The sequence below is a fragment of the Barbus barbus genome, assembly GCF_936440315.1.
Source record: "Barbus barbus genome assembly, chromosome: 27".
NCBI lineage: Eukaryota > Metazoa > Chordata > Actinopteri > Cypriniformes > Cyprinidae > Barbus > Barbus barbus.
In genome coordinates, this window is record NC_136755.1 from 7,030,290 (window position 1) to 7,102,378 (window position 72,089).

At 38.0% G+C, this 72,089-nt stretch overlaps 4 protein-coding genes across 5 annotated transcripts in view; 1 reads left to right on the plus strand and 3 right to left on the minus strand.

Annotated features, from left to right (window-relative positions):
- Positions 1 to 259: 259 nt before the first annotated feature.
- On the minus strand, positions 260 to 5,979 carry LOC306847409 (XK-related protein 8-like). The gene is made up of 3 exons (XM_079381340.1): positions 5,402 to 5,979; positions 3,102 to 3,289; positions 260 to 1,640 (listed from the first exon to the last, which is right to left on the minus strand). Exons 1-3 carry the CDS (start codon positions 5,737 to 5,739, stop codon positions 895 to 897), a joined length of 1,272 nt encoding a protein of 423 aa, XP_079237466.1. The 5' UTR covers positions 5,740 to 5,979; the 3' UTR covers positions 260 to 894.
- A 3,548-nt stretch (positions 5,980 to 9,527) lies between these two features.
- LOC306847006 (uncharacterized protein) lies at positions 9,528 to 14,199 on the plus strand (the record flags this gene model as incomplete). The annotated part of the gene is made up of 5 exons (XM_079380740.1): positions 9,528 to 9,759; positions 10,450 to 10,638; positions 10,758 to 12,432; positions 12,523 to 12,715; positions 12,866 to 14,199. The coding sequence occupies 5 exons, from the start codon at positions 9,528 to 9,530 to the stop codon at positions 13,034 to 13,036; spliced, it is 2,460 nt and encodes an 819-aa protein (XP_079236866.1). The 3' UTR covers positions 13,037 to 14,199.
- Positions 14,200 to 14,203: 4 nt separating this feature from the next.
- LOC306846784 (protein tyrosine phosphatase type IVA 3-like) lies at positions 14,204 to 44,262 on the minus strand. Of its 2 annotated transcripts, none has more exons than XM_079380392.1 (6): positions 44,182 to 44,262; positions 27,128 to 27,585; positions 26,613 to 26,705; positions 19,059 to 19,189; positions 16,077 to 16,151; positions 14,204 to 15,717 (listed from the first exon to the last, which is right to left on the minus strand). In XM_079380392.1, exons 2-6 carry the CDS (start codon positions 27,230 to 27,232, stop codon positions 15,600 to 15,602), a joined length of 522 nt encoding a protein of 173 aa, XP_079236518.1. In that variant the 5' UTR covers positions 27,233 to 27,585; positions 44,182 to 44,262; the 3' UTR covers positions 14,204 to 15,599. The 2 variants fall into 2 exon arrangements, with proteins under 2 accessions (XP_079236518.1, XP_079236519.1); XM_079380393.1 differs by lacking the exon at positions 44,182 to 44,262 and adding an exon at positions 28,110 to 28,358.
- A 6,724-nt stretch (positions 44,263 to 50,986) lies between these two features.
- LOC306847410 (regulating synaptic membrane exocytosis protein 3-like) overlaps positions 50,987 to 72,089 on the minus strand; it is a 77,776-nt gene continuing 56,673 nt past the window's right edge. Inside the window, exons 3-7 of the mRNA XM_079381341.1 lie at positions 57,772 to 57,913; positions 56,902 to 57,014; positions 55,382 to 55,483; positions 55,143 to 55,282; positions 50,987 to 54,365 (exon numbers count right to left, since the gene is read on the minus strand). Of these exons, the coding sequence (XP_079237467.1) occupies positions 54,153 to 54,365; positions 55,143 to 55,282; positions 55,382 to 55,483; positions 56,902 to 57,014; positions 57,772 to 57,913 (710 nt within the window). The 3' untranslated portion in view covers positions 50,987 to 54,152. The remainder of the gene's footprint in view (positions 54,366 to 55,142; positions 55,283 to 55,381; positions 55,484 to 56,901; positions 57,015 to 57,771; positions 57,914 to 72,089) is intronic.

Genomic DNA, 72,089 nt, shown 5'->3' on the forward strand with positions numbered 1-72,089 from the left:
GCTTAAGTACCAACATACTTTTGTTAAAAAAAAACACTTAAGGAATGACAATATAATTGGAAAATCCAATAATTTAGAATTTAAAATAAATCCTAATGGGATAAATCCTGAACCAAGAGATAGTTCACCCCAAACATTTAATCTAGTGTCATCTTTTACTAACCTTCACGTTGTTGAAATTCAACCTGTATGAATTTATTTAATCTGTGGAACACAGACAATATTTTAAAGAAACAATAAATAAACAAAAAACAATAGGTAAGACATTTCTAGACTTTTTTGTTCTGCAAGGGAAAGAAAGTCATACAGGTTTGGAACATTCATTTGGAATTTTCATTTTTAGATGAACTATGCATTTAAGAATTAAAGATTATAGGATGGGTTGAAGTTTTACCTTGATTATTAGATGATTTTTGTTTGATCCCATTATTAATGATTTCAAATTCTGACTAAATTACATTAGCTTTCTAAAAACAATTTTCTGACAGATATATATTTATATAGAATATTTTTTTTTTTTTAGTTTTGACACCATGGCTAATTCACACACACACACACACATACATACATGACTTTACATATTTATATTTCTCATATCACAAAGAACACGCTTTGTCCTTTTTGGAGTTTGCCAGCCCACCCAACGTCTCCTTTTGTGTTCCATGGAAGAAACAGAAAATTCTTACAGATGTGGAAAGTCAAGATGAGCAAAAGATGATACTTTTTATTTTTATTTTGGGCGAGCTGTTTTTTTAATACAAACAAAACTGAGGACTTCAGATTAACAGTAACATTATCCAAAAAACATAATTTGCAACAACGCTATGTACAAGAATTTACAAATATAATAACAACGTATCTGTAACAATCAAACAAGCTAAACACCACTGATTTTTACAGTACTGATGCATTAGTTGTTTCACATTCATTTGTTTTAACTGCAGACGAGGTGTTTGTTGTGTAGAAGTTAGCAGCAAGTCGCCCCATCCTCTTGTTAATGGTTTGAACAGAAGCACCGTCAGCCTGAACATCCACAGGCGCCTCCACTCCATCCGTTACATCATATGTAGCTTTTCCCAAATCTGCAGGCCGCCACAGTTTGGGGTGAAAACAGCAATAGTAGAGAACTTTTATAAACAGGCCCAATACATAACAAAGCGGGATGGAGATTATCAGACTGAAGGCGTACGACTGGGTCATCTCTGCATCTCGGTACAACCACCATGTGGTCAACAGGATGCTGGTGTCTATGATTATAAACGTGTGGTAGATCAGACTCCTGCCTCTGGTGTCTCCTTCAGCCACGTTAAACCAGCTGAAGTACCAGATGAGCCCTATGGTGGCCCGGTAGAGCCGTTCCCCTGCTGGGCTGTCCATGAAATCAGTGCCCTGCCTCCAGGCCCATATCACAAATACGGCCCACAGAGGCAGGAAGTGTGCTGCGATGAAGCAGGGCAACACGGATGCAAAGAGAGCAACCGCAGCCACACGTGGACCAATCAGAAAAAGGTTCCAGAAAAAATAGACCACAGATGACAACCAACCTTGCTTGTCCTTGTCGGGAAGAAATGAACGAAGTGACCGATGGTAATCCACCACCATCCAGGCTATAGAGGTAGTGGAGGCGCCCACACTCACATCTGCAGAACAGAAACATCAGTGCCATATTTCAGTTTCTTTACTTTCTACTTCTCTAATCCTGAATCATAGATTGCAGGCAATGCGAAAACATGAAACGCACAATAACATTAACAGAAATTAACCTGATCACCCAGCTCTTTATACAAGTTAGATATATCCAGAGAAAATGTGAGAGAACTTGCATACATACATATTCTCACAGAGGGTGATATTTCGTAACCGCTTGATTGCTTGTATCATTGCAACGATATTAACTATATTATTATCATAACCATATTATTAGATGTACACTACATTATCCCCCAGCTCTAATCAGTAAAATGTGACTATAAGGCAAGAAGATATAAATTTTTTTTGAACATGACGATTTTCTGTAAAGATGATTTGAAATGATGTGTATTGTGAAAAGCACTCTACAAATAAATTTGACTTAAAATTAAATTAAATAAAACAAATAACATGTTCTAACAGAAAATTGTTAAATAAGTTTAACTGCTAAAATTACAAAAAAAAAAAAAAATTATATATATATATATATATATATATATATATATATATAACTACAATAAAATATTTGAAAACAAAGGTTAATTCAAAATATGAATAAATACTTTCATAGTATATAAATACTAATTATAGAAACATAAATAAGCTCATTAACTTTTAAAAGACAGTATAACCATGAAGGAAAAATAAATAGGAAAAAAATATAATAATTAAATAAAAAACAGCTTGAACAAGCGAGTTTACTTTAAAAATACATTAAAAATTTTTTTTTTTTACAATGTTTTTGGAGTCGCACCAAATGCTACATCCTTGAAATAACTAACGTTTTTAGATCCGATATACAGTCTTGAGGGTCTATGAGACCAGGGTTTTTTCCTGCGTGTTGGTTGACTGTTAGTCTCACCACATGACTTTGATTTGGTGGACAAAATAGTATTTGTATTGGTACTAATGTTTTTCAAATACTAACATGCAGTGAGGCAGTTTTATTCAAATAATACTAAAAGAATCTGCTAAACTTCTTAAGGTTTTCATTTCAAGAATCCCTTTTTTAATGAGGCTTTTTTCTTCACTGTGATACTAGGACAACTGTCACTCTGACATTTTGCTCCCCCACCCTACACACATCAGCTAGATTGGTACACTCTCAAACCTGCCTTAAAGTGGGTCAGATAATCACACATTACTACAGTTCCTGTGAGTCAATGTTCTCACATCAGACTGGAAAAAAACTGACTTTCAACTAAGAGGAAATGCTTTTACCACTAACTGTCAAGAGGAAATTGGACATAATTTGGAGGACGTTTTTTTTTAGGTTTGATGTAAATTATGGTATTAGCAAACAATGGATGAATCTCATGTGGAAGGTCATCTTTTGAGCTGATTGAATGTCATATGTTTTATAATGAAGTGGTAATACGCATCATTAGAGTAGAAGTGGAGTGGTTACCCACATTGGACCAGTCTTGCGTGGTTGCTGCGCAGCATGATGTACATCATGAGGGTAAGCTGTGGTGCGCTCTCACAGAACGTCTCAATGAGCCGCAGCATGCTAAGGTCATGGGTCAGATAAACTGCATACTCAGACCCACACCCCTTTCGCCACCACACACGAAAGCCCTGCCAGATAGCTGATATGTGCCTATGGAAAAAAAAAATAATCACGATATTATCCAAATATGAATATACACAATAGCAATTTTACCCAAACAAATATATACAATAGGGTACCATGGTACTGCAGTGTTTTGTTTTCTTTTATTTGTACATTGTACAATAGTAACACAATGGTTTTTAAATAATACCATAGTATTTTTTCTGAAATAGTCAGCCGTCTATGACAGCTCGACCTTAAAGCCACGCTGGAGGAAAGAAAGAACAGCTAAAACCAGCCTGTGCCATTTAACTGGTTTAAGCTGTACATATCTGGTTTAAGATAATCAAGCTGGTGTTTAGCTGGTTTGTCAACTCTTTTACAAGCCTGACCAGCTAAAGAAGCGATCAAAACCCTTCCAAAACCAGACAGCTAAACCAGCTACAGTGAGGCTGGAAGATCTGTTAAACTAGCAAACAAGCTTAGGCAATAGAGATGGCACAGCAGTCTTGTCGGGAGACATGAGCTATAACAAAGAGTGTTATGCTCTCTGGCCGGCAGTGACAGCTGCTAAACAACAGTACAAAGTGTGAGTGAGTCATTTCCAACTGAATGACTGAGTAGCGATTACAGAAGTAAACCATCCACTGCGGTGAGAGCATACTCTTATTTAGCCAACGAGCTGAACATCTTTTACACGCGCTTCGAGACAAACTGTTCTGGTGTTACCGACAGTCTGTCAACACTGAGGAAGGGAACAGCTACGTCAGTGATGAGCGCATGATGACCATATCAGAGGACGAGGTTCGTAATGCATGCAAACCTCAGGAAATCTGCCAACCCAGACAGCATTCCTGGTCATGTATTGAGATCATGTGCTGATCAGCTGGCTGGCTTCTTTACATCCATCTTTAGTCCTTTGCTCAGTCAGTGGTGCCCACATGCTTTAAAAAAATCTATCATTGTTCCTGTGCCAAAAAAAACAACAAGCTCTTTTGCTTAAATGACTATTTAGGCATTCGCATTGTTAATTATGAAGGTCTTTGAGAGACTTATCAAAAACATCCAAGCCAACTCTATCACCCAGAGTACAGGAGCCTCATAAGCACAGTGTGGCCTCAGAGCTCCACTTCTATCATCAAGTTTGGGGATGATACAGTGGTGATGGGCCTCATCTCCAACAACAATGAGCCTGCCTACCTTGATGAAGAGGAGAAATTCAGAGAATCTGAGGGTGCAAAAAAAATTTAATATTGAGAAAATTGCCTTTAAAGTTGTCCAAATAAAGTTCTTAGCATTGCATATTACTAATCAAAAATTAAGTTGTGACATATTTCCAAAATCTCTTCATGGAACATGATCTTTACTCAATATCCTAATGATTTTTGTAATAAAAGAATGTTGCAAGCCCGACTCTCTAACCTTTGGCTATTGCTACAAATATACCCGTGCTACTTATGACTGGTTTTGTGCTCCAGGGTCACAATATGTTAAAATAAACAATATATATCAGTGTGACATAATCAGAGCAACATGTATAAGGAAATCAGGGGAAATGTCAACATAACTTATGTGGTCATCGCATTACCGTGTGTTTCTAGTCCATTTTAGTACCATATTATGTGAAAGCAAATTAATATATAAGCTCATTCAGGTTCCACAATACTATCATCCAATACATCACTGAACTTTGATACTGCCAAGGTTTATTTTTTTATATTTTTAAGTAGGCTCTAGATCTAAGAATTTGCATTTAAGGATGCAAATCTAAAGATTTTTTGTGTGTGTTTTGACCAAAAAAAAAATTTATTCAAAGGAAAGAAAATCAGCTCACTACTTGGGCTACATAATAAAAGTCACTATGCACCAGCTGGTGCACGCCGTTATCGGGCAGTAGATAAATGATAGTATGACTATTACATAATAGGAATGTCCCAGATTCAGCGACAAAAAAAATAATACAGTTTTATAGATTTATCTGAGTTTTTAAATAAATATAAACAAACATAAAAAAATGTACTCTTGCACTTAACTTGATTTATTTTTAAGTTAATTTCTATTTTATTTAAACACTTAATTGAAATGTTTTCATCTTCTTTTTGGTTAATACGTGGGTAAATCAAGTTTTGTAACACTCTCGTGAAGTAGCTGCAGTCTCACCTGATGAAGAAGCCCAGCTGACACACATGCAGAAAAAGCAACAATTTTACTCTTTTCGCTCCACTGAATAAAACCACGTTCCCGGAGGACGCTTGAGATTCAAAGTCCTTCAGCTCGCGATCATACTGCAGCCAAAACCAGCTGAAGAGCTGAACGACGACAGATGGCAGGAGCATGAAGCCCAGCAAAACCCCGAACCACATGAACTCTCCACGCATGTACAGCTCCTTCGCCACCCACAGATCCGAGCCAATGTCGAACAGAAACGTGCACGCGCCGATGAGCGTGAAGAACAAGTCCAGCCAGGAATACTTGGGAAACGTCGCGCAGTTCATCATTGGATGAGCTTCAATGCATGCATGTAGCCGCGTACCGTTAGCACACTTACGGGTGCAATTAAACTACAGAACATTCCAGGAACCATTTAATCTTCACTTAACTGTTTATTTATGTAAACGAGAACTCCACGAGAAAACGCGTCTCTTCTGAGCAGAAACGCGGTGACATTTTCTAGCGCGTGAAAGTCACAAACTTTCAGAGACTTAAGTCACGCCCGCATGACGTCACACACGGCCGGTAACGTGGAAATAGTTGCATTACCATAGTGAACAGAAAGTTATGATTGAAGATAAGAGTATTTACGACCCAAAATGTAATAATAAAATTTTAAGAAATGTGTTTCAGTCAAGAAAACGAATTACCCCGAGGGGGAATTTTTTTTGGAATTCTTTGATAGATAATATTAATTGGAAAAAAGCATGGCTTTTACCTTAAAAATTTTGTATCCCCAACAAGGTGAAAGAATTACACTTAAGAATTTTACATAATATTTACCCCACCAACAAACTCACATCTAAATTTGGTAATGATAACTTGAATTGTAATTTCTGTAAAAGTAGTATTGAGTCAATTGATCATCTGTTTTTTAATTGCTCCCTTGTTAAAGAATTTTGGTTGGATTTGTCAAATCTCCTTGTTTCAAAACTAAAATTAGATATTGAATTTGTATTGTATGATGTAATTTGTTATTTTTCTCATTGTAATCATAAAACAGAATATATTGTAAACATATTTATTTTATTAGCAAAATATTTAATCCATAAGTGTAAGTTTTCTCTTAAAGTACCCAAATTATATAATTTTTTGTGTGACTTTAACTACTTAATTAAGACGATGAAAAAAATTAACAACAAAAAAAGTGTCAAATTTTTGAAATTATATGACATTTTGTTGAGCGAAGTGTATTTGGATTAATATGTCTTTTTTCTTTGTAGGACTACTTAAAATGTTTCTATTGTCTTCCTTATGTTTTTGTCATCCACTGTCATTTCATTGTTATGGATGTTCAAGTGTATTATTATTTGTTATTTGATTGTTCAATTGCAATAAAAAAAAAAACTAAATTTAAAAAAAAAAAAAAAAAAATTGTTGCATTACCATATTAAAATAAATTTAAATACAAATAGATTCAGTTTTTTTTCTTTGCAGATTGTTAATTTCATGAATACACTTTTACTCAGAAATTGCTAAATATTTTTGTAGAAAATGCAAAATACATACATATATATATATATATATATATATATAAATATAAAAATGATTCTGTAGACTACACTACAATTATTAGAGCCTGGATGTAGTTACTTTTTTAGCACTTATGTGAAAGTGCTTTGGAGTGGTTTTAAAAGTTTTAATAATAATGCATATTTGTTTCTGACCATTAGAGAGCAGTGTTGTACTGTAGTAGACCTTCATAATTGACCCATCAATGCTCCTCACAGCACAGATCATGAAAGCAGGCATTTATTATAACAAAGTGTAGAGAAGATGTAGATTCAGTGTGCAGTGAATTCAAATAGAATCACGGTGAGATACGAAGGGTGACAGCTGTTAAGTGATTACTTTTTTCTCTTTTACTCACTTGTTTCTCTCTGTTGTTTATGATGATCACTCTCTCTGTACACTATCTGCTCTCAGCTCTTCTTCAGTGAGGAAATGAAGTAAAAGCTGAAGTTAGAGTGTAAACACAATACTTTACTGAATCACTTCCATATGACAGATATAAATATAAGGGCATTTCTGGAACTAGGGGCACTTTTAGCCTTGTGAAGTTGAATAAAAAAAACTTCACGTAAAGCAGTCTCATAAATTTAAATAATTTGTCAAGTTTTAAGGTCTGTAAGAGGACAAACTTAGATTACAAGGGAAATTGTTCATATTTTACAAGAACACACAGAGCCAGCAGAGCCACGAGCAGAGAGATACTAAGGACAGCCAGAAGAACTGCCTTAGAGGACGGGTCTTTCTCTTTCCTAGATGAGAAAGTGTGTTCAGATGCATCTGTAAACACCCAGGGCAGGTCTATTATTCATGTATGAATGTTAATTATGATACTATGTCTGCAAGTCTCTGTCTGAACACCTCAACATTTTGGTCACTTGAAATCAATTTAAGAGTCATATTCTAGCATTGAGAGGCATCTGCAATGTCTTTAGCTATATGCTTCCTCTGAAGCATATAGCTATATTGTAGATCAGAGTATTGTTCACATTAATTTAAGAAGATTATTTACTTGAGTATATATCTGAAAAAAATAAAAATAATATATATATATATATATATATATATATATTTATTTATTTATTTATTTTTTACTGTTTGATATCTAATTTTCCCCTCATCCAGACATAGTTTACAGCTGTGGGATTCCCATAAAATGCCCTAATAACAAACGTTTTGATTCTGTTTACTCTTTAAAATTTTATTTGGATAATTTTAGCTAGACTTGTATGCATATTTGCATATGAAATATAGGCTATGCATTTAATTATATAATATGTATTTTACCTCTTCAGTTAGCCCACTTAAGCTTTTTAAATTATTTTGGTACATTTCATTCTTCTGTCTTTGAATTAAATTTTCATCGCTTGCATTTGTTTAAATTTGTCTATGATATTCACTGTCACCGATACAGCCATGTAATGAACTAGCATAAAGTTGGCTTGACGTTGGACGTTCGATTGGCAAATTTAGGGACCGTCTCTAAAGTTACATGCGATATTGGTATACACTATTCTAACGTCAATAGCATTTGAGGAGAATGACTTACAGCCATAAAAATAAATGTAAAGTGTTAATTTAGGTGTCAATTACAATGCACACCTTATACATTTTTAATATTTATTAAAATAAACTGTAAATCATTGGTTACAAAATTCTATTTTTTCAGTACCGAATGGGCTCAAACGCAAATGCCCCACATTTCTGCCACAATACCATGGTGCAGTTAATGTTACTACAGTAAATCCATAGTAAACGATGGCGTATAACGTGTGCATTGTGCAATTGACACCTAAATGAAAACTTTACATTTGTTTTATGGTTGTAAGTCATTCTCCTCAAATGCTATTGAAGTTAGAAAAGTGTATACCAACATCGCATGTAACTTTAGAGACGGTCCCTAAATTTTAATAAAGCCAACTTTATCTTCTCACTACGTAGTCCTCTCACTTCTTAAAGTAAATTATTTTAACACAATTTTAATTTGTGCACATTCTCATACAATAAATGAAAAATGAACCTGCCTTGGTTTAAAATGTAGAATAAAGGATATTGTCATTTAATTTGTATACAGATAGTGCCTATTCTGTCATTTTTCCGCGACTGCTGGTCAAAGGAAGCGCAGCACGAACAGGAAGAATTGATTTATAAAAATAAATCAAATATTTCAGTTGCATACTTTTCATATAAAAGTTGTATACATAGCAACCTAACGTCTGCTCTGTTCACAGGGTTCGAGTGAAAAAAGGAGGGAGATGTTTCGCGCCCCCGGTTTCCATGGTAACTCAGACCCGTCACTATGGAACGTTCGATTATGACGTCACACTGGGCCACTATAAAACATGATTTGGAATTGGAACATTATTTAATTGTCGCTTGCTATGCGAGTAATATCAGTCAGCACTGAGTGAACATCTATCTGAACGAGTACGACAATTCATAAAAAAAACATAAATTCAGTTTGTTAATAACAAACAGCTCACGAGAGATCTGTGAACACTCTCAGAACTGTGTAAACGAGAATTGTTGAAAGTCTTATATGAAGAGTTCTCATATAGGATTAGAGATGGCTTTTAACAAAAACACACCATCTTCTTCATCATCATCATCATCATCCTCAGTTGTGGATGAAATGAGGAACACATCTCTGGACTCATCCGATGAGGAAGTTTCCTCCAGTCCCACTGACAGTCTTGTGAAACATCTACTGCTGCTGAACAAAATCTCAGACCTTCAGTACAGAGCCCAAGAGCGCCAGGAGGAGTTTCAGTCTCTGCTGGAGCGATTTAACTCTATACGTTAGTAATGTTTTTAGTTATACATTTATGCATGTAGTTCAGTACTCAGAGCGCTGGCCAGGGAGTCGAATAGAGTGGTCAAGTTAATGGCCTTTAATTGGCCTGATACTTAAAGCCCTCACAAAAAAATAAAATAAAAGAATGAATCAGACACTCATATTGTATGATTGCTGTGCTTTTTTTGTTGGGCAGCAAAATTTGGACAAAATGTTGTGATTACATATCATGGCTATAAAAATAATACTAATAATTATGCATTATTATAATTGTTATATAGTCTAATATGAAATTAGTGTTATTATATTAGAAAAAAATGCTAGTAAAATAAAAAAATAATTGAAGAAATATTAATTTTAGTGTTTAAAACTATAAAATCAGTAATAATATTCATGGCTTATTTCTTCATTTTCAAACATTAAACAATCAACCTTAATGCTTAATTTTTGACAGAAAGCTGTACAGACAGAGAGCCCTTAAAACTTCTCTTTTGTTGATAAGAGTTTCAGGGAAGATGGATGGTGCCTAATGCATTTACAGATGTACTCTAAAGCACTGTATAGCAACAAGCCAATTCACGATTTCAGTGTTATTTTGATTAATTGTGCTGCCCTAACCCAAATATTGATGTGCTTTTTAATATAATCTAATTGTACTTAACAGTTAATGATACTTACGCTTTACTTCTTACAGAGGAATCGCTACAATGGGAAATTGAAAAAGTGGAGAAATCCATGGTCAGCATGGAGTGGCTGGAGGACTTGCAGAAGACTGTTGATGAGTTCCAGGCCAATATGGCATACAACGTGAGCCGCCTTCGAGAGAACTTCAGAAAAATACAGGAGGTTGCATCTAAAAAAGTTCTGACCGTAAAGACAAAAGGTAAATTAACGTACACACCATCATTCATTAAAAAGCATATTTGAATCGCTTTGGTTGCAATGTGATCTAAAATGCTGTGTCAAGGTATAGCTTACAGTGTAAAATGTGTTTGTTTTCAGGTAAACCAGGAAAAGATCTGGATGCCAAAGTAGTTAAAAGCATCCAGTCTCTGCCGTCTTGTCCCACGGCAGCAGAATTGAAGGCGAATTCAACCGCTGCATTAACGTATTCATCAAACCTGATCAACGTGTTGAATAGCATCACCAAATCAACCTCCTGCAGTCCATCCACGAGCAAGGCAATAAAACTATCAGCAGCGACCATTGAAAACCTCAACAAGGCTTTTCAAGATCACTGTTTGGAAATGAAGACTCTCAAGACACCTCAGAAAGAGAGCAAGGTGGCTCAAGATGTGAACAGAGACGTCTTTGTTTCTCCTGTGCACCAAAATGGATCTGCAGTTCAGCAGCAGAAGGTGCAAAAATTGCCTGCCTTTCCTGTGAAACCTAAGGCAGATGATTTTGCTTTCCCTCAGGTCAAAGAGCCTGTACGGGAGACAAATGTTGAAGTGTTGCCACTAGAAAGACCAGTGGCAACATCATACACAGCTCCAAAAGACCTCCAGAGTCCATCTGCTGATGGCCCGTTTCCTCCTGCCCCTGCCAGAACTTTTGCTCTGCCCAAGACCACACGATCTGTCGAGGAAACAAAAGTTACCATAGAGCAAAAGGCAAACGTTACATCATTTGAAGAGACCCAAGATGATGCTGAGACATCATTTGAAGACACGATGGTTCAGAAAGACCTCCAGAGTCCATCTCCTCAGAACTTCCATCGTCCTTCCCCCATCAGATCTTCTGCTCGTCCTCAGATTTTACAGTCTGTGGAGGAACCAAAAGTTTATACTGAGACAATGGAGAGAACAGAGACATCATTTGAAGAGACGATGGCTCAGAAAGACCTCCAAAGTCCATTTCCTCGTAGCTTCCATCGTCCTTCCCCCATCAAATCTTCTGCTCTTCCTCAGATTTTGCAGTCTGTGGAGGAAACAAAAGTTGATACTGAGACACTGGAGAGAACAGAGACATCATTTGAAGAGACGATGGCTCAGAAAGACCTCCAAAGTCCACTTCCTCATAGCTTCCATCGTCCTTCCCCCATCAGATCTTCAGCTCTTCCTCAGATTTTGCAGTCTGTGGAGGAAACAAAAGTTGATACTGAGACAATGGAGAGAATAGAGACATCATTTGAAGAGACAATGGTTCAGAAAGACCTCCAAAGTCCATTTCCTCGTAGCTTCCATCGTCCTTCCCCCATCAGATCTTCAGCTCTTCCTCAGATTTCACAGTCTGTAGAGGAGACAAACGTTTATGCTATGCTAGTGGAAGAACACCAGAGTCCGTCTTCTGTCCACACCCGTCCTTCCTCGTCTGTGAAATTGCCCAAAATTCAGACTCAAGTAAAGCCATCACTTCAGAAGTCTGGCAAGCCAGAGACTCGCAAATATAATTCTGCAGTCTTGGGCAGCATTGTGGAGCAGTACATGAAGAACAGTGTGGAGGACGGTGATAAACTTCTCCATGCAAGCATGAAAGACACATCATTCGTAATTGACATCAAAGCTCAAGAAAACAACCTCCAGCAGCTGGATCGAGCTTTTCAAAATAACAACATTTCCTCTGAAATGTACAACCTGTGCAGAGGAACCGTCAATCAGACACTTAAGAGTGTTGAGCTGCGTCTTGGATGTCTTTTACGGAGATACATCAAACATGTCCAAATGAAGCAATTAAGGTAAGAAAAACATGTTTGATTATAGGCTAATTATATGTTTTGTGGTAAATCATCTTACAATTTTCTAATTTTTGCTCATATATTATACAGGAAGACGCTCGATGGATATTTCATGGCGACCAGAAATTTAAGGGATGGACTGGAGTTCAAAAAAGTTCATTCTCAGCTCTGCAAATTTGACCGTTTCCAGCAGAGTGAGAACAAAATCTGGGACGCCAAGCAAGCCTCCACTGATGAAACACGCAGACTGTGCATCGCACGGACGGCCCATTTATACCAACAGGTCAGTACGAATTAGACAAAATGGCCTTCAAGCATTCAGTCTAACACTAGTTTGTCATGTTATAATAATGTAAACAACATTAATAATATGACAGATGTAAATAATAATATAAAACATGTAAATTATTTTCTGCTGTTGTCCTTCCTACAGGTGAATGCAGTGCTTGGCCTACATCTGACAGGCATATCATGTGTGCAAAGGCATGTATCACTGCCTCTGCTCACAGTGACACCTGTGCGGTTCAGCTCCGATTTGTGTCCATCTCCTCCTCGGCAACCGCAAACTGCACCCAGCAGAGCCAGTCCAGTGAATTATCCTTAAATCCACCTGAAAGCTCTGCACCGCACAAAGGCGACCAGGAACATACCAGGCAGTTCCCTGAAGATCAGTCACATAATTCAATGCTGATGGGCAGTGTCAACAAGTAATGTGTAGAATAATGGCTTGGAAATGAACCCAAGAACAGATTATTGAAATGACACAAAAGTAAAACAAAAGCGAGGACTCTGGAGGCTTCGGATCAGGAACGGACTCTGGCAACTGAAACAGAAACACTGGCCTGCATATAAACATAGGAAGATGGGTTCATTTACATTTGTTCCACTGCACTACTGTTATAATTATCGCTGAACCTCAGTTCATTCATCGGAAGCGCATCACTGAGTAGATTTGGTTATTTGTGTTGTATGGTCTGTAATACGGAGACCCTATAGGGACATGGTGATGGAAAATAATTCTACTACAATGCTTATGTCAGTGGATTATAAACATTCAACTTTTGAGAAACACATTTAGACAAAGATGTAATATATACATCTTTATCAATATATACATACAGATATCCCGGTTTCAGTTGTTTAGACTCGTTTAGACTTGATATTATGGTGTGTAAATTTACAAAAATTATTTTAGGTCTCATTATCGCGAGAAAAAGAGCGTCTCAAATCACTGAAATCATGCATGAATATTCATGCTTTGTTCAGAGTACAGACAGCTTTAGCTTAAAAAAAATATATATAATCATTATTTTATTTTGGGAAAAATAGTAGGGGGGCGTTTTCCCCCACTATGTAAGTAAAATTTTGCTTGGCTATAATGTCCAGGCTACATGTTCATATTTTCTGCTTTGATGCAACTAGTATATTCTTGATCTCTATTCTTCTCAACCTTTAAGTCAGTCAGTAAAGTACTTGACAGCTGTATTTCATTCCAAGTAGGCACACTTTTTCATATGAAGTCACTATAAAGGCACTGATGTGCTAGACGGTCAATGAATTGTAAACTAGGACCTTATCTAATATTTTTGATTGTTTTTCATTATACAGATCAGCTCATATTTATGTGTTTAGAGGACTTTCCATCCTGAACATTATCAGCAGGGTAGTTCCAGAGCATATGGATCATCAAGAGTCTCGTTCGTATTTGAAATGTATACACAATTATTGCTAGAAGTATTAAAATAAAGAGAAAATATGTATAATGATTTTTAGATGTTTTGAATTTTATTTCATTCCAAATGAATTGAAAACATGTAACTGAGTGTTTTAAGTACAGAATGGTTGTGTTTGGCATGTAATGAATGTTAAGCAGTATTCACCCTTTAAAAAAAGTTCCAAAAGCAGGTTTTAGCAATGCCGTTTTTGGGTCCCCAAAGAAACATGTTAATGCAAATATAGTAGTGCAAATTTGGCCTGTGATGACCTTTCATCTGCCCATGTTAAATAAAAAACAATATTCCATTGAAGCATATCTTTATTTGTAATTATTTTGTTTTCACATTTTTTTGTTGTTGCATTTTTGCATTTAAGGAAAAAATAAAAAATGCATTTAAAAATTAAACTTTTAATTAAACAGTTTATACTTTCACCTTCAGCCCACAGAGGAAAGTTAGATTTTTGGCCATTCGTAATTTGGGCATCTCTGGTCGAGAACATTTGGAGTCTTTGTCCTGCAGAGGGCAGTATGGCAATATTTTGATTTGAACAATGAACTTGTTACACATTATGAGGTCACCACATTACAAAAACAGTCCTGATTCATGATTGCAACAGCCTTTATTTGTATTATGCAGCTGGAGGTGTGTTCTTAAAAAAACATAGAAAACAACTTTAAACCACAGTCTCGTCTCATTATTCATTCGTATAGGGCTGTTTTATTCACCATCTTATCTCTGTTGACCTGAATGGACAAGTATCCCAGATCACCTCCAAGGAACCTTGCAGTCCTTACACATTAAAATCAGCAAATACAAGGTTTGAATTTAAGCACATAAACACACATAATAAGCATTTCCATTGTTAAATTCATCAGACTTCATGTAGAAACCGTTTAGTGTCTGGCACTCACCCGAATAGAAATCTCTTTCACGTGAGCCCTTCATTAGTCCAAATTAACCGTCGTTTGCTCACAAAACATAAAAGCATTATGGAAAAGGTCACCAGTAAAAAGATTTGTGCTGAAAACTAAACGTGTTAAAGGAACCGCAGTCATCTAAATATCACACTCCTGGCCAAGCAGAGCAGGAAAGCGGTAGAAAGAAAAGAGAGTGAGAAAGAGCACAAATTTTATCCACGATTCACATTATCACACCGTCTGGCTCTTTCAGACAATCACGATCATTTGAGGCAAGATTAGGGTGTCAGTCCTGGTGCAGGGTCAAAGGTCGCCTTCACCGTATCTAGCCGTTTAGAGCTCTGAGCCGCAAGTCTCAGAAAAGCCATGGCAGTATCCGCACCACAGTCTGAGTGAGGAGGACTTTAGGCACCAGTGGGGTTTTCATCCAGACCGAATCAGTTCGTATTTTAATAGAAAATCAGCAAAGTGCCTCAGTTGTGGCCCAGTCCGTCAGCTTCAGCTCGGTTCAGAACAGCAGGTTAGGGTGCAGTCACATGATGCAGCACTTGTTCTTGAAAATGTGCGGGTGTTTGTAGCGCAGTCTCTGTTTGGGCCGATATTTCTCTAGATACGTCAGCTGCTTGCTGTTTATTGCACCCCTGCGCTTCCTGTGAACACAGAAAATAAGCATTAGCGTGTTGATTTACATTTCTCATGTTCCAACCGAATGAAACCAGGCACATAAAAATGGCTGGCAATCTCACGTTTCATTCCAGCCCATGCTGGGCTGAAAATAGCATTGAAAATAAAACTAAACAAAGGGATGGAGCTTAAAGGGTTAATTGTGAATCTTTTGAGTGTCGAAAGCTTTCAGCTTGGCTTTGCTATCAAAAGGCACTCTGGCAAGCGCAAGCGACTGAGAACTAGCGTTTAAGATCCACTCGTATGAATGTAGCAGTTGATGTCAAGACTCAAGAGCTCAAGGTCTGTGGTTCTTTTAAAGAAGTCAAGAGAGACATGTACGCACTGTCTGATGAACTGGATGGCATCTTCATACTTCATCCCACTTTCAATCAGTGCCACGGCCACAAGTACTGGAGCTCTGCAGAAGAAACAACAACAGAAAAACACATTTTGAGAGAGGAGTGACACTGACCTAAACAGACTGCTGTATGTTTGTGAGAGATCTTACAGAAACGCTGTTAGACAAGTACACTAGCAATGTCAAAATAGCTGGTTTTTTTACTTTTTGCATTCGTGCTCTATAAAACATTTCAAGGACTGAACACTTAATTTGCATCTTTGTTTTATTGTATTTATTTGTCTATTGCATGTAAGTTTACTAAATTAAAAAATACTTGCCATTGTTTTAATTCTGTTTGTTAATATTTGTGGTGTTAGATATACAAATAATAATTAAAACAAAAGTCATGCAGCTTTCAAGTGTTTTTCTATTAAAGGCAGGGTAGGTGATTTGGTTCAAAAACATTTTTTGCTCTGCTGGCTGAAAGTCACATCCCGATAGCAATCACTAAGTTAAGTGCTCTAAATACAGAGTTCTGGCACGAAACTCTAGATGGCGCAGTCCGATAGGTCTAACTCAGTCTGACTAATGACATCATCACATGGCACAGCTGATTGGTTCTCTCTTGTATCGGTAGCCAATGAGGTCTCTGCTCAACATTCAAATATATGACTTGTGTATGTTGTAGCAGTTTCGCAGCGTGCTTCAGAAACCCTCCACCTTCCCCAGCTCCACCTGTATAGATCTGCTACGAGGTGATTCATGTATGCTATAGGGCAGGGATACTCAAATCTGGCTCGCAAGATCCACTTTCCTGCAGAGTTTAGCTCTAACCCTAATCAAACACACCTGAGCATGCTAATCAATGTCTTCAGCATCATTAGAAAATCACAGGTAGGTGAGTTTTATCAGGGTTGAAGCTAAACTCTGCAGGAAAGTGGATCTCGCGAGCCAGATTTGAGGATCACTGCTATAGGGGGTTATTTCATGCATGTTATATTTGCAGCAGCAGTATTTCTTACACGCTCACAGCAGCATGTTGTGGATATATTGGCAGTAGCAAGTCTCGGTACTTGAATGAGACATGAGGTAATCTGACAGTGTTGTCGCTGGTTAGACTCTGGTCTGCCTGTGCACGGTCTTGTGTTTTGGAGGAGGTGTGGCTTTGGAGAGTGATTTGCATGGAGGGTGGGATCTTCTGCTTTCAAAGCTAGCTTGCTATTGCTAGCCTCTCTGAAATCGCCTACCCTAGATTTAAGCAAATGCTACGCTTGAAGTTTGAATTTACTTTAAATAATAAAATATTAAATATAGTATAAATAAATAATTAAATCATTTAAATTAAATTTAAATAAATCTATTTTAATATGAATATTTTATCAATAGTAGTCAATATTTAATTACAAAAAGTGTTTAACAGCATATTAGCTTTCATTGTGGTATCAAACCTGGCAACTCTAACACACACATAACTTTATTGGCTCATTAGAAAAGCTCAATTGTTCCATGACCTCAGATAGATCTTAGAAACTGTACAGTAAAAAACAGATTAATGGAGCAATGCCACATCTTACAAAGAGTGGAAAGAGGCATTATGATGAGTTAATTCATCGTACAATAATTAATGTTTCACAATACTAAAGGTCAAGATTCAGTCAAAGTGAGACAAAACAATTTCAGAGAAAGTGAGTGGTGTAAAATAAACAATTGTTAGTGCTGTTTCTAGGCGTTCTGGGTGGTTGTTATTCCCCAAGTCATATTAAGAGCCCACCCTTGAATCTCTACTTTATTCTCGTCTCTGCATGTGACACCCCCCTTTAACGTCCACAAGATCTTTCCTTCCACTTTATTGCCCGCCAAGTGGAAAATCTTAAATCTGATATCTTACAAAAGTAGCAGCACCTCTCCTTAACAAGCCACAACTGAGGGATCATTCAGGTCGATTTAGACAGCAAAGCAAATTTTAATACTTAACCCTCAAAGCTTCCCTTTCAAACATACACCATACAGTAAAGACAGTCAAATCCTACAGCATAACTCCAGCTCTAAAGAGCGTAGCCATTTGAATTAGATGAAAATAAACGAGTCAGGCCAAAAAAACACTGGCACTCTTTCAAAAGTCGAGACCAATTCCCTTTGGAAGTGGATGAAGTGCGTCAGAGACTGAGTTTTACTGCCCAAAAGATGAGTGCAGCGAGGCCAGACTCCCTCCTCCTCCTTTTAACGTCACTCGCTGGTTTACAGCCGACGTTTGGGGTGTTTTGTTTCGCCGTACGTGCGCCAACAGAGAGCATAAATACATCATCCGTAGAAGCTCCTTATGAGACATGCTGTTCCATATTTTTAACTGCAATAGTACATTATGTTGTGTAATATTGCTTTTGAGAATGACTGATTTTGTTATGGTAAAAACAGCTTCCCATTCGTGGTTTAGTCATGGGACAACCACTAGGTAACTGGGAGCATCATGTATAGCTAAAAAAAATCCCAGTCATGTGGGATAGACAGTCTGGCATAAAGGTCATGGAAAGAGCACGCGTTTGAGGAGGACAGTAATAACACATGCTCGTAAAAAGCAACTTCCTGTTTTGTCTTCGGCCCTCACCCCGATGCCTCTTAAAACAGAGTGGGACTGCAGCAGAGTGAGTGCACTTTGGGGATTGTTGATTTTGACGGAGCACCGTTTAAAGCCTCTGAAGAGGTACCGCTCGCTCAGCCCATAGGGGACTATCAACTTCATCCATGGTTAATAGAGAGGACGGGTCTCCTGGGAGGCCAGAGGTGCATAATGTTCTATAGAGCACATTCTTTTCCAGATTAAGGTCTCGAACAGGGCACCAGAGGTGGGCTTACTTATGGGCCACCAGACAAGAAATGAACCCATTTACCCCTGAGTTCCCAGGGCTGAGCAAAAACCAGCTAGTTAGAGATGTGTTTACATCTTGAGGGCAATGCGATTGTGTTTCTGTAAGCTCATATACTGACCTTCCTAAACCGGCCACGCAGTGCACAGCCACACAGCAGCCGGGTTCTTCTACGAATCGTCTCTTCAGGAGACTCAGCCAGTCCTCCACGACCTTAGATGGAGGAGGAGCTCCGTCATCAAATGGCCAGTCCTGGGGAGAGAAGAACAAGTTACACCTTCACATTAGCACACACCGAAATATGACTTCTGTCATCTTTTACTCACCTTTGTGTTGTTCCAAATCTGAATGACTTTCTGTTGCTGAACACTAAAAGAAGATATTTTGAAGAACGTTGCCATTGACTTTCATAGAAGGGAAAAAATACGATGGAAGTCAATGGCTACTGGCAATTGACTGGTTATGAGCATTCTTCAAAATATCTTCTTTTGTGTGTGACAGAAGAAATTATTTTATACAGGTTTGGAACAACATGAGGGTGAATAAACGATGACAATTTTCATTTTTGGGTGAACTATCCATTTCCTATTCACACTGAAAGACAAGCTTTGACTTTGAAACTTTGGATTTGTTCACACTGGCAACATAATGACATTTTGATTGTGTAGTGTTATTTTAATTTCATGGTTCCACTTCAAGTGAGTGACAAAATATTGCATCATGAAGCAGATCAAGAGAGCTCTATTGTCTGCAGTCCAATTGGTAGTTGATTTGCTGCTCATCTGCATAGATAAACTGCTCAGATTTGTTTTAGCCAGTGGCTGTTTTTGCTCATGCTGCCTCAGTTTGGTGACTTTGACAATATATGACCTACAGCTACTTTGGTCCTACAAATCGCCGTCAATGTGAATGTCCCTTTAACAAACAGGCTTTAAGGCTTTAAAAAAAAAAAGTTAAAGAGTCTTGAACAAATGAAAACCACACTTAAATCTATGAATGTTACTGCATTATACAACTAAATATCAAACCAGGTGGCATTTATTTGAAAGAAATATAGTACAAACACTTTTTAAGCTAAGTATTGCAACACTTTGTGATTGTCCAACATTAGTGGATCGAGTTAAATGTGATGAACCACACCCATGTTTACTCTAATAGGACACCTGTGTGAATTGCAAAAAAAAAAAAAACAAGTTCTGAGAAGAGCTGGTGCAGAATTTGTTTACAGATGCCACCTGGTTTGCATTTAATGCAAAGACTTCTTAAATGTGATTTAAGTGTCTAAATACTGGTTGGGGCCACTGTATCAGTCTTCACAGTCTAAGAGAGATCTGCTAGCTTTTTCTATATGATTCTATACTTGGTTCTTTGTAAAAGTGGGCTTATCCAGATGGTGAAGGTGCTGAGGAAGCATAGAGCACTGGGTTAGTGAGGTCCACTCAGAAATAACCTTTCGGGGATGTGTCCCCCCAACAATAACGTAACTGGCTGCTTGTGTACCATAGTAAGACTCACTGTTGGAAGTAATCTAGTTTCGATTGTTTCTTGACACCGTAGTAACTTTTTGGCACATCTGTTGTTCAAACCTCATTTATTCAACAATATAGAACTGTTGTTAATGACATCATTGGAATACAGAACATGGAATAAGAACTTCTGCTAATGAATGAGTTGGAGATCAGTTTCATGTCAGATTATTGCTGTAATTAATAAACATGGCATTTGAGGGCTTTTTTTTGTTCTCCATGTGTTTTGCTGTATTTCCAGATGGTTGATTCAATCATTGGTTCCCTCTTATGTCATAGTCCGGGCTTCCCCCAAGGAACATTCGCACATGCGTACTCCGTGGCCTTTCCTTATGGACAAACTAATGTATATATTAACTATGTACTTCTAACCACAGGTCAAGAGTAGTTCCAACCACACAACTTTGAGAAGCTCTTTCCAAATGTTCACTGGATGTACGGTTTTGGAAATCACCATATTGTTATAACATGATGTAACTTGCAACATGAGTTGGTTAAGAATGCTTTTGGTTAACATTTTGAGAACAAACAATGGGAAACAAGACACTACAGAATCTGAGATCAATGCTAAATGGTGTATGGAAAAGAAGAGTCTCCAATCAACAGAAATTGTTAGTTTTTTGAACTACAATATGATACTATGATACATTTTGGGATATTCAGATGCTGCTATAAAACCAATATTTATTGTGTGACATTTATTGTCTACGATAATATCATACTTATTGTTTTATCGATATGCGAGCTGACAAAGTATGTCACTCGCATTGCAAAAAAACAAACAAAAACACATACAAAAGCATTCACTGCGTGATGAAGCCCATCAGAATACAGTTAAAATGCCCCTATAATTCAAGTTAGGAAAGCAAAAAATATCCCCAAATGGGTTTTCGTTTTTTATATTTATAAAATATAACAGTTTAGTAATATCACACAAGCAAGGGTGACGTTTTCCTGAATATTACTACATGACTGCGGTCCCAAACATGATATTAATTTTAAACAACAGTTCAAAAAACAAGAAGTTAATATTGAATGAGTTACATTTTAGACACAATACGTCTGATTTTTTCTGTTTTGGCAATGAAATGAGTCCCAAACAAAGCCGGAGCAGAACATTTGCATGTCTCAGAGCAACACAGCGGTGTTTCGTTCATGAATTAATCTGTTTTTGAATGAAAGACAACCACTTGCTTTGTTTCTAAATAAATCAGCCATTTTGAATGAATTGTTTGAGTGAATGATTCAATTAATCATTCTTTAAGAGACTTGCCACCAGCTACTGCCGGTTTTAGCGTCATATATATTAATCCATGACAGGCCTAAATCAGCCAAGGTACCATCATAAAAACACACTAAGCAAAATGGCATTATCGAAAAAAAATCCTAAAAAGTATCGAGATGTAATTTTTTGTCAATATCGCACCTCTCTAGTAGTAATGTACATCTTGTTACATCTATCAAGCCCTGTTCCTGTTCCCAGGTGGTTGGTAAAAGCGGTACATGCTTCTGTGTCAGTGAGACAAAGCGTGAGGCCTGGGAGGCATGTGGAACACGGCATAAATTTAGCATACGTGTGTGGCTTTCCTGTGCTCCCGTGACCTCAAGGTGAGAGGTGATTCACAATCATGCTTCACAGGACATCCGGAAAATTCCACTCATCCTTTCCCGTTTGCCCGCCTATACCGCTGCTGAGGAACTTTGATGTGGTTCAGCTGCTGAGGCACGTGCTTGCGTAGACCAGCACCACACAAACACACACTTCATGTGATCCAGAAAGGCTTGGCAGGACAGACCTTAATTATAAAGAGCTTTCTCACATTACAGATGCCTCAAAATATCACTTATCACACGGGACCGATGAGTGATATACAGTCACACTACAGCCCTAGGGACGGGATGTTCAACACTAGCAGGTGTGAGTCCTTTCAAGTAAACAAGCCGGACCGGCGAGGCCTCTAGGAGGCTGGCTTTACATAAAAGACTTTAAAGCACGAATGATGCTCCACAAACGCTTCCTCCACTTCCCTTCAGTCCACCCTATTGATTTCCCGGGCAAACACGCCTCTGAAAGCTTTTGGGAGCGGATGGAGGGTTGCTGATGCAATGCAGGTTGGGTAAACAGCCATGGCCTACTTTGGGAATCCAGAATTAGGTAGCAGGGTCACTTGCTCAAACCCGCAGATCTCGGTACAGGCGGCCTGAGTTGGTAAGGTGCACGTGTGCCCATCCCAGAAGCACAGAGTTAACTCCCTTGTGAGATGGGCAATATCTTATTGTTTGCGATATACCAGTAAAAATTCTCCCCATGATAAGAATTAGTCTTCCCGCGATAATGATAAAGCCTAGTTGTTGACTTATTTCTGTGTGCGACCGTGCGGAGCGACATCGCAGAAGACTGATGTGAAGTTGAGGTGGAATATATCGCTAAACAAGGAGACTCCTTCTACAGCCTGGAACTGGTTTGGTCAGGGCTGTACAGTGCAACAAAAACGTTGGTCTGAGCCTTGAAAAAAAATGTACTACAGTAGCACCGTTTTGCATGTATATGAGCCTGTTTTCAAACCTGTTGTCCAACAAAGACATCATTTATTGGCATGCTTTTTTTCCAAATTAACTTCATAACAAGAATGAGGCAAAAATCATACTATTTTATAGTATTATATGCAGTGATAAAGGCTATGTCGATTAGCATTGCATTATAAATATACTTTATCCTTATAAAAATACCCAAGATTGCTTGAAGAACACATATAAATCATATATTGTCGCAATCGTATGTTTATTGTCTTCAAGTTTCCTTAGTTAAAATTTCTCTATCTGCGTTTTCTTTAGCTACAGCGATAACTGGATACCTTTGTCCATATTAGGGATTTCCTGGAGCATCATCAGTGCAATTACTTCTGCGATGTATATGTGGAGTTTCTGCGCAAGGGCGCCCTTACATTATGTGTGTACTTAGTAATGCTCACAACACCAGGGTAAAAATAGGAAAGATAGCCTAATACTTTTCTCTAAAGAAACAGGATTTTTTTTCTCATTTTTTGTCTCTAAAGCCGGGCTCACACTGTGCGATTTTTAATAGTCTTTTGCGATTGTTGCTTGTCACACTGTACGAACATGATCCCCATGTCAGACTGTAGGATCTCAGTTGTCTTAATGTTAGACTGTACGACAGTCAAGACGCGACAAAAACGGACGTACTCAAGAAGACTTGTCCGGAGTTTTACGTCATCAATACGTGACCCGCGTTCTCTCGCTATAATGGTAGCTAGCAAACAACAGCAACATATAGCGTTAGTTTTATTAATTACATGCCTTGATGTTAAAAAAAAAAACCGAAAAAGACGACGTGTGTGGAGCAAGTCATGGCTGGGCAAAAGAGGACTTTACGGACTTCCAGTTCTACAGAGCGAACTTGAGGTAATTTTGTTATTCGAGTTTAAACATCCTGCCCCTTAATAAATAAACTTTAAGTAAACTTTACTTTGTACATATATTGTTTTTACAAATAACGAAGTTGAAGTTTGAAGTTGTCGTGCAAATTGCGTCATCAAGTTCAGTGCTCCTATTGGTTCTTGGTTTGACGGTCGTCGTCGTAGATGTCACACTGCAGGAAAGTGTCTGAAATCTTCTGACACTGCCAGAATTTAATCGGAGGAAAAAATTGATCGCAACGGCCATTAATCGGCTGTCGGTGAACATGTCAAACCAGCGATCTAGACAACCGATTTTAGCCTAGGATTATAGGAATCTTTTAGGATTTTAAAAATTTGTCTCAGACAACCAAATCGTGGCCAAAATCGCACAGTGTGAGCCGGGCTTTAGTGGATGCATAAGATTCCCTGAATTATCGTCATTGATATCATTATTGCAATAAATACCCATGTGAAGCCCATATTGCCCATCCCTACTCCCTTGTTGCAGGTGCTCGCACAAATACACAAGTAACTCTTTTCCACCAAGGCAGTTCCAGTGCAGGTTCGGAGCCAGAGCCTAGTTTCAAACCGGTTCTTTGTTTTTCGACACCCAAAGCACCAGCTCCGAACCGCTTGCATCAGGGGCTGGGGGCGGGGTTACCGTGACCAACAAGACGAACAGAAACTTTGGACCGCCATATTTGAAATAGCAGCTAAACGCGAACACGTTTGATTCGCCGTGTTTGGATGCCAATGTAGGTTCGCAAAGCCATGAACATCAATAGCAACGCAACGTTGTTGATAGTTTGTTTAGGCTTGTTCGGGATGGATCGGAGCTACGCGGACCGTTCGGTGCGAGGCATCGGGGTGCTGCGGGAGCAACTGGCTCTTTATGCTTTTGGATCGCTCTCACGGTGCTTTAGTGTGTTGTGTGCCGATCGATCGATCTGCGTGGCGCTGATGCACCTCGTACAAGCCTGAACCGAAACATGAAACGTATTGTGACGCAAGACCTGGTTCTGTATTGGCTCTCTAGCCTGTGGAAAAGCAACCGGTTCTTAAAGGGCTCGCCAGTCGAACCAACTAAGAACCGGCTATAGCACTGGCTCTGAACTAGCACCTGGTTCCAGCTGGTGGAAAGGGGGTAAAGGCGAACAACACTGCTGATTGTTCCCACTGGGGTTTTTTTCTTCAACAAAGTTTCTTAGCAAGTCGTGCGCCACATGAGTGACATTGCATGAGCTCACCATGAAGCTGCGGCCGATTTAGATGGCCAATGCAAGCAACTGACATCCAATGCGTCATACACATAGCAGTCTTTTGCAAGCGTCTTCTAACAGATTTAGTGAATTATCGGGTTTGGCAAATAGCTGCGGGATTGCAGAGGTGCGTCTAACAGCCAGCGTGTCCTTCATATCCACAAAAGACAGTGAAGATGGGACTTAAGCAACAGTTCGCCTTGGGTTTCTCTTTTCTTTTCAGGCTTGCTGTGAGAAAGTCAAGAGGAAAAGTATAAAAGAAAGGTTGAGTGGTGGGGGAAGGTGGGCAGGGACCAATCGGAGGCCACACAGAGAGACCAGGCTCTGCAGCTACCATAGCAACAGTGAAATGTTGACGTTGGTAATAAGAAACACGTGTGGCTGCTTGGAAGAGAACGTTCTCTATAATGACTATAGTGTGTGTGTGTGTGTGTGAGTGAGAGAGAGAGAGAGAGCGAGAGAGAGACAGAGAGTGTATACGGGGGTCAAGGAGGTCTGCCGGGAGCGGTTTCACTTTTCACTTTTAACGCAGAACACTTTCAATAACTTCACCAGGAGCGCTTACCTCGCCATCGTTTTCACCATCTGGCCCTTTAAATATCAGATTAACAGGATTTATTTATACAGCATGTTGAAATAGTTTATTCTGATTGGGTGGTGGCATTATGGGGTCAAATATTTTTGTATAAGGACCAATAAAATTAGTTTTCTCAGGTAATTTAGTAATTGTGTTCTTTTCTCAGCTTGACTGATATGTAACACTGCATGTCGTCATAGGAGAATTTGTCAGATTTTCATGCTCTCTTAATCATGTAAATTGTGCGTTTATATTCCATCTCCATTATCACGAAACATCACTGCGTTCACCAGTTGTTGACGTTTGTAAATTCTGCAGATAAAGACGCTGCTGTCGGCCGCTTCAGAGCTCATGCAAATGCAACCAGATAACGGCCTGAGGGGGAAATTGGTAGTCTAGGAACGACCATCCTGGCTAGTTCCTAGACCTGAGTTCTTAGAACTACGTGATGCGAAAGCGACTTCCATAGTATGGAAAAAAATACTATGTAAGTCAATGGCTACCGTCAACTATTTGGTTACCAACATTCTTCAAAACCATTTGTGTTCAACAGAAGAAATAAACTCGTACGGGTTTGGAATGGCTTGAGGGTGAGTTAATGATGACCAAATTTATTTATTTTTTTAACAAACTATACCTTTAATTTCTTATGCAGTGTTTTTTCTCAAGTAAATGTATCTTGTTTTAAGGACTTTTATATATTATAGCTGGACAACTAAAGAAAAATAGTTAGGAACATTTTTGTAGTGAGATGATGTTACAGTTAGATGGCCAATATTGTAAAATAAACCCGTTCAGGTTGACAAGACCCCTCCACTTCATGTCAGGGTCCTGATCACGTCCTCTTTTGGAGTTTTTTCTGACAATTCATCAAGAAGATGTTTACTCACTCACCATGACTGTGATCCCATCCTTCTCCAGTGGAGTTTTGTCGTAGGTTATTTCACAAACTCTGACCACCGTCGTGGCACCATACTTCTTAAGATCCTAAAGCATGATGAGAACAGAAAGGAATCAAATGAATTCAGAAAAAAAACAAGGTAGACAATCACCATTTGTTCTGACATACTTTTTCCACATTAAAATACAAACACAATCATTTTAATTGGGGGAAAAGTAAGGTAAGCTGCCCATGAGCACACTCCATCCCTCATCCCTGCCATGTGACGGAGCACTGGGATGGGTTTCCATGGAAACGGAGGCTTTGTGGATGTGCCGTTATCATTAGAGCCTCTATGGTTCACGCACACTTTCCCAGCAAGATAAGAATGAGTAGGCCATGAGACAGTGCAGTTGTCTTAAGATAGACCATGTGAGCCGTGCTGCTAAAAGAGTGTGCGTTCAAGTGAGAAGGTGGGAGAAAACAGATGGTGTAAAGTGTCGGGGGTAGACGATATACAAATTCTCACCTCTATGAAGCTGCTCAGAGTGGAGTTTGTTGGGTTGTGTGTGATTAAGAACCTCATGTTCTTGTAGCACACCTCCACAGGAGCCGGCCGGTTCATCCGAGCCATTGTGCTTCCTCCAAACTGTTAACAAACAAATTCACTTTGTGGATGTACTTTGCGGTTTTGTTCAGTCTCTAATCTTTCTTCGTGAATAAGACTCCTTGATGTTCAAAGTCCCTAATATCTTGTATCCTCTCTCTAATGGCTTACTGTAGCCAGAGAGGTAAGATCACCCCATTAGATTTGTGAGGAGTTTCGGGTGGTAGGACCAGAAGAAAGAGTGTCTCCGTGCATCCAGATGATCCAGAGGTCGATCCCACCCCCCCACCCTGAGTTTAGACGAGTAGATGTTGAGCGTGGCAGTAGTCTCCAGTCCTCTGCAAGAACGCCATGGACAAAGCCACTACCCAAGGAAAGAGCTGTTGGAAAGAGAATGGGAAAAAAGAGATAAATGAGTTTTCTTCCCTAAAATTAACTGACATGCTGAAGCAGGGCAGTCCGCTGAAGACAAACATGACGCATACATGACAGCACGGCTCACGTTAACTGTGAGTGTGTGACCGCAGATTACATACAGTGTCCCCGAACCCACCCACACAATCCCACTCACACACACGCACTCAAAACATTGCGCAACAAGAGGCTGATAGGGACATGAGGCTTCACAGAAAGCAGAAAATTAGAATATGTTTTTGCATTTTCTACTGCATTTCAGTTTTATAGCGCTTTTATGAACTTCATAAAACCTTTTAATTTAGTTTTATAAGTTTAAAACACCACTTTTTTGTACATGCAATGCTTGTTTAAATTTTTTTTTTTTGATATTTAAAATGTTAGCAAAATTGTGTTACAAGGAATCATTCAAATAACTTTAAGCAGTAAACGACAATTGCAAAAATCACACATGATTCCAGCATTTCTGATCAAAAAGTCTGTTACTTACCCGCACTGTGTCGCTAACTTTATATTTTTAGCGTTATGGATTACAATCCATTCTGGCTCTGGCACAGGCGAACGCTGAGAGATTCAAATGTATGAATGCTGCTCTCATACGCTCTAGAGTTTTACTGAGCGCTCCCCGCTGATCTGCGACTGTAGGGACATACACGAGTGTCTTCAGCAGTTGCGTCTGCAGCAGTTAAAGGTGCAGAGACTCACTGAGTGTTGACAGAAGCCGAGTCTCATCCATACTGCTAGCGTCACGATGCCACTAACTGTAAAGAATGCTTCTATAAAAGCACTGCAAGAGCCGTTGAGTGGCTTACTGATTATAGTTTGGAATAAAATATAAACTGCATACTACTCAGAGTATAATTTATACCACACACTGCTTTTAAGTCAAATTACAGTATGTGACACTTGTCACTAGACATGCGTCGGCTTGTGTAATATGGTTTGTTGAGGTAATGAATATGCATGGTATTATTAACGCACATTTGTTTCTTTTCTATCAACCTGTTAATATTTATAACTCTGTGTGTATGCTTCGTAAAAGACTTTGATGTAAACAACCCCAATAAGGACTATAAATATGGTGGAAGGAGGAATGCTGCTAATACTTTATCCTCCTTTAAAAGCATAAAGTTGTATGTCCTGAAGTAAAATTTATTGGGCTCCAAAAAACTTTAGAGGGGCTATAAGTTGAAGACCGTTTTGATCTGTTCACACAGGGCTGGGCGACAAAAAAAAAAAAAAAGCTCCTATTTTTAGGCTGAATGGCAATATATGGTACATTTCTCAATATTTTCTACAATTGTCTATTTGTTTAAAAAGCCAAATTTTATTTTCAAAATTTCATATTCTGCCCAATGTCGTCCAAAAACATGAATATCGGAGGCTAAGAAAATATAGAGAATGTAACCACATGGGCTATATAATATTGTAAATAAAAAGCATATTCTAACATAACATTATAATCTAAAAACACAGGCCGAATGTTAACTGGTGAGAACACAGATTCATTAGTAATTATATGATTTACCCCATTTCAATGGTCCCTTCAGTTACTGCTATCATAAAAATATACACCTGCAGGTTTAAAATTCAACACACAATGCCCAACAAATATTTAGCTAAATGTATATTTTAATTATGTTATGTTGGTTTGTTGTGCATGTGCACAGTGGCACTCATTCACTAAAGTCTGTGAAGATAAGTGGAGATTTGCTTGAAAGGAAAATGAAATATTTGCATGACTTTCTAACATTTACAGATGGAGAATATACCAGTGAAATTGACGTTTTATGCACTGAGGAAAACAATGCTCAAACGCATTAAACATCACAAGTATCTGGCCACATTAAACTATATCTTATGAGCCATTTTGAAGCCCTTAATATAAAGCATGTCTCTTATTTAGGACAATTTGGATTATGCTCAAGCGCTCTCAACGTCACACTACTGTATATCGATACATCGGTATTGCCTGCTTATATATAGTCTATAAAAATATATGCATATATTGTAAAAACTCAATATACCACCCCGTCCGATGTTCACAATAGCATGAAAACTTGGTCAGATTTTTCCATGTTTTCCAAAGTGGAAAAACAGCACTGCACAAGTTTGTTTCTGACACCCGCTTGTCATGGAGGAAAAAAAGAAGTCAAACCGTATTTACATGTATCCAAACAGCCATTCAACACCACATACCTAAATACATAATGTTCATTTTCAAACATTTGTTTACACTTACAGTCCTACATTTTAACAAGTACTTACTATTTATTTGAATCTCAAAATCTTATTGTAAAAAGTACTGTACATGTAATGTAAATAATTAATTATTGTAAAAGATGGTCATCTGAGTTCTGTGCTCCTGCAGCGCCGAGTAAATGCTTCAAAATCAGGCACATAAAGACTTCATTTGGGAAGTTGTATTAGGCCTTTAACTGCAATCCTAATCTGCCATTTATGGCTGGTAATTAATTAAAACTTTAATACTGAAGCTTAACCTGATTTCCGTTTCTTCTCTTCAAAACAAACTTTTCCTAAATGTAATCCATGCTTCCAAAATTCCTCATACACAAACAAATCATTTCATTCACTTTGTGGAGCAATAGAAAGAATAAAACAACAACAACCAAACAATGACCTAAACTAGTTAATTATAAGCCTACTTTAAACAACTTCACTGAGGAACACAATCAAGGCTGTGAGGGTCGATATACACTGGATTTTTCATTATGTTTTCTGCAATGTCAGAAAAAAAAGTGCAAAAGTTGTACTTTCGGGGGCACAACAGCTTGTCACTGGGACAGTACCATCAATGAGACACCGATGTACCTTCTTTACCCATAAAGTGTGCATATTAGTCCCTCAGAGTAGTAATTGAGGTACATCAGTGTGGAGCAATGAGCTGTTGAACAAATAGCAGCATGTAAAACAAACAGTGAGAAGAAATCTTCTGACAGGTCCACCGGGGGTCCGGCCCTAAGGTGCTGTACTCATTTACTTCATGCCGAGTAAGGTTAATTGGGCGATTCTGTGCTATGTCAACACCACACAAGGGTCACACACATTCAGCGATACACCCAGAGAGACTCGTGAAGATCTGCAAACAACTGCTGTTGAGGTAACAACAGCACCACCAGCGTGAGATTCACTGCTAAACCCACAGCTTTAGCCTGAACTTCAGCACTGAGGGTAACCATGACAGTGTTGAGCTTGTCTTCAAAGGCCAATTACCAGCTCTTGTCCCATAAGACTGCAAATACTGGTTAAATATTTGTGCTGACAATTGTAAGTGTAGCTGTGGGCATCTGGGACCTTCGTGTGGCGGCGCTAAAAAATAATCCACAGCAAAACAGGGACGGGAGAGTAAGGGGAAAGAAATTACACTTATGTTTGAAAGCAAAAGAGGAATTTGTCAAAGATGAGGCGATATGGGTTTAAAATAGATCAGAGACACGCTAGGGCACTTTTACACATGGTCCTCAGTCACGTTGGTCCCCCGTAAGAACTAAAAACACAAACACTAGATATTCATTTCTACACATAAACAGGTGCCGTGAATCTCCATGTCACACAAACTGGCATCTTGGAGCAGGTCGAGTTGCTATATTCAGTCACCAAGTGTCTGGACTGTGCCAAAATATGGCCTCTTCTGAATGTCAGGTTGTAGACATGTGAACTTCCTGAAGGATATGTGCGTACTTGACGACTTGAGAATCATGAGTCTACTTGAGTGAGCACGAAAATAATTCATATTTCAAGATCGACCACACAAGTCCTGCTTAATTAGGCTGGGTCACGTCCTCCAGACAAGATCCAATGTGTTTTTAGCAATATAAGGACACTAAGCAACTATATTCAATAACATAACTGAGAAATATTCAACAACTTCATAGCTATATAATAGTAATGCACCGAAATTTTGACAGACAAAAATATTAGATCGTAGCAGAAGCAGCAGCAACAAAAATAAAATAAAAAATACACGTATTTCAACTAAATGAAAACTTTTTTTCCTTTTTCAGGGGGGTGGGGGGGGGGGGGGGGATCATACTAAATAAGTAGAGTTGTTCTTCTCGTAGAGTGGGAAGTTCCTGAGAAAGATCGTATTGACGGCTTTTCAAATTGTCTTTACAATGTTGGGTACGTCTGATTTGTTTAGAGGAAGATGGCGATGCAGCCTCTCTTTTCTTCAAAAAGAATTAAACAATTTTTAAACTCTACATTTACAAAATGATGTGCTTTTTAACTTATTCAATTTTATGAAGGTACTGTAAACTAAAGTGTTATATATTCTATCATAATTGTAAAATTTCTTCATTGTAGAATACATTGTATTCTGTACATGCAAATTAGTTTTACTTGAGGAAAAAATAATTTCATTCATTTTAATAAATTTACTGTTAACACAGATGCTGCAAATATTGCGTCACCAATATTTTCTCAGTGCCACATCACTAACTCTAAAACTATGGGCTTAAGTAAAGTTCAGATATTCCCACTCATAATTACCACTTTGTGATGGTGTTCGTGTGTATTCAACTAATAAATACAATCTTTCCGACATGAATGCAATTTAGAGAGATATTAATAACAAGAACAATCTACTTTAAAAGTCTGGTTTTTAGCCAACAATTTGTTCCTCCAAATTGGACGAAGCATGGATAGTTCGCCTAAAAATGAAAATACTGTTATTACAAACATTCATCCTCCAGTCATAATTGGTTCTCGAGTGTTTCATAACCAATCAAGATGTTTAAAGATATGAAAGCGAGAATGAGAGTTGTGGCAGGGTGGAAGACTTTCAGTCAATAACAACTTAAATTCCAGTTCCTAACGCAAACCTTCATATGGTTTTCCTGGAAGACTTGGGAAATAACATGCAAGCCATAAAAACCACTTCCACGGTGCCTTTCTGGAACAACTGAGGAATGGTGTCCTTGTAAAAGCACCACTTAAGTGACACTAGAAATGTGTCAAAGAGACAAGCATGAGGTCTGATTCTCTAGACATGCAATCCAGGCTAATAGTGTCTCACAAACAGCTCCGAGTGATGATGTGACTGGCCCATGTGCTGAGTGTCACCTGCATGTTATAAATAGTTCCGGCAGCTGTTTTCTGATGCATTTAGCCCTGACCGGACTGGGCCACTGGATATGAGATAACTGCGGGTGGGGGTTTGTTTCCAACTCAGTTTAGCTTCGTGAACTTTGTTTGAGAGACCAACCACTATCCTGAGCGATGGAAAATCTGTAATTAATTATGGATTCATTGGGCTGTTGATCTGGAAAAAACGGCATCATAAAGTTGCTGTGGTGGAAAATACAAGATTAAGTTAACCAAGAAACATGAGATCAGAACAGAAATGCGCAAGCTAACTTATTGAAGAGTCCATGACTGTTTATTTGGACATTCGTTTTTTGCTGTGGTATTGAAATTGGTATCAAGAATTGCAAAATTTCAGTGGTATTGGTGTCAGCTACTGAAACGGGGTGGTGACAATAGGGCCCTTTGGCTTCCACAATGCAGAAAACGCAAATGGACGCCAGCTAAAAAATTTATGTCTACTATACTTTTAGTTAGTTTGAATATTAATTGACTGAGAATTTAGACATTTTTTTATTTTATTTTTAGTTTTATTTCTGAAAATATAGTATGTGTCTATGACAAGTTTCTACAACATGTACCTTCATAATGTATTTCATCCATCTTTTCTGCAAATATATTTAACAAGATCATTTGTTTTACATTTACTCCATGTTGGCCACTTCATGTGGGCTGCACTTGGAAGAGAACCTAATAAAACAGTATTTTAAGGAATTATCACAAAATGTTTGATTGTTTTATTATTCAAATTTAATTAAAACTGAATCCAGAAAAATTTAAACCAAATGTATTTCCTAATGGACTGCCATTGTATCACTCACACTACAGTTTAGATATGAGCTGGCCACTAATGTACAGCACTGTGGACTTTACTGAAGTCATGATGTCATCTCATATCCATGGAGCTCCATGCTGGCATAACTTCATAAGCTCCATCCATGGTGATAAACAAATGAGATTTGGAGGGAATATTGTGTACTTGTGCCGCAGCAGCTGATGGGCCCTCTGGGGCAAATCTGCACCTCTATGTCTACGTACACAGCTATGTGCTTCCCACAGGGATAGTGCAGTTGGTCTCCAATAATCTCAGACGCATGGATCACCATGGCAGGAATTTGTCCAGCTACGTGCGAGTCGTCATGACTGTGGTGCCATAAAAGCAGGAGGCCCCTTCACTTAGAGCCATTATACAGTGATGTATATCACACACTACCCCGCCTGCATTAGTCTCAGGAATATTGGTTTGCATTTATTCATGTTGGCTTCAAAATCACACTCCACAATCTGACTGAACTGGCCTTTCACCTATAAAACCAACCTGCACATGGGCTGGGCTGTTCATTTAACAGACATAACATGATGTGCCATTTATTTTCATTATGAACTATTGAGTTCTCCTGGCTCAATTCAATAGAAGTCTATGGGGAAAGGCATTTGATTGTTGATGAAAATGACAAAAACTATTCATCAACAAATTAACCACTGGTTTGTGACAGTATGTTCTATACACTTTGAAAGGGTGTAGTATGAATGAAATACGGATGGACTGCATTCATCATGTTGTCAACTTCATGTGACTTATAGTTCAGTTGCATCACTTCACATATTACTATTTTTGCATACTCCTTCTAGACCTAAGGAATAAGGAGGTGGTTTATACATTTAAACTTATCGACAAGTCTCTTTTTTGTGGCAATTGACAGCAATTGTGTCAATTGTCATAAGCCACATTTCCATTACCAATTTGGGCAAAACTTTTGCGATATTTTATAAATCAATAAAAAGCCTATTGCAAATTGATGGCATTTCCATTTTAGGTTTACGTATATCGCAGCCACTGCACTAGCCAATATTTTTAATTGAAGGAGCGCAGAGAGACACTTCAGGGATGCTTCTGACATGTGCTGTGGCTCTGCTGGTATAAACAAGCATTGACTAGAGTGGCCGCGATAAGCTTCGGTGGCAGTGTCGGAGCCGCAATGCAGTGTAAATAAGGGTTTATCCAAGCATTAATGGCAAAGAAAGCACCTTATATTTGAGAGCGCCCACATGAGAGGTGTTTTTTGGAAGTTCTATTACATTAAAGTTTGATCATGTGAATTTTACATATGCCAGGTGACCTGTAAATGTGAAAAAAAAAAAAAAAAAAAAAACTATTCATTGCAGTTTGTAATATATAGCTTTTTTGAATTGCCTGAAAAACCACCTCATGCGAGTGCAAACAAACTTGTTCTGCGATATATGGGAGTTTTGCAAAATTGATGTGTTTCCATTGGGTGCATTTTCAATTTGAAATTTGAATTTGCGCAATTTGAAGGGATAAATGGAAATAAGGCCATAGATGAGGGTGGAGCTTAATTTGTATTGAACACAGAACATCTAGTGATTCTAGCAGAATTCAGTTTTTTTTTTTTTTTAAAGTATCATATTATTTACTAGCAATTCCCAAGAAAGCAGAGAAGCACAAAGTACTTCAGAAGATCTGGAGTGGTATTAATCCAGAACAGTTTTTTGAGAGAGTGGGGGGGGGGATGTGTTTTTCTGAATTTTTTTGTTGTTATTTTGTCTCTCACGGTTCAAATAAACCTACCATTGAAATTATAGACTGATCATTTATTTGTCAGTGGGCAAACGTACAAAATCAGCAGGGGATCAAATAATTTTTTCCCCACTGCATCACATTTTTCTGCTGTAAGGAAATGGACTCATTCAGATGTACCTCATGGGTCTCGCTGCTAACAGTCTTTAAACACAGATAAAGATGTTGAGTAGGCCCACTTACAGGAAAACAGGAAGAGGCCAACAACCTCCAGGTGCCTTTGAGCAGAACAACATGTGTATGAGATAGGGCGAGTGGTTTCCTTATGAAAACATACGTTATTTAAGCAATCAACAAGTTAAGAACTGCAGGTAACATGTTGCAAAAATCTGCTGTAAGTAAGCTGGGCCACTTTAAAAAAAAAACACTCCACCTTTTGAATTAAGAAATTAGTGTTCATTTATATACCATTTTTATGTTTTAGTAAAAGTTTTAATGAAAATGTTCTTTAAATGTACTCCGCATTTTGTCATGCCATATTCATTCAAGCCTATTTTATTTTGACTGAAATGGCATATAATTGTATTCAATGAAAACAACTAGGAGATTAATCTCATACACAGACTAGGATGTGTTGAAGTGAAATAATTAAACCGCTAGCAAAGTGGTTCACTGGTTTTCAGCATTTTCAGCTCAAGTAAATCAATATCGAACAGTCCCCTTTTTAATTAAAATTGTTTCATTGTCGTCACAATGTGTCTTTTTCATCATGTCTCAATTACAATTAATGCAACTCTTCATCAACAAACATTTTAGTAAGTAATTTCACTGACGTAAAAACTAAAAGGAACATTTCTAGGGTTCTATGATTTCTATGATGTGTACAATGTGGGCTCGGAATGAAGATTCTTTCTTTTTTAAGTATAAATTTGTATTATAAATTAACACATAAAATGAAAATAGAATTTATCAAAAAAAACAAAAAACATTTCATATGACCCTAAAATTTCTCAGTGCTTTAAATCAGCATAAAATCATTAAAAACTCCACAATCCTCTGGGATCGTCTTTCACAAGAAGCTGGACAATCTGGCCTTCCTGTAAACCCCAAGGAGACCACCAGCGGTCTGGTCTGGAGGTCTGTCTGAATGCAGGAATCCGAATTCTCACAGAACTCTAAAAGGTCAGGACTGCCCAAATTTGGCAGAGCAGGGAAGGGGATCACAACACAGGAAATCCCTCATCCTGTCTCGCAAGTATCAATGAAACACACACACTTCAGTGCGCAATGAACACTGGTCAGTGAGAGGACAGCATGACCCTTGTGTCAACAAATTAACACTCATACACCGACATTATTAACAAAGTAGTCGTAGCAGTTTAAGCATGAGCAAAGAAAGCCAGAAAGCTGGATATTTTGGATGCGGTTTTTTATCATGGGACATTCCCTGTCTGCACCTGTGAGTTTTCAAACAACATGTAACCCTCACGCTGATTTCAGAGGGTTTCCTGTCTGAGAAATGCAGCTGGACAGTCAAAAAATAAATAAAGAAAGAAAAAACAAAGATGGGGGAGGCAAACCAGTGTTGCAAAAACAAGACAATTTTGAAACAACATTTTGGCACTGCCCTAAAATTATTTCAACTGAATATTCTGTTTTCACTTATTTTAATGACTATTTTAATGATGTCCTAACTACCTTTCTGAGCCTTGAAAGTTTCAGTTGCGTTGCCATTTATACAGAGTCAGAAAGCTCTTGGATTTCATCAAAAATATCTTAATTTGTGTTCGGAAGATGAGCGAAGGTCTTACAGGTTTGGAACATAGTAGGGCGAGTAATTAATGACAGAATTTAAATTTTTGGGTGAAATTCCCCTTTTAATGTAATCCTAACATGCAATCAAATTTCCTAGTGGATATTGTTTTGTAATAACGCTTTCTTTAAATGTAATGCAGGGTGTGAGCTGGACTCTTTCTTCATGATAATGTCTGTGTTCAGTTAGTGACCCAGAATCCACCATAAAGGAGAGGGGAAGGGAGTCTGTTCATTTAGCCTAGGCCACATCACAAATACTAAATCTCCCTGCTGCACCGCATCACACAAATCATGCGATACAATACAACCTTAAAATTTAGTAACTGAATTTGACATTAACATTCAATTATCTTTTTCACCCCAAATTTATTTTAGTAGATATAAATGTATAACCACAAAGCAGATTAAACTGATTGTGGAACAGTTTCTGAGACTCACATTAATATGGATGGATGCGCTTTATTTGACTACTTTTGGACTGTTGAACAAAAACACCCGCCCAAGCCATTCTAACGCTTGAAAGAGCCAGAACAATTTTAATATAACTCAGATTGGATTCATCTGAAAGAAGAAAGTCATCTACACCTAGGATGCCTTGATGGTGAGTAAAACATGGATTAATTTTTATTTTTGAGTGAACTAACCCTTTAATAGTGAGAATTGGTCCCTATACTAAGATGTGACCAAACAAATCTTAATCATGTCTGTAGCACAAATAGCGCGATATAAATCCCCACTAATGACTGTTTCCAAACAGGTTTCCCAAACACACTACCCATTAAACTGTGATAGAAGAAAGTAGCATATAAAATTTTACACACTTAAACTTTAAGCATGGTCCTCATATTTAACATTTTATATACATTTTGTTTTTATTTTAAACTTCTAACATTATTTGTGAATAATTTCCTGACTGAACACCAGAAGTGTTGTCTGTTTAAACAGCCTGACATGGGGCGAATGAGTTTTCCCTCTTTTCCCACCCTGTCTCCTCATGATTAAATCCCAGGCTTGCGTCACAGCAGGCTCGGGCAGCCACCCATGGCCCTCCACTGGATTAATTAAAAGCACTTCTATTATAACCACTTCATGGGATGAGAACAATAAGCCACTGTAAAAGAGCAATACAACATAGGGAGGTAGATCTGTCCATACAGAGTGATTGCTTTCGCCGGTGTTTCAAGTTAATGGATGTAAGAAAATCAAAACCACTGGTTACGTTCACGGTTGTGTAACTTCCTGTGGAGATCACAGGCTTTTCAAATAATGTGCGATTATATATCACCAATTAGAGGAGATTTTAGTTGGCAAATTGCATTCTGTACTTAATGCATTTTACACTCTAACTTCAGACCACTCTTTTCATTTTTTATGTGCAATGAGTATGAAAAAGTCTGTGGACAGTTCATGAACACAAAGTATGATCCAGAAACTAAACAGCATGTTTATTTTTTTAATTTTGATTTGTTGAGATACAAGCTCGCTGATGTTTTAAAACCTCTATACATCCTCTTTCACATCTGCCCTTGATTCAGACTTTATTTCCTGGGCATATTTCTTTCTCCCATTAACACTGAAAATCAAATATTAATGATTATAGGACACAAGAGAGTCCTAGTGCATTGATATCCTGGCCACTAATGGTAAATACACTGGAGTTCAGAATGATTCATCTTTACATGATGAACTATTAATTAACGCTCCATCTCATCACCCTAACAAGCCTGAACCAGATGGGCATCTTGAGACCTCTGTACGGTGACGCATTTGATGTGAGAGTCGAGGGCTGTCATGAGAGCTGTCATCTTGGTTACTGAATCGCATGTATGGAACAATGGATTCATGAAGGTGAAGAGTCAGTCTGAAGCTCTGCAAATCCAGATTAAGGTTTGTTATCTGATATGTGGAGTGCGTTGGCTAAATACTTGATTTACTGCACCTAAGTCCACAGCTAATGTGCTGAACATAATTAAAAGCAGATGCACAAGCTGGAAACCACCAGTGTTTCCTGAGGTGCTCTTACGGAAAGCCACAGTGCTTGAATATGCACCATCATGGCCAAAGATGATATCATCAACTGAATCGGTCAGACAAATTCACTTTCTGACTGAATCGTCTCAGATTAGACTCTCTCACTGAACCGCAAGACCACTAGTGAGTCTATTAAGAAAAAATTATCTGCGGAACTTGTTAAAACCTTGTGCTGTGCAAAAACCCTTTTACCTAATTTGGTTTTCAAAAATTAGATACATTCTAAAAATCACTTGTAAATTTTAAAGATTATGTTATCACCAAATCTTGGATTCAGACTTTTTTGTCAACTTGTTTCCTTTCATTTACTATGCATTTCTTTTTGGAACTGATTGACTATTAGTTGCGTTTACATTACCCATCAAATTGCGCAAATTGAAACTGCAAATTTAAAATATGCCTAATGGAAACATCAATTTTGCAAAAACCATATATCCCATATATCGCAAAAACTTTTTTACCCTCGCATGAGGTGGCTTTTCAGCCAATTCAAAAAGGAATATTTCACAAAACTGCAATGGAAACAGTTTTTTTTCGCATTTACAGGTCATCTGGTCTAAGTAAAACTCTCATGATCATTCTTTAACGTTCTAACCTCCAAGAAACACCTCATACATGGCCACTCTCAAGTATAAGTATAAGGTGCTTTTCTTGCCATTACTGCTTGGATAACCCCTTATTTACACTGCACATGTCTGCAGTGCACTATGGCTTCGACAGAGCCACTCTAGTGAATGCTTGTTTTTTTATACTTGTCGGTGCCGCACACTTTAGGAGCATCCCAGCAGAAGCTCTCCAAGCTGCTTCGCTAAAGATACACACACTCTAAAAATGCTGGGTTAAATACAACCCAATTGCTGGGTTTGTCCATATTTTACGCAGCACTGTATTTAACCCAGCATTTTTTAGAATGCACCTACATGTCCTGCGATTAAAAATAATGGCTAGTGCAGTGGCTGTAATGTACATTAGGGCTGTGGAATTAATCGCATGCGCATTTCGTCAGTAAAGCCGGCTCCGTGATTGGCGGTAAATCTCCATCACCTGTTTTCAGATGGAGCGGCAGTTAATACACAGAGCCGTAGTTCACGGACAAGCTACGCAATATCGCGTTCATAATCGAATGTGATTCATCTGCGATATTGAACGCGATATTGCCTAGCTTGACAGTGAAGGTTTTTGAAGGGCACTGACTGTTTTCAGTATCATTTTTCCTATATTGTCTGAAAAAGTAGCGTTCATGAGCGCAGCACTGCTTTGTTTACAGCCGTTACCAGGGAAACCGCTATAAATATATTGAAATATGTATATAAAAAATAATAATAATAATATAACCAACAAACATGTTTCACATTGTTTCTGGAAAAAGAAAGCATCACTGCAACTGTTTTAGTGTAGCATTACAAAACAAGTAATGTCACAAATCTGACATTTTAACATGAAAATATAAAAACTAGAAAACAATTTAAATAGGGCTACCGCCAACTCTTTGTTCAACTTGGTAATTATATTAACCTCAGAACTTTTCATCAAGAACATCTAGGTAAACAAACACCTGAAACAGAATTTACTGCTCTGCTTTCCTCTTATTGTCTTTTCTCATGTGGCTTGCTTACATGACTAGTTTGCTATGAGAGCATCACATTGTCTTGTGTACGTAAACAAAAGTGCACATGCATGCCAAATAAGCTTCATGCACAGTCTAGTCTCTGCTTATTTGCATCAACTTAAAACTTTCACTTTCCCTCATTCAAATATTGAAATAAGAATAACACTTTGTACTATGTACACTTTTGTACTTGTGATACTTAGATCATTTTGATATATTGTGCAGACCAAGCTGGCAATGTAAAATAAACTCTGAATGCATCAAATTACTGGGCAATTACAATATGTGATAGAAAACCGCAATGGAGTTTTGTGGCAATATTAAAATGTTCATTGCTGACTGCGTGTAGGTCTGGGGAGGGGGATCATGTAGAAAACACTGACAAGTCACACAGAGTTCTAGTTCTCAGACAGAACACAACTAAGGTAGGCAACGAGTTGTCAGAGCAACGCTAAACACTTCTAGCACAAGTGAGAGCACATCAGTAGGAGCTCTGGAGCGCATAGCTTAATAACTCCCCTGCTGCGAAAACCGAAACCAAAGTTATGTTTACTAGGCAACAGCTGATATTTGCTGGCAGCTGCATGTTTGAGAGTTTACGGTTTACAGTTTATGTAAAGGATGTGGGATGTTCTTACAGTTATCTTAGAAGAAACTGAATTAGGTTTATGCACGTTGTAAATGCACATCTTCAAGGTTGAAGGCTTGCGATATGAAACATGCATTATTGGTCAAAAATGAGGACTGAGCTGCAATATAACAATTTAACATTGAATAAATTAATAATACATGTTTCTGTTTTGTTAAATCTGATAAGCAACACTAAAGCCTCATTATGTGGTCATTTATTAATTATTTGTTATCTTAAAACTATAATCTATATACATTATATATTCTTGGAAATTGTTAGCAGAAGTCAGTCCACTTCCAATTTGGTACAAATGTCCCTAACTAGTTCTCTTGTTATGGGCAGATGACCAACAATTAAGCGCACAATGGAAGTCCAGTCAGCTAGAGAGTGTGTTTGATTGATTTGCATGATGCTACTTGTTTGTGTGAAATTGTATGTTTCCACAGTTTAACACGTCTGCATGCACCAAAGCTCATGCGCACCTGCAAGAATACTTGCTACAGAGTTCACAAACAAACACCAGACAAACCACCTGGACCACCAAAACCACTTCAGCTTTGAGTCAGCAACTAAACCTAAGAAAAACTGCGAAAAACTGTCAATCATAGTCATTTTAAAAGTCTTTGTGCATGTTATCATGCACAAGAATGGGTGCATGCAATGCCAATAGGAGTTAATATTAACAATATTTCTAGTCTGTCTGATTTAAGCTAATGGGATTTTAAGGCTACTTTAATTGTTATGCATGTTAAATGTTCTGCACCACAAAAGTTGCATCTAATAAGCCCATAAATGAGGAACATCTGGAACATAAATGAGTCTAAATTACCTGCAGCTAAATGTAAGTTGGCATACACCCTGGCACACTGTGTGTGGCTAACAACTGTTTATCAAACAGATAATTGCATGACCCGAATCCGGTTTGGGTCAAGTGCTGGCTGATGCTCATCAACTTTGGCACATACTTCAAAGCCGGAGATAGCAGCATGTTTATTCATTTTCATTCCACATGGGCTGGTAACTATCAAAGTCCCAAACCTAGAGAGAATAAACAAAGATTTTTCGGATACGATTAGACTTAAAGAGCTCTGTGACCCCTGCCATCTCCTAGAACCACCTTTGGCGCTTTAGGAAGGAGCTCCACGTGACTTTCCCTTTATGTAAGAAGTTAGTGCCTAGTCATAGTCATCCAGCTTGGCAGATGTGATCTAAATTTCCCTGGCACCCCACAACCTTGAGGTCAAGTTTTATAGGCCACAGCCCAGGGCAAGTAAAATTCCCAAGGAATCGAACAAAAGGGGAGCCCCATATAGCTGAAACCGCACTGCAAAAAGAGCAGTCGGCTGACATCTCAAGGAATCCTGTACGTCACAGAGTGCAGAAACAGCTCTTTCTGGCACACGGACTGAAGGTCATGTGGAAGTATTTATTTGAGGCTCGGGACCCTCTTGGGGAAAGCTCTGCAGGATTCTTGGTCCTGAGAATTCGCTGGTCTTTCTATTACCACATAAGAGATCCACTGCAGAGGATGAAAAACACAATGTGCAAAGCAGACAAAAATACCACATGTATAGATGTGATGTACTTCTGATGAAAACAGCTGATTTGCTCGGTTAAGACATTTTCTTCTCCGAAAAGAGCTTTTCTGCCAGTCTTTAAAGTAAAACATTTGAGAGAGGAAGGAAAAAGATCTTTACAGCAGTCTTTTTAAATTGCAACACTAGCAAAGTTCACAAATACTTGAAAGTGTAGCCATGTTAATGACATTCGACTAAGATATGATGGCTTAAAATGATTAATGATTGAATAAACAGAAACTGAATTGTTTGAGACATCAAATATTGTAAAGAAGCACCCCAACCCAGTTGAAATGACATCGTATGCACCTTCTTAAAGTGCAAGCACAGAAGTCAATTGTAGACGCATATCATTTAGTGTCTAGCAATTTGAATTGTGGATGACCTGTTGGATAGGTGTCTTACTTTCCCCATCAATCATGTCAGCTGGACCCAACACAAACACACTGGCAATGCATACCAAACACAAAACAAAACAAAAAGTCATCACTCAATAACAGAAGGAATTAGCTTGTTTACCATCACTCTAAAGTCAAAAAGACGTATGTAAATGGCACAAATCCTTAAAATATGAATCTATGAAGTGGGTGACTAACCAGATGATGCTACACATATGGGATATGGATACAAAGATGTTATTCTTTAAGATTTTTCCATTTACAATGATGCTAAAACACATAAGGTTCATTATGAAGAAAAAAAAATCTTACACGACCAATTATTTTCAGTTGCATAACATTTTTCTCAGAAGTACCTCAAACAGTAGCTTCCCATCTGGAGCTTTAACGATACAGAGACGTGGACAGAAAATGACAAGATGTCGCCCTAAACCGTGAAAACTGGCCTATAAACTGACAATACAACATATTTAGCCTCATTTTAATAGGAAAAGCGTGTTTAGTCTTTGTCATTTTAGTAAAATCCTGTAACATTTAGTTTATCCTGGTCCCTCCGGACATTAGTCTCTATATATACCACAAAATACCACGTTAAGCACATTTACATCACAGACAGCTATTTATGCAAATTAAACTTAACATCTACACTACTCTCAAATAAAATAATCGAAAACTACACTGATAACAACACCAACCATGATTTCCGACAGAAAGCCGGTTTGGGCAACACCCTCAGCCACACAATCCGCTTAAATGCTCATCATATACGGCTCTCTGGTCCTTCGCCGAGTCTATTTTCATCTAATGCGCCGTTATTAAAATCTATTGCGAAAGATTGCGCCTTCATTTTACTTACCGAAAGGTTCCTGCAAATAATCTCGAGTGTCTGAGAGACTCAAGCCTCGCCATGCGATCGTAGTGATGTCTGATTCGCGAGAGAATCGTTCTGTTCGAAAGGTTCTTTTCTACGAATCAAACGAACCGATTCGCAAATGAATGAACGAAGCAATGTAACTAAAACATGATACTTAATAGTAACTGCTGAAAAGCAGCTGCTTAAAAATGTTACAAGACAAATGTTAGGCTATACTGGACCATGTTGGCTAATCTATTAATGTATCAAATATCTAAACATGTCTATAAAGTTTGCATTTTGATTCTTATTTTAATTTATTTTGGGTAAAACAAACAATTTTGACAATTTTATTACACAGCTGCCATGTGCATTAACCTTTAATAGCTTTGATTTATAACATTGATTGTTGTTATATTTATTTGATAATTAGACTCATGCTCCAATTAATAGAAAACACAGTGAATGTTACAGTTTAAACACAAATTAAAAACAAAGACAAAGAGGAATAACCTTGACTAAATAAAGTAAATAATAACATTCAAAATACAAATTGTGGGAATTCCCCTTTCCCTAACACGTGTCAACATGTTCTCAGACTGAGTAAAATGAATGAATTTAAAAATGAAGTGTTCAAATGAATCGATTCTGTGAAATGAATCGAACTGCCGAGCACGCTCTGGATTATTTGGTCCTCCCACAACCTCATTCTGCGTCATGACCCGACACATGACAACAGCGCCAGACAGGGCCAGGGTAAAATCTAAAGCGGGCTTTCAAATCTTTGTCACAAGAATCACTGTTTGACATTTTACCAGATGTTTTATCTATAAGCATGAACATATTAGACGTCTCGAATAGTCGAAATGGCAGGACAAATCAAGGCTGCTTCATTTTTATAAACAAGAATAAACAGGATGTGCCTGAGGAAGGTGAATTTATTTACCACAACAGCTGCAGACATAAAAGAAAACTAAAGTTGTGATTAGTGAATATGATGGAAACACATTGCTTTATCAGCGTTGCTTAAAATAAGATAGATTACTGTTGAAGATCAATTATAAAAGGCCCGGTTTCACAGACAGGGTTTAAGACTAAACCAGGATTAGGCCATTTCAGTTGAAACAGCTCAGAATTACATTTTAGTCTAGGACTAGGTTTAAGTCTTGTCTGTGAAACTGTCTTAATTTAAACCCTTGAAAATCCTGTTATTCATTTAAACGTAATTAATTTGCACGTTAACACATGTGAATTCATGTCTCATAACTAAAACCACTGGAATGCTGGGAATTTTTGATCCAGATTGAATCAAATTGTTCTGCTTTGTTTGCTAAGAAAGAATTTATGTATTGCTCTGTGATTGGTGGGCAGTGTTGTGCAAATTACTTCCCAACTGTAATACATTACAGATTACTTGTTACTATTATTTAAAAGTAATGCCTTACCTTACAATATTACTGTCTCAGGATTGTAATGCGTTACATGACTCCTGTCATCATTTTTTCTACCTCATATGCTGCTATTTAAATACCCTGTACAACTTTTTTGCACATTCCTGTTATATTACTATTTATGTCAACAACATACTGAGCTGCACATTTATATTTATATTTTTATTTTTTTATTTTTCTTAATATATGTCTATACAATTACACTGTCCTTGGAGCGGACCTGACTTACATTTCACTGCTGGTTATACTCTGTATAATTGTGTATGTGACGAATAAAAATCTTGAATCTTGAATCTCCTTTATTACTTTTGAGTTACTTTCACCAAAATATCAACAGAACTGAACATTCTAAAATGACTAAATGTACTAGAGCCCTGCCCTAATGGCAAAGTGTTTATATTTCGTTCCGGCTTTTTATTAAGTTCATTTAGAAAAAAAGTTTGGAGCATTTTTTGCTCATTAAATAAGTTTTTTCTTTCTTAAAGTAGCGACCAGCGGCAGACCTGCAGGCTGATCATAGCTTATGTTTGATCAATTTAGCCTTCTCAAATCATCACGACTTGCCTAAAATAAAATCTATAGATATACTAAAACAGTTCAAGCATATAACAATGTTTAAACGTTAAACCTAGAAAAATGTGCTGCATCCAGTAGTTTGTGCGGAGAGTGGAAGCTAAAGCGCAGCACATGGAGGCGCCAGCACAATCAATTACAATTTTTTTTCAATGGAAACAACTTGCGCAATAATTTTTGCTCATAAAGGTAAGAGTAATACATCATTCTGAACTGTAAAGGGTCTACTTTTATTTGTGTGCACTCACAATATCATCAAAACCTAGTGCTTTTATCTTGAACAGGATCGCTTCACAAAAATGAACCTAAAGTCAGCGACTACATGCCTCACAGACATGATAAATATATCTAAAGAAAGCTTTAAATTACTACTTAACGAAATAAATAAAAACGAAAACAAAAACTCTTTAATATATGCATTATCTGTGAGGATGCACTTCTCTCTAAAGGCGCGTCTAACGAGGAGATGGCGAATCCTTAGGTTCATTTTTGTGAAGCGCTCCTTGTGCGTGCAGGCCTACAATAGCCTATAAAAAAACTGTTATGGCCAATCGACTGTGGGGGTCCAGGCATGTCCGCCCACATTAACACCTCCATCAATTATGTAAAAGAGACATTAATGAGGAATGGGCATCTACATCTTTTATAGCCGGTGTGCTTCATATATAGGTCACAAACTACACGACAGACTCTCATTGTGGCTTCAGAATCAGATTCTCAGAGATGCAGCGAGAGCGCGCAGACATGCTGGTCAGAAGAAAATACAAGAGATACTCCAAGCACAAAATGACCTACCTGGGTCTGATCGCTTATGTCATCCAAAGCGCACCTGAGAAGAAATTAACGTTTTACAAGGTAAGATCAAATTTATTACAGCTGACAATGCCCTCAGTGTAAAATAGATAGTTTGGATACGAATTCTGATTGGACGAGCTGAGCTCTCCATCACTGCGCTCCTTTACAACCCGAACTGCATTCAGTGGACTCATTTAGGGTAGACTAGCTGTTTTTGTTTTTTGGTGGATGAATTGTTTTCTTGATTTTCTAATTAAATGCAAACATTTATTAAACATTGTATCATATTTCATTTTAAAAGCATGACGCACTTTCTTGAGTGCTTTATTAAATAAAGCAAAATCAGAAACATATGCTATTAGCCTATAATATTTTGGTTTGACTGTATTTTGTTTTCCCCCATCAGTTAATGAATGGGGTGACACTATTTGTGGAAGGCGACAGAAAAGGCCTTGAGAATAATATCAGAGTCTGTTTATCATCAAACAGCTGCTTTGTAAAGGTACGTAATTCTTCTTCTTCCTCCTCATTATTGTTATTATTAGGCTACTTCTATAATGATGCTTTGTCTTCATATTTACAGGTGCCTATAAATCCAGAATGCCCAAATGCAAAGCGCAACTTTTGGAAAGTGGATGAAAGTAAAATCACCGCAAAGATACTGCGACGACACTTCAGTGGTTTGCGCGACGTCTTCCCTGACTTTTATAAAAACATGGAAATTTCCTCTGCGAAGAATGAAACGGAAAACAGGTCGACCTGCAAACGCCCCGAGGCAGAAAAGAAGTTTAGCAGCCCGTTTTCAATCGAGTCCCTTCTGCAGCGGGACAGCAGCACCCCCCTGAGGAACAGACCTGCACTTTGTGCAACTAGGAACCTGGAAAACGCATTTGTGGGCCTCGCAAATGGAGACCATGGTTCGGCATGCAAGATGAAAACATGGGACAGGCCCCATCAGACTTCACACTCCGATTTCAGTGGATCATATTCACACTTTTCTTTTCCTACTTACAGTTTGGGCCAAATGAATGATGGCTGCAGTCCCGCCAGTGGATCCTCCAAGAGGATGAGCTCAGTCTCTGAACTGTCCTGTTGTACAGCACCTGAGAGTATTAGGCAATTCTCTCCAAATGCTGTGACCTGGGCCTACATGTAAAACTGCACTTAACATACACATACTTTTCTTAGTGTACATATCTTACTGATTTATTCTGCATTGTTGAAAATATCTGCCCTTTCCTTATTTTAAACTTATAAGTGTTGGGTGGTGTGGGCGAGCAGATTTCTTAAAAAAAAAAAAAAACTTAGTGTGAAGAACATTTTTATAATCTAAGAACATTTTTCCAGTGTAAAGAAGGTTCTGTGGATGGTGAAGGTTCTTTGTGGAACCATTGATGCCAATAAAGAACCTTTATTTTTAAGAGTGTATATGGTTCAGGATAAGATTAAAACCCACTTAATTATAAATATTCCATTCAGACACAAAGACGAGATGATTCAAATTAAATTTATTAACCTCCAGCTTCCAGCAGTCAATATGCATGCAGATACAGGCTTCAGTTAAAATTATGATTTTTTTTTTTGTCAAAGTTTCCCAACCTTTTCTTACAAAACTGCGTGCACCTTAAATAATCAGTTCCTCAGCGTACAAACCACAAAAATACCAGTTTTACATTATCAAATACTGCACATAGAAAACATTTACAAAGCACAAGTATAAAATTACAGCTTCCCCATACAGCTCTCTTTTCCATTCTGTTATTCCGAAACAGCAGCGCGCTGTCATCTCAAATCATTTTCTAAAAGTTTTGGGGGCTACTTTTGCTCTGATAAATCTTTGATCGTGCTCTCTCAAAGTGCAAGACTTAAACTGAAGTGGGTTACATCATTTTCAAAGTAGCTACATCTCTTGTGAAAGTTTAAAACCTGTCTGCAAAGGTGAGTTTGTCTCAACAATGTCTTGTGCTGTTCACAATGTCATGAATAATATGAATGGCTGATTTATGGTGACCACAAAAGAGCTGCTAACAGCTTTGCTACATGGATAAGGAAACAGACTACAAATGACCGTCTTTGCATTTGTAAAATAAATCAATTGCCAAAGACAATCTTTTAAGTCTGACCCAAAAGTACAGTAAATTCAAGGTTGTAATCATATGATTTGAATGAAATAAATGTACTTTTTTTTAGTTATGTGTGATCACAAAAAATAGAGCCTAATTTTAAGACATGGCTCTTTGAGAAAATAAAGACAAACATGCTGTAAAGAAAACACAATGCTTACTTTCTCCAGATCATTTTACAAATCCCAATAATGTAAATGCCTAAAAACAGGCATGTACCGAATGTTACATTTGACCTATAGGCACAACTAATATCTGATATCATCTTAGTTTTTCAGTAAAACTGAATGCTCAAATCAATTGTGCTACCAGGGATGTTGTGCTCATGTAAGCATCAACACAAAGATGTTATTCTGTCACTCAGACACTGTAAAACAAATATGTTTTATAATACAATAACATGAAATATTTACTACGTACATTCAAGTTAGAGATACTTCAGTATCATTAATAATATCAAAGCAAAACACTCTAGGCTTTCAGTAACATGTCTAAGCCTTATAATAATCTCTCAAGTAAGGCAATAAACAAGCCTCCACCTTTCATCCAACAAACCACTCTAAGAGATTTCTTTTTACAAAAATAAGATAAAAGCTCATTATATCCTCATTAGTCTTTATATTTGTTCACAAACGTAACAAAAACAGTATTAGGGGTTCATAAAAAGACTTCACAAGGGTTTAAAAGAATAGTTCACCCAAAAACTTAAATTTGCTTAAAATGTACTCAGCCTCCGGCCATCCAAGAAGTAGATGAGTTTGATTCTTCAAAGGAACCGTTTTGGTGAATTTAGCCTTACATCACTTGCGCACCAATGGCAGTGAATGGGTGCCGTCAGAACGAGAGCCCAAACAGCTGATAAAAACATCACAATAATCCACACCACTCCAGTCCATCAATTAATATTGAAGCTTAAAGCTTCAATGTGAAGCTTAAAGCTGCATGTTTGTAGGAAACAAATCCATCATTATGATGTTTTTTTAACTTCAAACCATTATTAAGTGGTGTGCATTACTTGTAGATTACTGTGATGTTTTTATCAGCTGTTTGGGCTCTCGTTCTGACGGCACCCATTCACTGCAGAGGATCCACTGGTGAACAAGTGATGTGATGCTAAATTTCTCCAAGAAACATGAGTAAATTTTCATTTTGGGTGAACTATTTCTTTAACTGACCCAGAAAGATGTAAAGGGATTACATTCCTATTTGAAATTAAAGCAATCTGTCAACATTTATATAATTTATATACATCATACAGTACCTGACGAAGCAAAATCTAATCAAATAAATGCTAAAATTTGCACATCATTTTCAGTTTTACAATCTACCGTCCATTTCTGAATGCAAATCAAAAAGTAATCATGAATACCAGGTTGACCACATCCAACTGTTTCCGTTATGATTGTTTGCCCACACAGAAACGCTCTGTTAGGTTTATTCAGCTTACATCCTAACATCACATTGATATCTGTGTTCAGTGTATTAAGATCATTCCCCAGTCAGGCTGGTGTCCCTTACACTCACACATAAACTGCACATGCCATAAAACTGACTCTTCAGGCTTCACCATGTATGAACAGAAAAGCATGAAGTGGTCTCGCATATAAAAGCATGACGTAGTTCAACACCGAGAATTTAAACAAATCAGATGCCTGTCACTTTTTCTGGTATCATATTCAGAAGCTACAACATCATACTCAATATATCTGTATTTACAGATTATCAACACATCACAGAAGCATTTGTTAGCTGTATCTGATTACTGTCAGGACAAAACAGATCCGATCGTTCTCATTCAAAATATCAAAACGTATCCAAACCACAGAAATCTGGAAGTGGCAAATCTAGATTATTTTTTTCTTTTTTGTCAATGTTGCATTTGGTTTAGCTATGGACTGCAACAAACTACATCCACCCACTACACCTGAAAAAATAGAGCAGTGCAGTACAAATATTCATGCATTCAGACTTTTCATTTTGCAAAAATGCAAGAGCAGTAAGATTTTGTAACTACTTCATTGTACAGTAAAGGGACACGTATATTATCCCAAATTTCCAAGTACGTAAAATCACATAGAAAAAATATCAATATCTATTAGTCATTTCATATGTGTTTACCAAGGACAAACATTCAGCTGCAAATACAATTTGTTTTCAGAACAGTAATACAATTTCATCTTAAATTAGAATTAAGAAGTCATTTTTTGTTCCTAATTTAATGTACAGACATTTGTCTGTTAGTGAAACACAATCAAACTTGTGCAAATACAAAAGAAGCAAGACATGTATGTGAAAGATAGCAGAAACTCGTTTTGTATGTTTAAAGGTAAAACCTCAGAGTTTGAACAACAGCGACGGGCTGAAAAGTAAAATATTGTAAATATGTTAAATCTGGCATGGGTAAAATACATATTTTGCAGTTTCGGATGAAAGTAAGAAAGTGTAAAGTCCCATTTTTTTGGTCCAACATATAATTTTGGCCTTACAGAAACAATTAAAATGCAAATATATTTCGTGTGCACAACGTGTCTTCTGATTCAGCTGTTTTTGTAATCACGTAAAAAATAAAACTTGTAATTGTCCTTAAAGATACTTTGTGAAGCAAAACATCTAAATGAACAGAGAAAAGATAAATAAAGACACAAGCAATGACTAAATGTTTCTCAGGATTTAAAGATAAATCTCTATATGAACATGACCATTCGTTATGAAAATTAAGTGTTTTATATTATCTGCATCTTACCAAATGCACTGAAACGTGTGCATGTGAAGTGCATTGATAGAATGGCCTATTCTAATTCTAGGATAATTAAAACAAGAGATTTTGAAAGTATGGAATGTGAGGCACACTTTCTTACGAACATCCAGATAAATGGAGAAATGTTGTGCTGTACATCTTGACCAGTGTAGCAATGACATTAGCAAATAGAAAAACAAACAAACAAAAAAAAAAACAGCATGTACAAAACACAATTCTGAAATACTTCAAACGCTGATGCGATTCAAAATGATAAATCAGGTCCCATAATCCGCCTTTAAAAGCAGATCTATCTACATCATCATGATGCAAACCAGAGAATCAAACAATAGAGTTTGTGTGCTTCTATCAAAGAGAGTTTAAACAGATTGAATTATACAAACGTCTTTAATGGTTTGGCAAATTATGCATATGGGAATTTAGAAATTAATAATGTTCTGGTTCTTACTGATAATGTCACAAATGCCATCACCTCTGCAGAAGATGTGACTGATTTGACATGAATAAACTGGTGCAGAGATACTTTAGCTACCTTGTCTGGCTCTGATATATTCAGAGGAGCTATGAAAACCAATCTAGGAGGTTGACAGGAGTAGGATGAATACTTAGTTTTTTACCTACAGTGCTGCTTTCCTTCCACAAGTCTCCATAACACAGAAGATCAACTGAAGAAACCGTCTAGAGCCACAATAGTCACAATGGGTCGACAGACCAAAAACAAGTTTACAGGAGTTTACAGAATACCATTTGATTTGGGCTTCAAGATCCTGTTGAGAGAGCGACCCCATCACCGGTGCTCATATTGTTGCGTGTGTGTGTTTTTGTTGTTCAGCGTGACCTCCTGAGAGTAACAGGAAATGGGAAAGGCCTTTAACAGTTCCAAATGCTGGTAGAAAGAAACCCAAAACTACTTGAGGCGGTAAAGTCTAATGCGGCTCCAACTTCCCAGAAAGCTTCGCTACTTGCTTCAAGAAAAGTTTTCTTGCTTGCCAGCGGACACCGTTCGGCGTATCCCACAATGCAGCTGTGTATGAGGGTTGCTGGTTTAACAGGACAGTTGGTTCTCCTTCGGAGGGTTCGAGTCCCTCGACTACATCTGCAACTCGGTGCAGATGGTGTTGTTCAGACAAAAAGTGAGATTGAAACATTAGCAAAATAAATAACCTACCGTCTATAAGTCTACGTAATTTTAAAGGCAAGCTTAAAATAGCACTTTACATATTTTGCTCAACAAGGGTTGCGAGTTAACGTGCAGAATGCAGTCGATAAATACATAAACACAAATATCGATCTATATATTTATTTATTCTCCGAAAAGGAACAAAAAAGAATACGCTACTTTATGCAACAGGAATCGTGTGGATTTCTAATAAATAACCTGACATGTGGAGTAAAGCCCTGCCCTTTAAAAGTTTAATTGTGAATGTAGTCTAGAGGTACGATCACATTTACTGAAATTTTACAGGCGAATTCCAGTCATTTCTATAGGAATCCATTTCGCACAAGGGGCGAAAAAAGTCACGACGCAGGTTTCATTCATCTTCAAGCTGGTCACGCGAAATTGCCACGCCAAAAGCTGCTTGGTATGAAAGTGACTTAATACGCCGCTACACTATCGACAACTGAAAACGGATTCCTTTGCCGACAAAATTTCGCTAACGTGACCGCACCTTACGAGGTTTTCTAACACGTCTTTGTTTTTTGCATCTCATCTAAGTCACTGACTCTGCTACATATCCATACTCTATAATATAACACTACAGATACTAAGAATTGCTTTGGTTTTTAAAAAATAAAACTTTATTCGGGTTTGGCATAGAGAAATGACTGACCCTCGAGGGTCTGGAAACTACTCGCCTTGGAGAACCCATTCTGCTTCCTGTGTGACGTGACGTCAACACGAATGCTACATTGTCAGGAATATTTCTCGGCGGGTTTATTAAATGCCCTTATTGGTTGACCTGCGGACAATGGATCTGTATGTAACTAGCCATGACTGGTTTTTCACAACCCTACGACTGCATGTTGCTGGTTACACCCATATCCATCTGCGAGGGTGTGTGTGTGTGTGTGTTATATGTGTCACGCCTGATTTGTATCCAACACTTAATATCTGTATCGGTAAAGAGGAGCGTTCCAGCCCCGGGCCAGTTGGCTGTATCTATCAGGGTGTGTGTGTTCATGCGTTTGGGGTCAGTGACGGGGTATATTGAACAAAGATACACACGTAGAGATAGAGAAGACGGGCATATTTAGAAGGGGATGTGGATGTTTCTAGGTGCACGAGGGGCTGGTGGCGCTCTCGAGCGAGGACTGGGAGAGCTGGCGCGTCAGGGGGCCGATGCTGGGGTCCGCCAGAGAGGAGGTGGGGAAGAGCTTGTACCAGCCGCCCACCATCGATGACAGATCCAGATCATCAAGGAGGATCTGAGCCATTCCCATGAAACACTTACTGTCCATGCGGCCATAATCACCCCACACGATCACCTGGAGAGGTTAAAGGTTACAAGAATTAGAATTAAAAATGTCTGCCATAAAACAGTAAATAACCAATACCATTTAAAAGTTTGGGGTCAGTAAGATTTTTTTTTATTATTTAAATTTATCTTTTTAAGAAATTGTACAAGGACCCCTTTCAGCAAAAGGGGTTTTTCTCATTGTGATGGATGATTAAGGGAAGTTGGGCTTTGTTTTCCCTCCTATTTATATTTCTGTGAAACAGGAAGCCATGGCTGTATAATTTCATGTATATAATCACACTGGAGTGCTCAAAATTGTGAATATGAATGGGGATATACTTCAGAGATATTTTACTCATAAGAATTTCTAGGGGTGCCAATAATTGTGTCCAACGTGTATTTGAGAAAAACATTTATTTCATAATGATATTTCCCCCGATTTTAAATTCTTATTATCCAATGAAAGGTTAGATTTTTGTGAATTTTTTAAATAAAAGATCAAAAAGATTAACAATGCAGATTAATTTTCACAGCCTTCTTTGATCATATTTCCCAAGGATGCCGATATTTTGGGCCATGACTGTATATATATATATAGGCTTTAATGTTAATTTTTAGTGTTTGATCATTTTCAATATTTTAAAATTATATTTTACACTACAAAAGTAAAATAAGACTGTGCAAGACTGTTAACATTTTATGGCCTTGTATACTTTTTTGGGGCCGCTGTATTTTTAGATGCTAGTATGCTGTTTTCTGGAGAATGTGTTTGTGCAGGACAGCTGGAGTGATTTTGACTGAATACCTGTAGCACTTTCCCCTGCGGGCTCTCGTCAAACATCAGGGATTGCTGGAAGGTTGGATCCAGGGATTTCTTCACCACTTTGGTTTTCTTCTTAGCGAGACACATTCCATTCTCCAGGACATAAACCTTTACATATGTTGCTGATAAAGAAGAAAATACCCAATGATAAAACAGTGTCCTTATCTAACAGGTAATGTGAATGCAATGATCCAACTCAATCATGTTTAACGGTGGGTTACCTGGAATGTTCTTTGAGCCTGGTTTAGGGGTCAGACCTCGGGCCTGCATGATCTCGACCTCTAACTGACCCCCTCTATCCACCACACAGATGTAAACATCACCTACACAGAAGAACCCATTCGCTTATGAAAGCCTTCTTGCAATGGGATCAATCAACAGCAGGTGGAGACAAAGAACAAGATACAACCTCCACTCCTGAGAGTTTTCCTTGATGTTTGATCATAAAAGAAGGAATTAGAAATGTATCTTTATGTCTAACAAGTCATTAACTCTAGTTCAGTGACCATGAGCTCCTGAAAAGGTTGACATTTATCAGACCTGGTGATTATGCAGATAAACTGATTGACTATCAGCTGAGTGCCACGGAGTGATACAGAATAGCACAGTACAATATAATTTATTAATAATTAATTCATATTAATATAGTATATTGTGTCCTTTTTCATGGATTATTTAGTGTACTTCATTATACCCCACATAGCAATGTACCCAACTTGATTGTCTATTTCCAAGTTGATGAATAAAGCATTTTTTGGCAGTCCAATCAATTAATGGTCCAAGACATTTTAATATGCAACTAAAACAAAAATGCAAAATAACCCTTTTTTTTATATACAGGATTTTAATTTAATTGTCAACTTAATGCTTTCTGAACTAAAATGTCTTCGAAAACTTAATCGCTTAACCGTACTTGCAATTCAGCAAAAATGTATTATACTTAAATTAAATGCATTTAGCTTAAAGCACTTCTTCTGACCCACATAAATAGAACTTAAGTATCTTTATGTCATTTCATTACTTCTATTGTTTTTTTTTAAATATGGTTAAAGTGTACTGTTAAATGAATTGTTGAATGCATTTGACAAACTAAAATATAATGTCATTTCTATTGAAACTTGTAGTCGTGACGTATTGTCAAGTATGGTGACCCATACTCGAAATTGGTGCTCTGCCTTTAACCCATCCAAGTGCACACACACAGCAGTGAGTAGTGAACAAATCCACACACACACACACACACACACCGTGAACACACACCCGGAGCAGTGGGCAGCCATGCTGCGGCGCCCGGGGAGCAATTGGGGGTTCGGTGCCTTGCTCAAGGGCACCTCAGTCGTGGTATTGAGGGTGGAGAGAGCGCTGGACGTTCCCTCCCCCCACCTACAATTCCTGCCGGCCGGGGGCTCGAACTCGCAACCTTTCGGTTACGAGTCCGACTCTCTAACCATTAGGCCACGACTTCCCCCTTGTATCTCCTTGTATCCTTGTATTCGGCCTTGTATCTCATATATTTGAAATTTCACATTTGTAATGATAAAGTAACAATTTATTATTTTAAATACATGAATGTATGTATAAATATATTTATGTGCTTAAACATTAATGTACTTATTACATGTAATAATGATTAACAAATTTTCATATGAATGCAGAAAAAAAATGTAAAGTAACCCTATTTATGAACCTGATGGTAATTGTTGTATTTGAGTGTATTCTGGCCAGTATGCAGGTGTCTTACCCATTGGCGGTGTGGCTAATGTCTGCCGCCCCACTATCTGAGCAGGACCCAGACCATCCAGGAAGTCACTGAACTGGCTCTCAGGGCCGAGGCGAGTGGTGGGGAAGATGAAGCTGAAATACACCCGGTGTGATGTGTGAAATGTGTGATCAATCAAACTCATCAATACAAAGCAGGTTTGTTTCTAACCAGTACAATATATAGTGCTCCTTCATCATTTACTGTGTCTAGTAGCTCACATCACACACAGATGAGTGAGTCTAATGAAACATGTCAAGATCTGAGCATATTTAGGGCTGGAACTAGCTATGATTTCGACTTATTTTTTAACTGATTAATTTGTGGATTATTTCTTTGATTAACCAATTTAATCAGATAAAAAAAAAAATCCAATATTTGTATATATATATATATATATATTAGTGCTGTCAAATGATTAATCGCATCCAAAATAAAAGTTTTTGTTTACATAATATATGTGTAAATATATATAAAATAAAAATTTAATCATTTAAATTCCTTTTTTTATTATTAATACTCATTATTTACACATTTTATCAATTAGTGGTTGCAGTCCTAATAATACCGCACCATATTTGAATTGTGACATTATTTTCATGGCAATTAAACACATTTCCTGCTGTATTGTGAAACAAATGTCATCATATCATATTATTAAAATTGTTAAATACTGTTGTACTGCCTTTAATTTATGATCTAAATAAAGCTAAACAGCTGTGGTCCAAAAAATAGGTTTCTGCTTATTTTATGCAAAATATTACATTTTTTTTAAAATGTGGACATGTTTTGTGAGATCTAAGCACATTCGGATGCAGTGATTAAATGTGTGAGGTGGTGGGTCATACTCACGTCCCATCTGAGCTGTTGCTGTTGGTGCTGCCATCTGTTGAGTCCTTACTGCCCTGCCGTGTGACACGGTTCCTCATCTCCACTGCGATACCCGTCTCTGTGCTCCGCCGGATGGTGCTGCGCAGCTTCTTTGTTCCACCATCTACACAAAAACACACACATATACAACCCTGCTCACTTTGCATGAATAAGGCATCAAACTCCTGGGCGGAAACTTCTTAAAAATATATACATTCACTGGCCAGTTTATTAGGTACAACTGTTCAACTGCAAATATCTAATCAGCCAATCACATGGTAGCAACTCGATGCATTTAGGCATGTAGATATGGTCAAGACATTCTGCTGAAGTTTTATACTCAAATGACCTCTACAGTCACCAGATCTCAGTCCAATAGAGCACCTTTGGGAGGTGATGCAATGAGCGATTTGCATCACGGATGTGCAGCCGACAAATCTGCAGCAACTGCGTGATGCTGTCATATCAATATGGAAGAGTGTTTCCAGCACCTTGCTGAATCTATGCCACGAAAAATTAAAGCTGTCCTGAAGGCAAAAGTGGGTCCAATACGGTACTAGACAGGCATATCTAATAAAGTGTCCGGTGAGTGTATATTATTTTCTTTTTCAGCAAATTATCAGTGAAAAGAGTTGTCAGAAATGCTGGTTGTCAACCTTAGGAGGTCAAACTAACCAATAAATCATTCAATTTTCATTAATTTTTAAGGGGTTTGCAGTTTTTGCAACCCTCTTACCAACATGTCTAAATGAAACTTTGTATCAATTTGCTTTTTTATTAGCAATACACAATAAATATCAAAACAAATTTAAAAAATATATATAAATAGAAAAAAATACTATAATGGGTAAATGGGTTGGAGAGTAACAGGGTTGCATATTTAGCCTAAAAGTAGCTGTCACTCAACAGGGGTCAGCAAATTTGAAAGATAGTTTTCAGATAGTTAGAAACATTTGTGTCCCTGGACCACAAAACCAGTCATAAGGGTCAATTTATTTCGAAATTGAGATTTATACATCTGAAAGCTGAAAATAAGCTTTCCATTGATGTATGTTTTGTTATGATAGGACAATATTTGGCCGAGATACAACTATTTGAAAATCTGGAATCTGAAGGTGCAAAAAAAAAAAAATCAAAATATTGAGAAAATTGCCTTTAAAGTTGTCTAAATTAAGTTCTCAGCAATGCATATTACTAATCAAAAATTAGGTTTTGATATATTACGGTAGGAAATTTACAAAATATCTTCTTCGAAAATGATCTATACTTAATATCCTAATGATTTTTAGCCTAAAAGAATAAATCTATAATTTTGACCCATACAATGTATTTTTGGCTATTGCTACAAATATACCCCAGAGGCTTAAGACTGGTTTTGTGGTCTAGGGTCACATTTCTCATTTTCATTTAGTTTAACTGGAGTAAAAATTACATATTAAAAATTGGATAAAAAGGCAAAGACGACAAAATGACTAAAATGAACTAAAATTACAAAGAAATTGTTTTAAAAAGCCATTCAAATTATGAATAAAAACTATAATATTATCTCAGTCACACAGTAGCAGAGTTGAATGGCTATGCTTCATGAATGCAATCAACACTAAAATGTGTAAGAAAACCGTTTTAATCTGATGATGTTAAATAATGGTGTCACAAGCAATGAGAAATTAGCTAATAGATAAAAATGTTTTTAATGCAATTAATTAAATATAATTTCAATCGATTCACAATTATAACATTGTATGATTACAATACATTCAGAAAGGTCAAGACCTTTATGCCTTGAAAAAAGTCACAGACATTGACGTGTAATGGAAAGTGGCACAGATTTAAACTCCTAAAATTTAATGCCATGTAAAACCACTGCATGAACAGCTCAAGTGTTTATGAAAAAGACAGCTGAGCTTATATGGTCTAGTCATATTTCATACCAGCAGTCATTTACTCGGGTACTAATGTAAACTCATCTGTACCCATACTCTGCATGACTTCCAGCTGTTTACAGCTGCTGAATTTAGCTGACACACTTTCCTGCCAAACAATCAATCCAGACATAGCAGAAGAGCTTTTGTCCTCAAGCACCAAATATGGAAATCAGAAGAGATAAACCACATGAAAATAGTGGTTAAATTTGTAACAGGGCTCATCAAAAATACAGTAGGTAACAATAAACAATTTAACTTTCTAACTAAAAACCTTCATGTTTCATATTCCCAGAGGCTCCTGTTGGAAGTCACCTGGGAGTTATAAAGTGCTACATCCATTATCAAGTGCACACTAGGGTGGTCCCCATGTTGCTGAGTGACAAGAAATAGCAAAAGCACTGACCATCTGAATCTGATGCATACTACACAAAACCTAAAACTTGTGGAAATAGCAAGCTCTGATCTGCCCACTGGGAAACCAAACTGCATTTACAGAGTACTGGGTTGATATTATGAGCGCTATTTACCAGGTTCTTGGCTTCACATCTTTCAAAGACATTCCAAGTTTTGTTTGAGGCACTTAGGAGCAAGTTCACATGTCAAACTGGGCAGAATATTTGGGTTCAACTTGGCTAAAGGTGCACCATGGTGAAAGCCGCATTTGATTTTATTCTTCTTTAAACCACTAAATGACACCAAAACTCACCACAGTATTTTTTTCTAAACATTCTTTCATGTGACAATGTGAAAATTTGCTTGAATCTTGACACAATTGGCCCTTCACAAAGACCCGTCCCCTTAGTTACTCTTGCTATGTCAGACAAGCCATGCCGCTCTCATGCCACATGTTCTTGCAACGTGATCTCATGATAATTCGTATGCATTTTACGTAAAATGTGGTTCTACAAAGCACACATTTACTTACGTTTTTACAGGCTCTAAAACGTACAATACTGATGTATTTTTAGCATTTAAATGTACAATACTGACGTTGTTACGGGAAGCAGACTCACACAAGGGATTAATATAATCACAGAAGCGTTTATTGAACAACAGAGCAAGGTGAGGATGAGTCTACAGTTCAAGGGACTGATTATAGTGGAGATGAGAACGTGAGAGAATGTCTTTGCCTTGACAGGAACTTGTGGAAGCAGGGAGAAGCACACACACCTCACTGGATGACTTGGGATCCAGGCTGTAGTGTTAGGCGGATCAGGGAGCTCCATGGCCTTGGCCCTTGGCCTGGCCACACAGGCTGTGACTGTATGGCCCCCCCCAAAATTTTCTTGGGGAAGTTCCCCTCTGGGAGCCATTGAGGAGGAGCGGGCTCTGTGGGGCGCACTGGAGGAGCGAGCACTTGAGAGCTCTCTGGAGGAGCGGACATTACGGGGCGCTCTGGAAGCGCAAACTCTTGGGGGCGCTCGGGCAACGAGTACTCTTGGGGGCGCTCGGGCAGCGCGGGGCTGGACGGAACCAGCGGAGACGTAGGAGACGCAGGAGGGCTAGACGGGACCAGTGGAGACGCAGGAGGGCTGGACAGGACCAGCAGAGACGAAGGACGGCTGGGCGGAACCAGCGGAGGCGCAGGAGGGCTGGACAGGACCAGCGGAGACGAAGGAGAGCTGGACGGGACTAGTAGATCCATAGGAGGGTACTCGCGAAGGAGCAGGCTCTGGGGAGAGGACAGGAGTCGAGAATTTAGGGAGTATCACCAAATCCAAGAGCTCCAGGGCAAGAACCGGCAGGCTTGTAAGTGCCGCGAACGGCGGCTCTGATACACTCGCAAACGGCGGGCTTAGCTTCTCCATGGACAACGGCACCATAGACTTCGCCGCGGACGGTGGAGACATTGACTTCGCCGTGGGCGGTGGTTGAGCTGAGTGAGGAGGTTTAGAATTACTCACGGAAGGTGGAGGGCTAGAATGAGGCGGGCTAGAGTGACGAGTGGCTGATGGGCTGGAATCTGGAGTTGGCGCGTCCTCCATTTCGCCTACTTGAAACGATGATCCTGCAATCCAAAAGGCGAAATTTAGGTACTGAGCCAAAGACCAGCTGGGGTCTCCAAGGGGCATAACCATTTGGATCTCTTCTTTCAGTCCAACTCTAAAACCCTCCATTAATGTGAGATCGCCGCAGAGGGCTTGGTAACTGGTGGTAAGAAATTCCTCCACACTCCTGTCCTTCTGGAACATAAATAATGTGTATCCTCCAGAAAGATTGTCTTCCTCCCTGGGACACACGTTTAAAGTAAAAAGTCGTGACGTATTGTCAAGTATGGTGACCCATACTCGAAATTGGTGCTCTGCGTTTAACCCATCCAAGTGCACACACACAGCAGTGAGTAGTGAACAAATACACACACACCGTGAACACACACCCGGAGCAGTGGGCAGCCATGCTGCGGCGCCCGGGGAGCAGTTGGGGGTTCGGTGCCTTGCTCAAGGGCACCTCAGTCGTGGTATTGAGGGTGGAGAGAGCGCTGTACATTCACTCCCCCCACCTACAATCCCTGCCGGCCGGGGACTCGAACCCGCAACCTTTCGATTACGAGTCCGACTCTCTAACCATTAGGCCACGACTTCCCCCAATAGTCGGGGGAAACTTTATGGAGGCTAACTCCAACCTCATCTTCGGTAAATTGGTCCGATCCAGATGCTGGAGTGCTGTGAGGTGTGTGACTTTGTAGTGGATGGTGATGAGGATCCAGTGACGTGCAGGTGTGTACAATCAATGATTAGGTGAAACCAGGTGAGGGCGTGCATTGTGATTGGAGAGGGAGAAGGAAAGACAGACTCGTAACAGACGTATTGACGGCACCTAAAAATGAATCCTTATGAATATTGAAATCACTGCATTTATTTTATTATTATTGTTGTTGTTTTTAGTTGTCATATCAATGGCCTTATTTTATCAATTGCATTTTTAAATTGTTTACTCGTTTACTTAATATGAAACGATAACATTTCGTTCTGTTCTGTGTGATTTCTGCTGCCAGCTTGTTTCCAAGTATAGGTCTACAAAATGCTAAACAAGACTACACTTTAAACCCTTAAAATAAATAACATTTCTGCAATCGTTTAACTATTACTTGTCATATAATGTTTACTTTGTTTGCCATGGGACACAAATGGGGTTTTCTCCGACATGCTGTGACTGACAACAGATCCATAAAATACACCGAAAACTAAACATAATTAAGAAATTACAAATTGTATTTGTGCGTGGTAATCCAAATCTTCAGAATCTATAGGACTGCGAGGAACAGACCTAGATTCAAGCCTTTATTTGGCTATCTTCATCTCCATCCCCATCCCGAGCAGCGAGTCCAGTGAGTCCATGTTTTACATCCTTTTATATTCACTATAAAATGGGTAGTTAAGGTTTGGAGGTAGGTTAAGGGCATAAAATCTAAATCACTTATCGATAAAATTATAAAAATGCATATTCGCTATAAAATGGGTAGGTTTAAGTTTGGGGGTAGGTTAATTAAGGGGTCTAAAAATCTAAATCACTTATTGATAAAATAAAAAGGCATTGATACAAATATCTTAATGATATAAAAGATACATAAACATTTTACGTTTTTTTCGCTAATAGTACGCAGCGATTTGTACGTTTTAAATGTTGAAATATGTCTAAATTGTACAATGAGACCAGGCTGGTTCTTACGCAGTGAAAAGTACATCGCGAAGCAAAGACAACACTGACAACACACCGACAAATAAGACTTTCAAATTTTGTCATTTTTTAAAAAGAAATTCAAACAATAATTACCATTTTGTGGCTCTTAGATGTGTTGTGACAGATCACTGTAGCTCCTCAGTTAAAGCGACATATGAACCGATCATCTCTTTCTCTTTACTAGTTATAGCATTAAATAAACATGAATGAACATCAGAAGGTACTTGTATCAAACACGGAAAGATGTCAATACACACCATTTTTCAACTTCAAGTCCACCGACAATTATCTACTCTCCTGTCTGGGTTGTTTGTCAAAAAAAAAAGGCAGATTCTGTGTTTTGATTGGTCAGATAACCTGTCAATCAAACTCCCTGCAGATGGGCAGGAATACAAAGTTGATTCTGCCCTAATTTGAGCTAATTAATGTTTTTTTTTTATGTTACAGAATAGACATTAATGTAGCAAATGAGAATCAATATAATTACAGAAAATATTTTAAGCCAAAAGTCTTGTTAATGATTTTCAATTTTGTTTGAGGTAATTCAATAAACAGTTTTTCAATAACTGAAGAATATGTAAAAATATTATATATATACACACACATATATACACACACACACACATATACTGTATATATATATATTTAAACAAGCATAACAATCATAAATCATAACAAACATATTTTTTTTATTGTTACTACTGTAAAGCCATTTTCAATAATATTAAGCTTTCTTTACTTTTAAAAAAATAATTTTCTTGTATTTGTAATGAACATTTTAATGACAGTGTGTACATACTGAACAATTACATGTTTCTTAATTTATCAAAATAAACAGAAAATAGTAAAAACTTTGCTGAAGTGATTGTTTTGAACAATTATTAACTCAAATATTATTCAAAGCATTAATGAACAATGTCCTTTTGCTTATACTAGTGAACTTTGCTGCTTAACTACACAGTTGCCATTGTAGAGCTGCTTTAGAGCAGAATTTAGCATCTGTCTCTTATCTGAAACTGTCTGCATCATTGGTTCTGTTATTTTCCTTTTTATTACTGTGAAGCTACTTTGAAACAGTCTGTATTGTATAAAGTGCTATATAAAAAAGGCTTCCACAAAATGTGTTGATCCATCAATGTTCAATAAAAACATATGTTTTTTTTCTCTAACTGTACACTATGGGAGCAGTGAAAAGCACATTTTCTTGAGGTGTGCCGTCAGCCATGTTGTACCCTGCCATAAGTCAAAGGTCTGGCTGTGTGAGACTCCGGGGGGGTTTTCTGTCAACCATGCCTCTAACTCTTTCAGATGTCCATGAGTTTGTAGAATGATGGCAAGCGGCTCACAAACCTGGAAGATGCACAAGACAAGCACATCCAGCAATCTGTTAGAGCCTGGCGATGACAGCCAAGCTGCTGACCTCACCATATAAAGTGAGAGAGTGGACAAGAGAGAGAGAGAGAGAGAGAGAGAGAGAGAAACAGGCTGCCGTTAAGAAAGAGATAAAGAGAAAAACATGGTGCTCCATTCTGTGCCAAAGATGACATCTGGGAGATAATGTAAGGTGTAGAGCAACAGAGAGTGGATGATGACTTCATAATTACATCCAAGATCAGATAGGAGCCAATAAGACAATGAGCCACAGGACTAACGCTCTGATATATGCATACTACCGTTCTTAGTATTTAAAGGGAATTAAAGGGATAGTTCATTACAATTCTGTCATCATTCAATATATGGGCATTATCCTTCTAAAAGGGTTAATCTGATAAGAGTCAAATATTTCTTCCAAGCTCAGATGTGCACAAAAAAGAGAAAATGTTTGTGGTTTGTTATATTTTTGAAGTAAACATACAAATTGTATTAAAAATAACAGAGAGAGCAAACATAGATTTCGAATAAATGCTGTTCTGTTGAACCTTCTATTCATCTAGTATTCAAAAAAACATTCTTGAGCAGCAAATCAGCATATTTGAATGATTTCTGAAGGATCATGTGACTGAAGACTGGAGTAATGATGCTGAAAATTCAGCTTTGCATCACAGGAATAAATTACATTTCAAAACATACTACAATAGAAATCAGTGATTTAAAATTGTAATAATATTTCACAATTTTACAGTTTTAACTGTATTTTTGACCAAATAAATTCAGCCTCAGAGAGCATAAAAGTCCTCTTTCAAATACATAAAAAAATATAAAAATCCCAGATGCCAAACTGTGTAGAGTAGTGTATTTTAGTCAGATGAAACAATCACAGCAGCACGCATATAATCAAATTTTCAACGTTTGGAAGGCTAAAATCAATCCTATTACTCTCATGAAATGATTCAAAAAATTTTCAATAACATAAAAAACAGCTAGACTGCAAATGATGCTATGTTCTAAACTGACATAGTGATATGAATCACAACAGTGTCGTTTCTGCAGAAGACGACGTACAGGCAGACTGCAGAACAGCAAGTATTGCATTCCCAGCAGACACTTGCTTACTGTCATGGAGCTCACAGTACAATAAAATAACTGCAAGAGCGAGTGCAAGACACAGAGAGAACGAGAACAGCTTTCTAAAAATACAGAGAGAACATGCACAAGGAACACAGAGCAACAAGACCACAGTCACCATTCACTGAGGTGTTCAATTAAAACTGAACTACATGTGATTGTGGAAAGACAGATGATGCTAAAACACCGCAGACGCTGTGGCAAGCAAATGTTTGGGAAATATAATATGTGACATTTTAGAACAGGTACTGTGTGGGACGGAATACCTGCATGATGTTGACTTATATAAACAGGTTATTTTACACTAACAGCTGGCTGGCTGTGTGGTAGTGAAAGGGAAGTGTACATACAGTTGACACCTCGGGCAGGACCGTATGTGTGACAGTTGAATCTCTGTTTGCAGTGGAATAAAGTGGCCACTGAGTTCAGGGATGATGATCCTATAGGGAACAGGAACAGTCTGTCTGTCTCTGTGTGTGTGTGTGTGTGTATGTGTGTGTGGAGTCTTTGTTTAAAGATGAAGAGCGTAATTTGTTTCTACCAGCAGTGTTGGGGAAGCTACTCTGAAACTGTAGTTTGACAAGCTACAAGCTACTCGTAAGTTAAAGTAGTTAAACTACAGTCAAGCTACCCTTTTGGAAAAGTAGTTAGCTACACTACAAGTTACTATCAAAAAGTAGCTAGCTACATTGAAACTACTTTTGATTTTTTTGAACAACGTATATTATAAATAACTGAATAAGTGTCTGAGGAATGTTTTAAGTAAAATATTTAGTGTTTAAAACAATGCAATACAATTATGATTTCAAAGAGTATTGTTTTATTACACACAACACTCAAATATCTCAGACTGTTACAAAAAGTGTAACCTTTACTTGTCGTTTCTTTGAGAGACATGAACTTGGACAAATAAGGCCATGGGTAATTAACGTTAGTTGTTTCTCCATCCTCCAAATCTGCCGCCACGTCTTGCTCCATCATGGATAATATGGGTGTGTCAACCCACTTCTGTACGTCAGTGAACCGTTAGCCGCAAGATGCGTGATTAAACAACAGGTGGCGGTAATGGCAAAAAATGAGTTTGTAATCAAACAAGAAGAATATCCTTGCATCGCGCTGATTCGCGCAGGCTCGACAAAACGCAATGTAGCTTTTGCTCGCGCTACACCGCTACTTGCTGCAAAAAGTAGTTAGCTACTGGAAAAGCTACACTGTTTAAAAAGCAACTGAGCTACTGCCAAGCTACTGAAAAATGTAGTTAAGTTAGTAGCGTCGCTACTTGTAGTTAACTACTCCCCAACACTGTCTACCAGCATGTCTTAATTATTCTTGCAATTATTTTACAAGTTGCACAACTATTCTTCCATCTGCCATTGGTTGATAAAACAGATATTCATGCTATTGATTGGTTGATTGGCTGGTTAGGATGTGTTTGTTTTATTCCTACAAAGTACTGTAAATCACATTGTCTGTTCCTGCCTCTGAGTAAACTAGGGTAATTGTGACTTTAAAACTGGGAGATTACATTAAATCTGACCTTGCATAGTATAATGCGACTTAATCTCACAATTAAACTTTTAATCTTACAATGTAACTTTATATCTGACATTTTGATTTTATATTTTGCAGTTGTGACTGTTTCTTGTAAACTGTGACTTTATGCTTCACATTTTATATCTTGCAGTTGCAACTTTGTTTCTTTTTCTTTTTTACTTTGTTTCTTGTAATTGTGATTTTATTTCTCATAATGCCACTTTAAATCTCATAATTGTGACATTGTGGCTCATAATTCTAACTTTATATCTCAAAATTGAACTTTAAATCTCACAATTTGACTTTTATATCTCACGATTGCAATTTTAAATTTCAATATGTAACTTGTGTTCATTTATATCTCAATATTGGATTTGCATTTGCTACTTTACATCTCACAATTGTGAATTCTAAATATTTAGATTTTATATCTTGCAATTGCATCTTTGTTTCTAGTAACTGTGACTTTAAACCTCATATTTTGAATGTATATTTTGCCAATTGCAACTTTGTTTCTCTTAATTGTGACTTTATGATATCTCACAATGTGACTTTAAATCTCACAACTGCTATATTTAAATCTAAAAATATGACTATATCTCATATTGGACTTTGTATTATGCAATTGCCACTAAAAATCTCACAAAGTGAATTTTAATCTAAAAGTAATTGTAACTCTATAAATATAACTTCATATCTCACATTTTATTTTTATATCTCACAACTGTGATTTTAAATCCCAAACTGTAAATTTTGCAAAGTGACTCTTTATCTCACTAACTTTGTATTTTGCAATTGCATCTTTAAATCTCACAAGGTGACTTAAAATCTCACAACTGTAAATTTTGACTTTGTTGTGATTTTATATTTCACAACTGCAAAAAAGTGATTTCTTGCAATTGTGAATTTCTATATCACATTTCTTCTTAAACTTTATCTCACAATTCTTCCATACACAACCACGCATACACAGCTCTGACTAAACCAACCATTATTCTAAACCTCTATGCATATTATTCCTGGCCCATGTATAGAAAGCAACATATTCTGAGGGGTGAATGCTTTCTCCAAGATGCTTATAAAACACATTTATATCCTTCTATATATGGCTCTATCTCCTGTCTATTTCTTTCCCCCTCAGTCCTTGTCATTCGACAGCTATTCCCTTGTAGCCAAACGCCTACTCTGCCTGTTTCACCCAGAAGCCTCTCGCTACTGATCCACAGTAAATACCAGAACAGCGGGTGAGTCTGTCCTTTGGGACACTTTGATGAAATATTAAAGAGTGCAGCTCAGAGAGGGAGACAGCGAGGGATGGGGTTGGTTAGAACCAGGGCTAAGGGCAAGAGGTGCTAAAAAGATTCAACCAAGTCCACGTGACACCATCCCGAGAACGGCAGCACACCGAAGAGCGCTCCACCTGTTTCTCAGAGTGAAATGACAGCGCATGTGAGCACATTCACACAAATACACCATATTCACCTTCACACAAAACCTGTTTCCACCTGCGGCTATGCTGAACACTGCATCAACGTTGTCATGCACGCCGCCGACTGCGTCTCTAAAAAAGAGAAATGCCCTGCGTGCCGGAGACACATCCTTCTGTCTGGTATCTGTGGCAACAGCCTGCTCTCCCTAGACAGATATCATGGGGTACAGACATTTCAAATTAACTCGAGCTAAAAATACCGCCTTATCGCCTAACAGGACACAACTAATCAATGGCTGATATTTCAGGAAGATCTGAGCGTAGGCGGTCTGTGATGTGAAGCGGCCGTTGATGTGAAGGAGAATCTAATTAGAGGGCTTCCACAAAATAAACAGTTTATTCACAGACTAAATATGTATCAGGAAATATATGACGGGAGCTTTATCATGAGGGTGGACAGCTGAGAGAGTACTGTCATGATATGCTCACCTGAGGTACTTTGGTATGTTCAGAATTGCATACTATCACACTGCTCATTCTGTTTTTGCAGTATGCAGTATAAGGATGGTGCGTGTGTGTCGTATACTGAGCAGGAGCACTACTGATGATGTGTCATACTGGTGTGAAGATTCGGTTGTGTTTCTTTTCCTCGGAAGTGCGGCTGCAAGTCAGCCCAACTAAGAAGAACTTCTCCAATGTAGTGAAGGCTACTGCTGTGCTGAATTGTTGGAGATTGTAACACCTAGTCCTATTAAGTACATAAAATTAAGTGATGGCAGTAGGCCTAATGCATCAATTATAATTAGTTGTGTAACCATATGGTGATATTTGGTTACCATATGGTGGCATATATATTTCTGAGACTTCCTGAATGAAACATGCAACAAACACATTTATTACAAAAACAGACTTTTTTGCTGACTGCTATTTTTATAAAATAATGTGAAACTACACATTTCAAGAAGTACTTTTGTAAATATAGTACGCAATATACATGCACAGCATGAAGTATAAAGTATGTTGGTATTCTCTCAATGTAACTACTATTGTTTGAAACCTTTAATGCATACTGGTTTATGAAGTAATAATAGTAGAATGTATACACTATGTGGTGCAGTATGCAATTTGTGCCAACAAATCTCTGAGCATAGCCATGGCCATGTGTCCATTTAATGACACAATAGCAGGATATGTTGCATTTTCCATCAGGGACCGAATGCATATGCTTCTCAATTGGCTTTGTGCCTCGTCGGCTGTCTTGACGCCTGCCTAAGAGACTCATTAGACCTCTCATCTCAGCAGGAGACACCCGTAACACATTATATACTGTTCCTCACTTCTCCATGACCATGAGCATCGCTGATGAGAGACAGTGACTGATATGAAGTGGATGAGAGCGAGGGACGGGGAACCAGAGAGTAAACAGAGAGAAAGAGAGACAGGGTGCAGGGGATGAGTGCTAGGGTGGGGTTTCTATTTTTAAGTCTGTAGTCAGGAATATCTTTGCCGAGGGAAGGAGAACTGTGGAGCAGCAGACATCAAGCTCAGACAATGCGCAGACACTGGACAATGGATGAAGCTTTCTAGTGTGTGTGTTGAGCGCTTGTGTTCGCGCACACTATAATATTAATGAATAGTTTACCAAAAATGAAAATTTGTTGAAAATGTACTCCCCTTCAGGCCATCCAAGATGTAGATGAGTTTGTTTCTTCATCAGAACAGATTTGGGGAATTTAGCATTACATCACTTGCTCACCAATGGATCCTCTTGCAGTGAATGGGTGCCGTCAGAATGAGAGTCCAAGCAGCTGATACAAACATCACAATAATCCACACCACTCCAGTCCATCAATTAACGTCTTGTGAAGCGAGAAGCTGCATGTTTGTAAAAATCAAATCAATCATTATCACATTTTTAACATCAAACTATTGCTTCAAGCTAAAATGCAAGTTTGAATCAGGAGAGAAATAGACACTGATCAAGTACCGTTTACAAGTGAAAACCATCCAAAACATTTCTAAACAAATATGTGGGTGGATTTTGATGTGAGGGGACAACAGTAGATGGACTTTATCACTGGAATAAGTGTTATTATGAATTATAGCCTCATATTTTGGCCAGAAGCAATGGTTTAAAGTTAAAACATCTTAATGATGGATTTGTTTCTTACAAGCACGCAGCTTTTCACTTCACAAGACATTAACGGATGGACTGGAGTGGTGTGGATTACTTGTGGATTATTTTGATGTTTTTATTAGCTGTTTAGACTCTCATTCTGACGGCACCCATTCACTGCAGAGGATCCATTAGAGAGTAAGTGACGTAATGCTAAATTTCTCCAAATCTGTTCTGATGAAGAAACAAACTCATATGGATGGCCTGAGGGTGACTACATTTTCAGCAAATTTTCATATTTGGTTGAACTATTCCTTTAACTTCACAAAGCATTTTAAATATGGTGTGAGACACAACGTTATGCAAGAACATGTTCAATTGCAGTGAGATTAGCCAATCATAACAAAGGTCTTAAATGTATAGTACCAAAAACAACAACAGACTTTATTGAACTAATTTTAACTAAGCATTAATGCACTTGTTTTGTCATAAAACATGGAAAGGAATGAGAGTGTCCAGGTAGAGGTACAAGGGAAAGGTTGTGGTACTGTATCCTCATTGTGCTGTGGGAAGTGAAGGTCAGGCTGTGCAGATGGCCGGTGGGTTCAGACTGAGGCTCAGGGCCAGGTGGTCATCATCTTGACACGGACAGGCTACATCTCACCACTTCAGCCGTTCATGGCCTGTTCCGACGCATATTGTACAAAAACATTCTTCTGGGAGTAGAATGTTATCAGTTAATCAAGTTTTGCGAGAAACATTTAACATCTTGATGGATTTGTTCCTCATAAACGTGCAGTTGTTCACTTCACAAGATGTTAATTGATGGACTGGAGTGGTGTGGGTTACTTGTGGATTATTGTGATGTTTTTATCAGCTGTTTGGACTCTGACGGCACCCATTCACTGCAGAGGATCCATTGGTGAGCAAATGATGTAACACTAAATTTCTCCAAATCTGTTCCCAAGAACAAACAAACTCATCTACATCTTACATGGCCTGAGGATAAGTAAAATTGGTGGGTGAATTATTTCTTTAAGAAACCTGTTCCTGTCAGCCTTAACAAGTAAAAAGCAACATGCCATTGATTTGTAGGAGCAAACAGTCATCT

What these genes read in the sequence shown, in the direction of transcription:
- LOC306847409 (XM_079381340.1), bottom strand. Translation starts at nt 5,739, where the DNA reads ATGATGAACTGCGCGACGTTTCCCAAGTATTCCTGGCTGGACTTGTTC. An exon ending in CAGCTGGGCTTCTTCATCAG is followed by an intron (nt 3,290 to 5,401) that starts GTGAGACTGCAG and finishes TTTTTTCCATAG; the next exon opens with GCACATATCAGCTATCTGGC. An exon ending in CCACGCAAGACTGGTCCAAT is followed by an intron (nt 1,641 to 3,101) that starts GTGGGTAACCAC and finishes TCTGTTCTGCAG; the next exon opens with ATGTGAGTGTGGGCGCCTCC.
- LOC306846784 (XM_079380392.1), bottom strand. Translation starts at nt 27,232, where the DNA reads ATGGCTCGGATGAACCGGCCGGCTCCTGTGGAGGTGTGCTACAAGAAC. An exon ending in CTCTGAGCAGCTTCATAGAG is followed by an intron (nt 26,706 to 27,127) that starts GTGAGAATTTGT and finishes ATCATGCTTTAG; the next exon opens with GATCTTAAGAAGTATGGTGC. An exon ending in TGCGTGGCCGGTTTAGGAAG is followed by an intron (nt 16,152 to 19,058) that starts GTCAGTATATGA and finishes TTTCTTCTGCAG; the next exon opens with AGCTCCAGTACTTGTGGCCG.